The sequence below is a fragment of the Pongo pygmaeus genome, chromosome X (assembly GCF_028885625.2).
Source record: "Pongo pygmaeus isolate AG05252 chromosome X, NHGRI_mPonPyg2-v2.0_pri, whole genome shotgun sequence".
Taxonomy (NCBI): domain Eukaryota; kingdom Metazoa; phylum Chordata; class Mammalia; order Primates; family Hominidae; genus Pongo; species Pongo pygmaeus.
This window is the reverse complement of record NC_072396.2, coordinates 140,364,880-140,436,702: the sequence shown is the minus strand read 5'-3', so window position 1 is coordinate 140,436,702 and position 71,823 is coordinate 140,364,880. Positions and strand designations below refer to the sequence as shown.

General features: G+C 42.7%; 3 protein-coding genes across 9 annotated transcripts in view; 2 read left to right on the top strand and 1 right to left on the bottom strand.

The window, feature by feature from the left end:
* Positions 1-15,054: 15,054 nt before the first annotated feature.
* SAGE1 (sarcoma antigen 1) lies at positions 15,055-46,862 on the bottom strand. The gene is made up of 41 exons (XM_063660588.1): positions 46,828-46,862; positions 40,942-41,028; positions 35,599-35,731; positions 32,686-32,826; positions 31,909-32,049; positions 31,137-31,277; positions 30,750-30,890; positions 30,363-30,503; positions 29,976-30,116; positions 29,588-29,728; positions 29,200-29,340; positions 28,812-28,952; positions 28,425-28,565; positions 27,650-27,790; positions 27,263-27,403; positions 26,876-27,016; positions 26,488-26,628; positions 26,100-26,240; positions 25,712-25,852; positions 25,325-25,465; positions 24,550-24,690; positions 24,163-24,303; positions 23,776-23,916; positions 23,388-23,528; positions 23,000-23,140; positions 22,612-22,752; positions 22,225-22,365; positions 21,451-21,591; positions 21,064-21,204; positions 20,677-20,817; positions 20,289-20,429; positions 19,901-20,041; positions 19,513-19,653; positions 19,126-19,266; positions 18,351-18,491; positions 17,968-18,108; positions 17,582-17,722; positions 16,805-16,945; positions 16,184-16,558; positions 15,726-15,819; positions 15,055-15,317 (listed from the first exon to the last, which is right to left on the bottom strand). Exons 2-41 carry the CDS (start codon positions 41,026-41,028, stop codon positions 15,218-15,220), a joined length of 5,724 nt encoding a protein of 1,907 aa, XP_063516658.1. The 5' UTR covers positions 46,828-46,862; the 3' UTR covers positions 15,055-15,217.
* Positions 43,781-62,277, top strand: LOC129024538 (cancer/testis antigen family 45 member A10). 5 transcript variants are annotated; one of them, XM_054471656.1, is made up of 5 exons: positions 43,781-43,942; positions 57,953-58,127; positions 60,064-60,312; positions 60,691-60,784; positions 62,010-62,277. In XM_054471656.1, exons 2-5 carry the CDS (start codon positions 57,959-57,961, stop codon positions 62,065-62,067), a joined length of 570 nt encoding a protein of 189 aa, XP_054327631.1. In that variant the 5' UTR covers positions 43,781-43,942; positions 57,953-57,958; the 3' UTR covers positions 62,068-62,277. The 5 variants fall into 5 exon arrangements, with proteins under 5 accessions (XP_054327631.1, XP_054327630.1, XP_054327632.1 ...); XM_054471655.1 differs by lacking the exon at positions 43,781-43,942 and adding an exon at positions 48,227-48,333; XM_054471657.1 differs by lacking the exon at positions 43,781-43,942 and adding an exon at positions 48,314-48,488.
* Positions 62,278-71,476: 9,199 nt separating this feature from the next.
* LOC129024537 (cancer/testis antigen family 45 member A10) overlaps positions 71,477-71,823 on the top strand; it is an 8,381-nt gene continuing 8,034 nt past the window's right edge. Inside the window, exon 1 of one of the 3 annotated variants that reach the window (XM_054471653.1) lies at positions 71,477-71,614. The gene's annotated coding sequence lies outside the window, so the exon portion shown is untranslated. Of the gene's footprint in view, positions 71,787-71,823 lie in introns of all 3 variants that reach the window. The other 2 variants (XM_054471652.1, XM_054471654.1) reach the window with 2 other exon arrangements.

Genomic DNA, 71,823 nt, shown 5'->3' with positions numbered 1-71,823 from the left:
GGATATTGTGGATGGAGGCCAAAAAACAAAAACAAAAACCCAAATCATATTCTTAAACTTTTAATCCAAGAAAGACTGATGATGCAATCACAGAAGGGGCAGTTGGAAGAGCTTTGCATCATGAGGCCCCTGCTTCATATTCCCAACCACACTTGGTGCCACCCACCTGTCCCTTTCCCATCCATCCCTGTGCTGAAGTGACTCCAGCCTCTTTGTTGTTCCTCAAACATGACAGGCATGTGTCTATTACTGAGCCTTTGTAGTTGCTCTTTCCTCTGCCCAAATAACTGTTTCCCATTTTGTTATTTTTATTTATTTTATGTTATTTTTAATTGGTTTTTGTAGAGATGGAATCTCTATTTTGCTTAGGCTGGTCTTGAACTCCTGGTCTCAAGTAGTCCTTTTGTCTCAGCCTCCTGAAGTGTTGGGATTACAGATGTGAGCCACTGCTCCTGGTCATCTTTTCCATCTCTCCTTAAATACCACTATCTCAGAGAGACCTTTTAGTCATCCAGTCTAAAGTAAGACCCTCAGTAATTTCAGCCCCTTGTTTTCATCATAGCACTACCACTTGCAGTCTATCTGTGTCATGGTTCAGTGTCTCATTTGTGGGCAGGCATTGCTACCTGACTACCTGCTATCCATTCCCCTTTCTTCCTCTCTATTGTAACCCTGATTTTGTTTTGGGCAGCCTTTTAAAAAAATATTTTCCATCTTGGACTCTGTTTCGGTAAGGGTGGTCCTCTGACCCAGTTGTTGACAGTGAGATGTCAGCTGAGATGGTGCTGAAAAACCTCTGCTTTCAGAGCCACCCCTACCTTCTTCCACTTCTCTCCTTTTTATATTCTGGGAAGAGTCACTCACAATGCCTGGATGTGGAGAGCCCTAATCCCCTGCCCTTACTTAGTGCTGTGCAGTCACACTGGAGCCCAAGGCACAGGGGAAATGTGCACCTCGATAAACATATTTTCATAAATTTTTAAACAATTAGTGTTTCCAGAACATTAAAGTTGTTGCAAATGTATTGAAAAATTGCAAAGTAGGTGCACAAACCTTACAATATTATTTTTTAATTTATTTTTGTTATTTACTATATACACACACATACATATACGCACACACACTTTCTTCCACTTTCTGTAAGCAAAGGTAGTTTTGCTTTTTTGTATGTGTAGTTATGTGTGTTTTTCTTGAGACAGGGTTGTGCTCTGTTGCCCAGGATGGAGTGCAGTGGCACAATCACGGCTCACTGCAGTATCGACCTCTTGAGCTCAAGCGATCCTTCCCCATCAGCCTCTCTAGTAGCTGGTGGGATGACAGGTGTATGCCAACACACTTGGCTAATTTTTATTTTGTTTTGTAGAGACAGGGTTTCACCATATTGGCCAGGCTGTTCTCGATCCACCCACCTCAGCACCATACCTGGCCTAGTTATGTTTTTTTTTTAATTGTAGAGCTTTATTAAATTTTTCTACTTGGTTGAAAATATTATTAAACCAAAATGTTGCACAAATATTTGTAACCTACATGTGAAAAGACACTTTCTACTTGGCATAATTTTTATGTTATTTCATACTATGTCTTTTTTTTTTTTCTTTTAAGAGGGAGTCTCGCTCTGTCGCCCAGGCTGGAGTACAGTGGCATGATCTTGGCTCAATGAAATCTTTGCCTCCCGGGTTCATGCCATTCTCCTGCCTCAGACTCCTGAGGAGCTGGGACTACAGGCGCCTGCCACCACACCCGGCTAATTTTTTGTATTTTTAGTAGAGACGGGATTTCACCATGTTAGCCAGGATGGTCTCGATCTCCTGACCTCATGATCTGCCTGCCTTGGCCTCCCAAAGTGTTGGGATTATAGGCTTGAGCCACTGCGCCCGGCCATGTCTTTTAATATTTGATAACCATCTTTAATTAGTTTTTAGTTTCTTGATTGCATGTTATCTTGAAGCCCAGTATGTCTCCATATAAATATATAATTTTCCAGATATATTTTGATGTATTATTTTGAACAGATATAAGAACTTCCATATACTCATTGAATTCACACAAAAAAATGAACCCAATGAGTCTCATGTTTGGCATAATGATTTTTGATTAAATTCTGGCAGGTATGTACCCTTGTATACACCTGCCATAGATGCTCCAAGGGGAAGGAGAGCATTAGGACAAATACCTAATGCATGTGGGGCTTAAAACCTAAATGACAGGTTGATAGGTGCAGCAAACCACCATGGCACATATATACCTATGTAACAAACCTGCACATTCTGCACATGTATCCCAGAACATAAAGTAAAATTTAAAAAGGTGAGAATACACAGTTTGCTTGTTTGGTTTTCAAAAGATTTGACATGATTTCCCAGAAGCATTAAGTATTTGTTTTGAAATTTTAAGACCAATCAGACACATGACCATTGCTGTATTGTTAACCATAACATCATTATAAACACCTGTAAGTTCACCTAAATTTAGAAATATTAAAGCATTTGGACTTTCAATAATTTCCTGTTATCTTTAATGAGGTAAATTATTTCACATACAAATGTGTCGATATCTAATCACATTGATGCTGAGTGGTTCACTGATTTTTCCGGAAAATGGAAAAAGAAGGGCAGGATATAATGTGGATAGTCTACAGCAAACAACAGATGCCCAGGCACTGCCACCTAATGCCTCAGCACAAAAAGCAGAGCTAATTCTCCTCTCTAGGGCCCTGGCTGTAGGTCAGAGAAAGATACTAAACATATATATTGACTCCAAGGATGCCTGCTTTGTCCTTCATGCACATGTTGCTATCTGTAAAGGACGGGGTCTTCTAAATGCAAGGAATTCCCCCATTGAACATGGTAAAGAAATACTGCAGCTTTTAGAGGCTGTGAACGATCCTAAGCAAGTGGCGGTCATTCACTGTGAGAGACATCAAAAAGGAAACTCCTCAGTCTCATTGGACAATGCAAAGGCTGGCAGGCAAGATAGCAGGGCAACTATGGAAGCTGTAGCCCCTCTGGCCTTATTCCTCTCTGCCCATTCTCTTTATCTTATTTTTTATTTTTTTGAGACTGAGTCTTGCTCTGTCACCCAAGCTGAAGTGCAGTGGCATGATCTCGGCTCACTGCATCCTCTGCCTCCTGGGCTCAAGCAATTTTCCTGCCTCAGCCTGCTGAGTAGCTGGGACTACAAGCATGTGCCATCACACCACTAATTTTTGTACTTTAGTAGAGAAGGGGTTTGCCATGTTGTCCAGGCTGGTCTCAAACTCCTGGCCTCGGTTGATCCACCCGCCTCAGCCTCCCAAAATGCTGGATAACAGGTATGAGCCACCATGCCCGTCCCATTCTCTTGATATGAATCCATCCTATACTATAGAAGAAAGAGCATGGGTTAAGAAAATTGAAGACCGTAACACCTGAGGGTTGGTGACTCATACGCCAAAAGCTATTGCTTCCTCAGTCCCACCGTGGCAAATTGTTAAAAGTTTACATAATTCCCTCCATATGGGCAGGACGCTATGACCTGCCTGGATGAACCATGTTTTTACAGGTAAAGGCCTGGCAACCACAATAAAAAAGGTCACTCAGGCTTGTGAACTTTGCTCTCAAAATTACCTTGGGGGCAAACAAAACAAACAAACAAACAAAAAACAAGGGTCTCCTCCTTTATTAACCTCAGTCCAGTGGTAATGAACCTATCCCGGTGAGGAATCACAAATTCACTGCACCCAAATGCCCTCCTTTCGGGTTTTAAAATACCTTTTAGTTTTTGTAGACACCTTTATTGAATGGGTAGAATCTTTCCCCACCAGAACAGAGAAAGCTACAGAAGTGGCCAAGGCACTGCCAAGAGAGGTCATACCAGGATTTGGCCTCCCCTGCTCCTTGCAGAGTGACAAAGGCCCCTGTTTTCTTGCAACTGTAACCCAATAGATAGCCCAAGCTTTGAAAATTAAATTTCATCTCCACTCCTCATGGAGGCCACAATCCTCCCGCAAGATTAATAGGACTAATCGAATTGCAAGGCAGACCCTGGTGAAACTGTGCCAGGAAACTTCTGAGTCTTGGTACACTCTGTTGCCTGTAGCCCTCATGAGAATACAAGTGGCACCCAAAGAAAAGACAAAATTTAGTCCGTTTGAGATGAGTTCTGGGAGACCCTTCCTTACCTTAGACCTGTTAATCAAACTAGAAACCCTGTCTACTATACAATATAATCGAAATCTAAGCCAGGGACCAGGTGCGGTGATCCACATCTGTACTTTCATCACTTTGGAAGACTGAGGCAGGTGGATCACTTGAGGTCAGGAGTTGAAGACCAGCCAGGGCAATATGGTGAAACCCCCAAAATACAAAAACGAGCCGGGTATGGTGGCCATCCTATAATCCCAGCTACTCGGGTGGCTGAGGCAGGAGAATCACGCAGGTTGTAGTGAGCCGAGCCTGCATCACTAGACTCCAGCCTGGGCGACAGAGCAATATTCTGATGTCAAAAACAAACAAACAAACAAAACAAAAAACTAACCTGGGTACAGCAAGCTATCCAGGAGTATGGCAATGCAGTGCTGCCCTCACCTGGACAAGTGAAAAACATCCCCCAAATCCTACCTGGAGACAGGGTCCTATTAAAAACTTGGAAGGAAGGCCCCCTGGCAGATCTACTTCTTCCTAAATGGAAGGGACCTTAGCAAGTACTACTAACCACCCCAGTGGCTGTCGAGCTACAAGGAATAGCCAGTCGGGTTCACATGATCAGAATTCAACTTTGCAATAAATCTTTACAGGAACCAGAGGAAGCTACTAATTATACCTGCCAGCCCATAGAGGCTCTAAACTTTCTGTTCTAGAACACAATTCCAGATAAAGCCAATCTGGAAGATAGGTAACGTCTTCATTTTCTTGGTACTTGCCTGCCGTACTGTAATGACTTTTAGAACACTGGCCTGTCTGCTGGGGAAGTAATTAACCATACTGCTAGTCTATTAAACTTAACTCAGGCCTGGGCATGGTGGCTCACGCCTGTAGTCTTAACACTTTGGGAGGCCGAGGCAAGTGGATCAACTGAGGTCAGGAGTTCAACACCAGCCTGACCAACATGGTGAATCCCGTCTCTACTAAAAACACAAAATTAGCCAGGCATGGTGTCGCGTGCTTGAATCTCAGCTACTTGGGAAGCTGAGGCAGGAGAATTGCTTGAACTCGGGAGGCAGAGGTTGCAGTGAGGTGAGTTTGTGCCATTGCACTCCAGCCTGGGCAACAAAAGTGAAACTCCGTCTCAAACAAAACAAACAAACAAAAAAACACAACAAAACAAACACACACACAAAAACAAAAACAAAACAAAAAAAAAACTTAACCTTGTTGACTTCGCATAACTACCAAAGGTTGGGGATATGCCAGACCTGGGCCCTGAGAAGACTGGCCTGGCATCCCAGCACATCTCCAGGGACAAACCCACTGGCCCACAGAGTGGGGATATCAGGCCCAACAGTCCATACAAAGGGATTTTATTAGGTCAGGTCCTGGGTTCCTTAAGCTCCTCCTCCTAATTATCAACAGTAGTTCAAATATCTCAAAAGGAAAAAATGCTTTCTTACATACCTTTTATCCAGAGCAATTCCCCTTCTGCCTTTACATTAATCATGGCAGTTCTGCCACTTTCGTAGAACTCCAAGAGAGTCAGTGTAGCTGACCCTTTATCACTGGGTCCCATATTTTAGTCAATACCTCTACGGGAATTAAACTAATAATAAATGGACACCTCATCCAGACAACCAATTTTTTGCTCTATTATGTCCTCGGACTGGCACCACCTCTATTTCCTATCAACCAAACTAGAACCTCTAGTTTTTGCTGAGGCCATCCTCTCACAGGAAGCCCTTATTCACCTTATCTCAATACATCCCCCAAGGACTGTCAACATATTCTATCACAAGATAACTATGTCCTGTGGTGGAACCCTAAAGGGGGAACTTTATTTAAAGAACTTATTAATGCCACCATCCAACTCTACCATTCATTAATAGACCCAGTAACCATTGCCAACTTATCTGCACAAAACCTTTCACTTACAGGCCAGAAAATAGGAGACCCCTTTTAGAGAACCTCCACTGCATTCACCACTTTAATGCAAAATACTTTTGCAGCAGAAATTTCACCATCATAAAAAATTTGGGGGTTTTGTGGATCTTCAGCATATCTACAATTACCTCCACTGTGGAAGGGGTGATGCTCCATCGCTTACATTTCCCCTTATCTAACTTTCGCATGGGCTAACACATCTCTCCCTTTCCCCATGTACCAACATAGCAAGATTCACCTCTGAGCAAGACCCCATATTCCCCTATGTTTAGTACTGCCCTCTCTATTGGGATTATCAGGGTCAGCTACGGGAGGTGGAGGTTTGGGAATCCAGCATAAACTGTTTTAGGAGATCACGGTGGCTCTCCAACAAATGGAAGAGGGCCTCACTGGACTTCAACAACAGCTGGACTCCCTCGCCAGTATAATCCTACAAAACTGAAAAGCCTTAAATCTTCTCACAGCTGGACAAAGAGAAACATGTTTGTATTTGAAAGAGGAATGCTCTTTTTACATCAATCAGTCTGGTTTAGTCCAAGGAAATATTAAAAATATCATTACTCAGGCAAATGAAATTAACACTTTAGGAACTTCCATGGGAATTAGGAAGCAGTAGCTATTGTCTGCCTTGCTCCCTTTAATAGTGCCGGTCATTAACATAATTTAACTTTAACTTTTGGTCCAACTTTGTTTATAATGCTGATTTCTTACTCTCCTGCTTACAGCAATTTCAAGTCCACCTGATGGTTTCACAAGGCTTTCAACCTTGAGCTGCTAATGAGCTATCTCATGCTTTGCCCACCAGTCCTGTGAACAACAAGGTTTATACCGCATTAGATCAGGCAGGAAGAGACTTTAGGGCCCAGGCTAGGCAGGGACAACACCCCACTCAGCAGGAAGCAGCTTCAGAAGAAATGACCTAGCCCCTCAACCTCCCATATGATGATAGGCCCTAAGATCTCTTAGGGGGGAATTGAGGCAGGGTAGGCAGTCAAGGAAGTGACCATGCCCTTGGCACGCAGCAACCGTGGGGACTGTACAGCCAACACAATAAGCCTCAGCATTCACATTGCAGTTAAGCTCATTCAAGCAAAGCTATCTTCAGTAGGGAATTTCGTCTGTAGAGAACATGTGCACTTTGATTTCACCTGTCCTCAAACTGACCTTTTGCTCATTATAATAGTAAAAAACACACCCCTGGGTGGAGATTTAAGATGCTAATGAGACATGTGATGTATGAACAAGCATGGGTAGCTGCTGGGCATGTGGACCCAGAGGACCACCCAGAACATGCTTACTAGTAACAGTTCTTCCCACCTCCTTATGAATAATCATGTAAGACTCCCATAAAGGGAGTCTCCCCAGTAATAATCAACGCCGTCTCATCCTTATGACCAGCCAGCCCTGAATCTTCTCTGTCTCTCTCAGGTTGTATTCTGCATCTAACTTTCAAAATATTCATTTTCCCTTGCAATAAATTTCTCTATGCTGCATCTCCTTTGCTGTGTGTCTCTTGTTTAAATTCTTTTAAACTAAGAAAACAAGAACCAATGTCTCAGAACAGCCGTCAACAACACTCCAAAATACTCTACCACTTTTGTTGATTTAATCACCTGCAAACCATTGTCTATTAAGCTACGAGTCTGTATATACATACCATAATACACTTCTATTTTGGAAAAGCATCGTGCTGGAACAGGAAATTCTCATGTTACCAAATTCTATTTCAGTTCTTCCAATCTGTGAACTCCCTTTTTTTTGAGTTTCATACATCTGATTCTGTCACATTACTGCTAAAAAGTATTTGCAGAGAGTCAGATAAAGACAAACATTATTTGGAATAAACGATCCAGTCAGGATGAATCCACTCTCTGTTAGTTGTTAGCATATTTTCTCATATACTTTTTTTTTTTTTTTTTAGAGAGAGACTCGCTCTGTTGCCCAGGCTGGAATGCACTAGTGGGATGACAGCTCACTGCAGCCTTGATCTCCTGAGTTCAAATGGTCCTCCTACCTCAGCCTCCTGAGTAGCTAGGACCACAGGTGTGCACCACCACACCCATCTAATTTTCATATCTTTTGTAGAGATGGGGTCTTGCTATGTTGCCCAGGCTGGTTTCATACTCCTGGGTTCAAGTGATCCTCCTGCCTCAGCTTCCCAAAGTGCTGGGGTTACAGGCGTGAGACACCATGCCCAGCCATACACCCATCTTTTCATCTTTTTAAAAATCTCCAGTCATCATATGAATACATTAGAATCTGCATGTTGTTCTTGGTCTTGTCCATATTCTGTCTAGTAAAGCCCCTTTTGTTTTATTAGCCCAAACTCATGACTATGTGTTTCTGAAATATCTAACACTCCCCTTCAATTTCTTCTTACCATTTCAAAAAGTTTCCTTAGTTTTCAGTGGATTTGAGGGTAACTGTATTCTAATAATGTCAATGATAGGAAATCATTTTTCAGCAGCTGCAATACTTTTTCAAGTCAACCTCATAATTGAATGACTCCCATAATTTTGATAAATTTCCACATGCATTTTACTTCTTTCTTGAACATTACACCACTTACCTTTGGTGCCTTAACTGTCTAAATAATTTTAGTATAATTTACGAATATATTTACTTTTAATTAATACAATCTATTTAGAGTAAATGTGCTCTCTAATACATAATCAAGTAATTTATATTAATTATGGATACTTGTGTGATTTACAATATGTAGTCATTACACAGATGTCCATAAAAATTTATATAAAGATAAAAAATAGTTATTAAGAGTAAAAAATTTCACACCAGGCTTCTTATCAAATCTGACTGTCAAAAATTATTGAAAATTAATTTTTTAAAAATGAAGCGAACACCAGTGTAATTTTCATAACTGTCTTCAGTGAAGAAAGTATAAAGGTTTTTTGATAATTGCTATTTTCCTGCGAAAGAATACTATTTCAGAAAATGTTTGATATTTGATGAAATTCCATTTCAGAAAAGTCAAATATTTTAATGAATAAAATTTGCATGACCTACTTGAGGGTTCTTTAGAATATTTTCAAAAATTGCACAGACATATTTATAATTAAATCAAACTATTTCTTTTTTCCACCCTGTGGCACTATGGATTGCATGAGCATAGAAAGGGAACAATTGCCAGCTTCCCTCAGAAGGAAGCAGTGGTCATCACAGAAAACTGCAAGTGAGACGATTTTAGGTCAGAGGCCTGCGGCACCCACATGTCCCCTCCATGTGCATGACTCTCAGGGCTCTGCAAGTGCAAGGGCAAATCTTGCCTTTATTTTAAATTTCAATATTTTGTTCATTGTGGAAGTTTTCTATTAATTTTGATTTTTAAAAAATTATGGGCCGAGTGCGTTGGCACATGCCTGTAATCCCAGTACTTTCGGAGTCCAAGGCGGAAGGATCACCTGAGATCAGGAGTTCGAGACCAGCTCGAAGTCTTTGAATAAGGGAATTACAGAAAGACACCACTCTTGTGGCCAGGGATAGCAATCTACCCAGACAGGACTATCAAGGCCACAAGGAACAGCAGAGTTCAGTTATCCCAGGATTGTCATTTTCCAGAGATACAAATGAGGCCCCGAGAAGGAAAACACCCATCCCAGGTCGTATGCAGCTAGGGTTGGAACAGAGTCTAAGAAGCCAAATATCCAGCCTGCCTGCTGCACAGGGCTGCTCCGTGCCCAGACCCAGGAGCCTCAAGTATTTGGGGTGAGAGCCTCTCTGCTTACTGAGGGCAGTATTTCAGCGAACGCACCCTCACTGGGTGCTTCCCCTCTATTCTTCAAGCACAGAATATGGTTTGGCAAGTCCAGAAATGTTTGTCCCCTTATCCAGTATTATACGTGAGATAAGAGCCTTATAGAGACGGAATAGTCATGTAAAAATACTATATCAGACCAATTCTACATGGCAACTCCCTTTTATGTAGACAGATGTTTAAAATTAGATAGGTATTTAACATTATATATGTATATATACACACATATATCTATATGTGTGTGTGTGTCAGATCATGCGAATGCCTTTTACTCTATACATGTTTTTTAAAGATCATGAGGAACTGTTTCAGATGGCAAGGCCAGCAAAACCCCTTTTCCTTCTTACCTCAGTCTTATATCAACTCTCTGAGTGATAGAGGCAGGAGGCAGAGAAATTCTAGCAGACAAGGGTGGTTCCTTGGTGAAACCACACATTCAAGCTGAAAAGCCTGAAGTGAGAACTTCTATCCCAGTTTGGCCACTCTGGTTCTTTCTGAATAATGTCTTTTTACCAATCGAATGTTGCCTTTTCCATAACTACCTACAGTCTGCCCTGCTCCCGGTCCCATGCCTATAAAGATTTCAGATTCAGCCAGTAAAGATGAGAAGTAGCTGGACATCAGGGAGAGGTGACTTGACTTCAGAGATGATGGCTGCACGTCCAAGAGAAGCAATTTGACTTCTGAGGAGAGAGGCAGAGAGGCGACTTGACTTCAGGGGAGAGCGACCTGCTCTTCCCATACGCTTTCCAGCTCCCCTCTCTGCTGAGAGCTGCTTTTATTGCACAGTAAAATTCTCTGCACTCACCATCCTTCAATTCATCTGTGTGGCCTCATTCTTCTTGGGCACCAGACAAGAATTTGGGACCCACCATGTGTCGATACCCAGAAAGGCTGTCACACTGGGCCTTTGCCCTTGCTGACAGAGGGCAGCCACCCCAAACAATGAGGCAAAGGTCCCACTGAGCTGATAACACACTGCTGTCTGTGGATGTTAGAGCTAGGAGAGCATTGTAACACACACTCTGGGGCCTTGGGGTCACAGGCATTCCTATCTGGATGCTGCCACAGAGCCTAGACCGAGTTTGCTCCTGCCAGTGCCAAAGCAGCTGGCCAGTTCCCACACTCACTTGCCTACGTATTCCCTCCCATGAGGGGTGGTGTGCGGTGGGCCCGAGGAAAAGGAGTTTGCTCCTGCTGGTGCCAAAGTGGGTGGGCACCCCGTCATGAGTCCTGTGAAGGGGTCAAGAAAGTATCCTGCATCATAAACTTATGTCCCAAACTGGTCCTTAGGGATCTTGATCTCCTTTCCCTCCAACCATGTGACACCATTACTTTGCATTGAGGACATTATGCTGATTGGGCAGGACCTAGCAACTACTCTAGACACACTGGTAACACACCGACATGACAACCGAAGTATTAATTCGCACAAAAAATCAGGGGCCTTTAAACTTCGTGAAATATTTAAAGGTCAAGCGCTCAGAGGCATGTCAACATAGTACTTATCAGGTGAACAGCAAGTTGGTACATCTTACCCTTCCTACCACTCAAAGGGGACACAAAAAATAGTGGGCCTCTTTAGGTTCTGATGGTGGTAACATGTACCTCATTGGCGTGTGCTGCTGTGACTTATCTGCTAATGACTGGAAAATCTGCTACTTCTGAGTTTGGCTTAGTACAAGGAAAAGCTCTCTGAACCCAAACCTATGGCTCCGAGGGGGGTTCCTTATGAACAGAGTTGTCTAAAAAGAAACAATCAAAAAATCCCTAGGCCTGACTTACTTACTATTCTTTCTTTATAATGGGCTGGCAGCACCTGTATTAGTTTTCTATTGCCACATAACAAATTACCCCAAATTGAGCAGCTTAAAACAACACACATTTATTATCTACAGCTCTGCAAATCAAGACCGGGAAGGCTCAACTGGCCTCTCTGCTGTGTGTCTCCCAAGGCCAACTCAAAATGTCAGGCTGGCTGGGTGCTGATGTGGAGACTGTGGAATAATCCACTTCTAAGCTTATTCAGGTTATTGCTCATTTAGACCTAGTTCCTTAAGGTGGTAGGAATGTGGTTCCCATTTTTTTTGCTGGCTGTCATCCAGAGACTTCTCTAAGCGCCTAAAGCCACCCTATATACCTTCTCAGGAGCACAGCATTATCCTCAGAGCGGGCCTGTTGTGTCACATCCTTCTTGTGCTTTGACTCTCTCACCTCTTCTTCTGCTCCTTGGTAAGAAAAATGCTCTGCTTTTCAAGGATTCCCCCGCCAGGTCTGGCCCACCCACACCACCTCCATGTCTCAAGGTCAACTGACTTGAGAGTTTAATTATCCAGCAAAATCCCACCATAGCAGTGTTTGGATTAGTGCTTGATTGAGTATACAGGAGATGGGAATCTGGGGAATCAGACTACAGCTGTCTCAGCTCGAGCTGCTATCACAGAATACCACAGACTGGGTGGCTTCATCACTAGACATTTCTTTCTCATGGCTCTGGAGGCCAGAAGTCCAAGATCAGGGTGCCAGCATGCTCAAATTCTGGTGAGCGTCCTCTTCCTAACTTGTAGTCAGCCACCTTGCTGTATCCTCACATGTTGAAGAGGCATGGAAGAACAAATTCTCTTTTCTCTAATTATAAGGGCACTAATCTCATCATAGGGACCCAAACATCATGACCACATCTAAACCTAATTACTTCCCAAAGGCTCCACCTCCAAATATCATCCCACTGGGAGTCAGGGTTTCATCATATGACTTCTCAGAGGACACAAATATTCAGTCGGTCCATAATGCCTGCCTACCACAAAAGCCAAAAGTGGACAGCTGCATAGTCCTGAAGGACAGTGGTGAAGGGAAATTCTCCCAGAGGGAAGAACTTTGAGCAGTGCTCCTGTGTGGAGGAGAGATGGCCAGGCCTATGAGATATTTGGGTCTCATGAGAGTTCTCAGCAAAGGGTAACCTCAGCAGAGCAGAATTTTAATAATCTGAAGGATAAGTTACCTATTATCTAGATATTAATCAGCCTCTTTCCCCAACACTTGTGTCACAACCTCATGGGCTCACAAAGTGGCCAAGGTGACCAGGGATAGAGATTATGCTTCAGTAGCATAGACTTCCACTCACCAGGGCCACCCTGGCTACAGTTGATAAAGACATGAGACAGCAAAGGATTCCTGGAGAAACCTGCCTTCAAGCCTAAAACGGCCTGAAGGTTGAAAAACCAGACTGCTGGTCCTGAATGTAACCCGCGATCCAGAGGGAGAACTGTCACTGTTTGCTCACTCTTTCCCAACTGATTCTTTCTTAATAATGGCTATGTGTACTGGGGGAAGGATGTGGAGCCACGGGAAGTTTGCACCTTGTGCAGGGGTGGCGGTGGGGAGCCTGGTCTCTTCGGTTCCTGTGTGGTGGCCCAGAATCAATATGTGAGATGGGGTCCTGTTAGCAGGACTCCCTCTCGCTTTGCCAGGAGAGTTTTTTTCCTTCCTATTTTTCCTTTTCAACCAATAAATTCCGCTCCTCACCCTTCAATGCATCCGCGAACCTAATCTTTCCTGGTCGTGTGACAAGAACTTGGTTTTAGCTTATCTAAGAAGCAAAATTCTGCAACATAGTCATTGCTGAGTGTACAATCTGCCAGAAACAGAGACCAACACTGAGCCTCTTATATGACACCTGCCTGCAGAATTAACAGCCAGCTACCAGATGGCAGGTGATTACACTGGACCACTTCCACTATGGAAGGGACAGGGCTGTGTTCTTCCTCAAACAGACGCTTACTTTGATTAAGGATCTTCCTTCCCACCCACAGTACTTTGAGAAAAGCAACATTTGTGCACTTAGAAAAATGCCTTATTTACCATCATGGTATTCCACACAGCATCACCTCGAAAAAAGTCACTCACTTCACAGAATATAAAAGGTGCAGTGATGGCCCATGCTCATAGAAATTCACTGTTCTTATTACGTATATCCCCATATTCCCCATCATTTTTTCAAGAGATGGTAGTGTCTTGCCCACTTGGTCTGGGACTCCACATCAGCCTCCCAAAGTGCCTCCCATTATCTTAAAATGACTGGATCAACAGAACAGTGGAATGGCCTTGTGGAACTCAGTTACAGTGTTAGCTAGGTGGCAATACCTTGCAGGTCAGAGAAATTACTTTTAGGAAGCAGTGTTTGCTGTATATCTGCATCCAATATACTTTGCTTTCTCTCCCATAGTTAGGATTCATGGGTCCTAGAATCAAGAAGTAAAACTGGGAGTGTATCTATTCACTATTCACCCCAGTGATCGACTAGCAAAAATGCTTCTTATCCTTCTGACTTTAGGCTCAGCTGAACTAGAAGTCTTAGTTCCAAAGGAATAAATGCTTTCACCAAGCGACACAACAGTGATTCTATTGAGAACAGATAGATACTGCCAGCTGGCCATTTGGGTGTCTTCATCAATTTCCATCTAGAGTCAAAGGAGGGGGTCATCTAGTGGCTGGGGGTGATGAACCTGATGATGAAAGGGGGATTAATTGCACTACACCAGGGGCTAAAAAAGAGTATGTCTGATATGTCTAGAGAGCTGCTTAGACCTCCCATTTTGTTTGTTTGTTTGTTTGTTTTGAGATGAAGTCTCACTGTGTCGCCCAGGCTGGAGTGCAGTGGCGTGATCTCAGCTCACTGCAACCTCCACCTCCCAGGTTCAAGCAATTCTCTTGCCTCAGCCTCCTGAGTAGCTGGGATTACAGCCGCGGGCCACCATGCCTGGCTAATTTTTTGTTTTTTTTTAGTAGAGACGGGGTTTCACTGTGCTGGCCAGGCTGGTCCCAAACTCCTGACCTTGTGATTTGCCCGCCTCAGTCTCCCAAAATGCTGGGATTACAGGCGGGTGCCACTGCGCCCGGCCCCTCCCATGTTTTTTGATTACACTTAATGGAAAATTACAGCAACCCAATCCAGGCAGGATATCGAATGGTCCAGAATGTTCAGTAATGAAGGTTTGAGTCATCCTGCGAGGCCAAGCACCATGACCGGCTGACATACTATCTCAGGGCAAAGAGAATGAGAAATGGGCAGTGAAAGAAGGCAGTTATTAAGTACCAGCTACAGCAATGTGAGCTGCTGCAGAAACCAGGACTGTAATACTAAATATCTTGGTGAGTTATTAACTCATATCCCTCCTCAGGTGGAAGAAGAAACCAACAAACAAGAAAAGTGCAGCTTTTACTAACAGAGATTTATTAAATTTAAACAGCTCCCTTTTTCGTAGCTTCTGGAAGGGAATTCTCTTCACTTCAGGATTATAGGGAGCTTCAGCAATAACCTGTTCCATCCTACAGCATATGTCCTTGTTTCTCCTTGGTCTTTGCACTAACACAATTATTTTTTTCTCATGTGCTTAACTTTTCTGAGATGGCAGTGGGAATCTATTTCTTTAAGCGCCTTCTCGAGTTGCTGAATTAAGACAACTTTTTTAAACCTGAAATTAAAGAGGTATTCCATTCACCAGAGGATACCTACAGGATCTATGAGATGTAAGAGGTAGAGTGGATACAAAATAGAGTTTACCATCTACATGCAAATAGAAAATGCATCCTCACTGAAAGATACAAACTAGAAAAATACAAAGTGAGTCAACTGAGGGCCCACGTACACTCCCAGATTTTGATAAATTTGGAAGGCTCCATGGTATTGGAAGAAAGTGTTAGAATAAGATAGTATCAACCTAAATGCCTGTGGAAATAGCATGAACTATGATTGAGGGCCAGGGATTAGGAGGAACAAACCATGATTTGTGATCTATTCACAAACCATGATTTGTTCCTGCCCCTGTCCCAAATTGGGCGCAAGAGCTTAAAACAATAGCAGAGTTCCTTCTTGCACTCACCTTGCTGCTTCCTTGATGGTAAATTCAACAAATTGTCTCTTGACTTTCATAGATCCTTGTACTTCTTCAAGCAAAATGAAAATTCTTTCATAATCTGAAGATATTTTAAAAATTAGTATTTCTACAATTACGAAAATGAAATATACCTCAATCTTAGTGCATCCACTACCACAGTATACATTTTTCATGGGCTACAATGTTACATAGTGTTTGTGTTTTGAATGCTTAAATCACAACATCTGTATATTACTAAGGAAACTATTGTGAACACTAACAAAGGAAAACAAAACACTTAAGCAGACATATTAGCAATTTTCAGTGAAATTAAAGCCATGCTAAATTATATACAGATCCAATTCAGCCAAACAAGGAGCTCAAGAGGCAGCTCAATTCTGTTCTAAATCATAGAATGAGACACTTCTCATGCTTTCATTGATAGACATTCTTGCAGTACTTACTTTGCCCAAACCTTCGAACTTCTTTCATTAATTGATATTTTATATCATCATTAATTTTCTTTGCCATGGCAGGAGATATTTGTGGTGTATTTGGCACAGTTTCCACTGAAGACATTGCTGTAACTGGTGGGTCACCTGCAGAGACACTGTAGTTTTTGGTGCCTACCATAAATTCATTACTATCAGGTTTGTAAAGCAGCTCATCTTTGCTGAGACTTGTGAAGTCGTAAGAGAAAGAATCCAATGCATTGGGTGGCATATGATGTCCTGTCATATTTATAAGCTCTGGTGAATCAGAATTTGACAGGAAGCCATCAGGAGGGGTTTGACCATTTTCCATCTCCTCCTCCTGGATGTCGTGAATGACAGTAGCATCTGAAATCCAAATGAAAAAGTTGAGCTGTGAGATAAGTGCATTATGTCACCCCCACAGTATATCCCTCTGATGCCCAGTTTCTAGGCAGTTATCTCATGAAGCAAGAGGATACACCAGGTGGCGATCCAAGACCCCTCAAACTAAGTTCAAGTAAGATAATATAACAAAACCACCTTCTTCCCTGCAGGACACTATGCATGCATATGGAAACCAAGTAGGACAGTACAACCAATACGCAAACATACACAGATCCCTGGTACTCCTGGATGAAATACCAGCTCCTGACAGATTAATACAACCTGGTGGAACTGTTGACAAGGAGTTATCAGATGTTTGTTGGCCATTTGTCATCTTCTCCTCATGGACATTGTGAGTGGCGGTGACATCTGGAAACAAAATGAAGAGGTCGACCTGTGAGGTAAGTGAATAATGACAACCCCACAGGGATATCCTGCTGATGCTCAGTTTCTAGGACATTATCCCATAAAGCAGGAGGATATATCAGGTGGCAATCAGAGACCCTGAAATTGAGGCAAGCAAAAGTAATACAGCAAAACCACCTTCTTCCCTTGATGACACTATGCATGCATATGGAAATCAAGTAGGAAAGTACAACTTATAAGAAAACATACACAGATCCCTGGTACTCATGGCTGGAATGTTAGCTCCTGCTATATTACTAAGCTCTGATGGAGGGGTTAACAAGAAGTTATGAGATGCTGGTTGGCCGTTTTTTATCTTCTCTCCACGGACATGGTGAGTGACGGTTGCATTTGGAAACCAAATGAAGAGATTGAGCAGTGAGGTAAGTGCATTATGTCAACCCCATAGGTATATCTCTCAGATGCTCAGTTTCTAGGCAGTTATCAACGAAAGAAGGCAAGGATATGCCAGGTAGACATATGATACCCCTCAAACTGAGGCTAGGAAAGAATATACAACAAAATTACCTTCTACCATTCATGAAAATATGCCTGCTTAGGGAAACCAAGTAGGACAGCACAAATAATAAGCAGACATACACAGATCCCTGGTAATCATGGATGAAATTCCAGCTGCTGCCATATGACGAAGCCATGGAGGAGCAGTTGACAAGATGTTACCAGGTGCTGGTTGGCTATTATTTATCTTCTCTTCACGGATGTTGTGAGTGACTGCAGCATCTAGAAACCAAAAGAAGAGGTTGGGCTGTGAGGTAAGTGCATTATGTCAACCGCACAGGCATATCCCTCTGATGCTCAGTATCTAGGAAATTATCTCATTAAGAAGGAGGATATACCAGGTAGCAATCTGAGAACCTAAAATTGAGGCCTGAAAAGATAATACAACAAAACTACATTCTTCCCTCATGACACTATGCACGCATATGGAAACCAAGTATGACAGTACAACAAGTGAACAAACTTACACTGATCCCTGGTACTCATGGATGAAACACCAGTTGCTGCCATATTAATAAGTGCTGGTGGAACAGTCGAGAAGACATTATTGGATGCTGCTTGGCCATTTTTAATCTTCTCTTCATGGACATTGTGAGTGACAGTAGCAACTGGAACAGAAATAAAGAGGTTAAGTTTTGAGTTAAGTGCATTATGTCAACCCCACAGGTATAGCCTCCTGATGCTCGGCTTCTAGAAAAGTATATCATAAAGCCGGAGAGGATATGCGATCTGAGAACACTCAAATTGAACTCATGAAAGATAATACAACAAAACCACCTTCTCCTATTCATGACACTAGGCATGCATATGAAAACCAAGTAGGAAAGTACAACTGAATAAGCAAACATACACTGATCCCTGGTACTCATGGCTGGAATACCAGCTGCTGTCAAATAAGCAAGTCCTGGTAGAACAGTTGACAAGTCATAACTAGGTTGTGGTTGGTTATTTTCCATCCTCTCTTCATGGACATTTTGAGTGACGGTAGCATCTGGAAACCAAATAAAGAGGTCAAGCTGTGAGGTAAGTGCATTATGTCAACACTACTGGTATATCCCTCTGATGTTCAGTTTCTAGGAAATTGTTCCACAACACAGGAGGCTATATCAGGTGGTGATCTGAGACCCCTCAAATTTAGTCCAGAAACGATAATGCAAAAAAACCACCTTCTTCCCTGCATGACACTGCATGTGTATGGAAGTCAAGTAGGATAGTACAACTATTAAACAAACATACACTGATCCCGGGTACTCAGGGGTGGAATACCAGCCCCTGTGAAATTCGTAAGCCCTGCTGTAACAGTTGACAATAATGTATCAGGTGCTTTTTGCTAATTTTTAATCTTTTCTTCACAGTCGTTGTGAGTGATGGTAAAATCTGGAAACCACATGAAGAGGTTGATCTGTGAGGTAAGTGCATTATGTCAGCCCTACAGATATATCCCGCTGATGCCCAGTTTCTAGGAAATTATCTAAGAAAGCAGGGGAGGATATGCCATGTGGACAACTGAGATCCCTCAAATTGAGGTTAGGAAAGAATATACTACAAAACCACATCTACCCTTCATGAAAATATGCATGCATATGTAAACCAAGTATGACAGTACAACTAATTAATAGACATACACAGATCCTTGGTACTCATGGATGGAATACCACCTGCAGCCATATGACCAAGCCGTGGTGCAACATTTGATATGACCTTATCAGTTTGGGGTTTGCCACTTTCCATCTTCTCTTCACGAACACTGTGAGTAATGGTAGCATCTGGAAACCAAAGGGAGAGGTCAAGCTGTGAGGTACGTGCATTATGTCAACCCCCCCGATATATCCCACTGATGATGAGTTTTTAGAAAATTATCCCATAAAGCAGGATAATACATCATATGATGATCTGAGGCCCCTCAAATTGAGGCCAGGAAAGATAATTCACAAAACAACCTTCTTCCTTTCATGACACTATGCATGCATATGGAAATCAAGGAGGATGGTGTAACTAAAAAACACACATACACAGATCCCTGGAACTCATTGCTGGAATACTAGGTCCTGCCATATTAATAAGCCCAGATAGAACATTTGACAAGATGTTATCCTGTTTTCGTTGGCCATTTTCCATCCTTGCTTCATGGACATGGTGATTGACAGTAGCATCTAGAAACCAAATAAACAGGTCGAGCTGTGAGTTAAGTGAATTATGCCAAGCACACGTGTATATATCCCTCTGATGCTCAATTTCTAGGAATTTGTCACATAAAGCAGGAGGATATACCAGGCAGCGATCTGAGACCCCACAAATTCAGCTCACGAAAGACAATACAATAAAACCACATTCTTCCATTTATGATACTGCATTCATATGGAAACCAAGTAGGATAGTACAACTAGCAAACAAACATACACTGATCCCTGGTACTCATGGGTGGAATACCAGCTCCTGCCAAGTTAATAAGCCCTGGTGTAACAGCTGACAAGACGTTATCAGGGGCTGGTTGGCTGTTATCTTTCTTCTCTTCACGCAGATTGTGAATGATGGTAGCATCTGGAAACCAAATGTAGTTGATGAGCTGTGAGGTAAGTGCAGTATGTCAATCCCACAGGAATACCCCCTCTGATGCTCACTGTCTAGGAATTTATCTCCTAAGGAGCTAAGATATACCAGGGAGCAATCGAAAACCCTAAAATTGAGGCCAGAAAACATAATACAACAATACCGTCTTCTTCCCTTGATGACAATATGCATGCATATGGAAACCAACTAGGACACCACAACTAGTAAACAAACTTACGCTGATCCCTGGTACTCATGGCTGGCATATCAGCTGTTGCCAAATAAGTAAGCCCTGGTAGAACAGTTGACAAGGCGTTACTAGGTAGTGGTTGGTTATTTACCACTCTCTCTTCACAGACATTGTGAGTGACGGTAGCATCTGGAAACCAAATGAAAAGCTTGAGCTCTGACCTAAGTGTATTATGTCAGCCCTACAGGTATATCCCTCTGATGCTCAGGGTCTAGGAAATTAACTCATAAAGCAGGAGGATACAGCAGGTGATGATCTGAGACACCTCAAATTGAGCTCAAGATAGATGATACAACAAAACCTCCATCTCCCCTTCATGACAATATGCACGTATATGGAAACCAAGCAGGATAATCCAATTAACAAGCAAACATACACAGGCCATTAGTGCTGATGGCTGGAGTACCAGCTCCTGCCACATTAATAAGCCCTGTTGAAGCAGTTGACAAGATGTTATCAGGTTGGGGTTGGCCCTTTTCCATCTTCTCCTCAGGGACATTGTAAGTGATGATAGCATCTGGAAACCAAATGAAGAGGCTGAGCTGTTAGGTAAGTGTATTATGGTAACCCCACAGGTATATCCCTCTGATGCTCAGTTTCTAGGAAATTATCTCATAAACAGGAGGCTATACCAGGTTGCCATACGAGACCCCTGAAATTGAGGCCAGGAAAGACAATACAACAAAACCACCTTGTATGCTTTTTGACACTATGCATGCATATGGAAACCAAGTAGGACAGTAATACAAATAAACAAACTTACATGGATCCCTGGTACTCATGGGTGAAATACCAGTGTCTGTCATATTAATACGCCGTGGTCGAAGAGTCAACAACACGTTATCAGGTGCTGGTTGGACATTTTCCATCTTCTGTTCACAGACATTGTGAGTGACTGTAGCATCTGGAAACCAACGGAAGAGGTTGAGCTGTGAGGTAAGTGCATTATGCCAACTCACAAGTATATCCCTCTGGTGATCAGTTTCTATGAAATTATTTCATAAAGCAGTAGGATATATCAGGTGGTGATGTGAGACCCCTCAGATTTAGGCCAGAAACAATAACACAACAAAACCACCTTAGTCCCTTCATGGCACTATGTATGCATATGAAAACCAAGTAGGACAGTACAATTTATAAGTAGACATACAGAGATCTCTGGCACTCATGGCTGGAATAGGAGTTGCTGCCATACTAGTAAGCCCTATGGGACCAGTTGACAAGACGTTATCAGGTTGAGGTTGGCCATTTTCCATTCTCTCTTCACGGATATTGTGAGTGACGGTAGAATCTGGAAACCAAATGAAGAGTTCAAGCTGTGAGGTAAGTGCATTATGTCAGTGCCACAGGTATATCCCTCTGATGCTCAGTTTCTAGGAATTGTTCCATAACACAGGAGGCTATATCAGGTGGTGATCTGAGACCCCTCAAATTTAGTCCAGAAACGATAATGCAAAAAAACCACCTTCTTCCCTGCATGACACTGCATGTGTATGGAAGTCAAGTAGGACAGTACAACTATTAAACAAACATACACTGATTCCGGGTACTCAGGGGTGGAATACCAGCCCCTGTGAAACTCATAAGCCCTGCTGTAACAGTTGACAATAATGTATCAGGTGCTTTTTGCTAATTTTTAATCTTTTCTTCACAGTCGTTGTGAGTGATGGTAAAATCTGGAAACCACATGAAGAGGTTGATCTGTGAGGTAAGTGCATTATGTCAGCCCTACAGATATATCCCGCTGATGCCCAGTTTCTAGGAAATTATCTAAGAAAGCAGGGGAGGATATGCCATGTGGACAACTGAGATCCCTCAAATTGAGGTTAGGAAAGAATATACTACAAAACCACATCTACCCTTCATGAAAATATGCATGCATATGTAAACCAAGTATGACAGTACAACTAATTAATAGACATACACAGATCCTTGGTACTCATGGATGGAATACCACCTGCAGCCATATGACCAAGCCGTGGTGCAACATTTGATATGACCTTATCAGTTTGGGGTTTGCCACTTTCCATCTTCTCTTCACGAACACTGTGAGTAATGGTAGCATCTGGAAACCAAAGGGAGAGGTCAAGCTGTGAGGTACGTGCATTATGTCAACCCCCCCGATATATCCCACTGATGATGAGTTTTTAGAAAATTATCCCATAAAGCAGGATAATACATCATATGATGATCTGAGGCCCCTCAAATTGAGGCCAGGAAAGATAATTCACAAAACAACCTTCTTCCTTTCATGACACTATGCATGCATATGGAAATCAAGGAGGATGGTGTAACTAAAAAACACACATACACAGATCCCTGGAACTCATTGCTGGAATACTAGGTCCTGCCATATTAATAAGCCCAGATAGAACATTTGACAAGACGTTATCCTGTTTTCGTTGGCCATTTTCCATCCTTGCTTCATGGACATGGTGATTGACAGTAGCATCTAGAAACCAAATAAACAGGTCGAGCTGTGAGTTAAGTGAATTATGCCAAGCACACGTGTATATATCCCTCTGATGCTCAATTTCTAGGAATTTATCACATAAAGCAGGAGGATATACCAGGTAGCGATCTGAGACCCCACAAATTCAGCTCACGAAAGACAGTACAATAAAACCACATTCTTCCATTTATGATACTGCATTCATATGGAAACCAAGTAGGATAGTACAACTAGTAAACAAACATACACTGATCCCTGGTACTCATGGGTGGAATACCAGCTCCTGCCAAGTTAATAAGCCCTGGTGTAACAGCTGACAAGACGTTATCAGGGGCTGGTTGGCTGTTATCTTTCTTCTCTTCACGCAGATTGTGAATGATGGTAGCATCTGGAAACCAAATGTAGTTGATGAGCTGTGAGGTAAGTGCAGTATGTCAATCCCACAGGAATACCCCCTCTGATGCTCACTATCTAGGAATTTATCTCCTAAGGAACTAAGATATACCAGGGAGCAATCGAAAACCCTAAAATTGAGGCCAGAAAACATAATACAACAATACCGTCTTCTTCCCTTGATGACAATATGCATGCATATGGAAACCAACTAGGACACCACAACTAGTAAACAAACTTACGCTGATCCCTGGTACTCATGGCTGGCATATCAGCTGTTGCCAAATAAGTAAGCCCTGGTAGAACAGTTGACAAGGCGTTACTAGGTAGTGGTTGGTTATTTACCACTCTCTCTTCACAGACATTGTGAGTGACGGTAGCATCTGGAAACCAAATGAAAAGCTTGAGCTCTGACCTAAGTGTATTATGTCAGCCCTACAGGTATATCCCTCTGATGCTCAGGGTCTAGGAAATTAACTCATAAAGCAGGAGGATACAGCAGGTGATGATCTGAGACACCTCAAATTGAGCTCAAGATAGATGATACAACAAAACCTCCATCTCCCCTTCATGACAATATGCACGTATATGGAAACCAAGCAGGATAATCCAATCAACAAGCAAACATACACAGGCCATTGGTGCTGATGGCTGGAGTACCAGCTCCTGCCACATTAATAAGCCCTGTTGAAGCAGTTGACAAGATGTTATCAGGTTGGGGTTGGCCCTTTTCCATCTTCTCCTCAGGGACATTGTAAGTGATGATAGCATCTGGAAACCAAATGAAGAGGCTGAGCTGTTAGGTAAGTGTATTATGGTAACCCCACAGGTATATCCCTCTGATGCTCAGTTTCTAGGAAATTATCTCATAAACAGGAGGCTATACCAGGTTGCCATATGAGACCCCTGAAATTGAGGCCAGGAAAGACAATACAACAAAACCACCTTGTATGCTTTTTGACACTATGCATGCATATGGAAACCAAGTAGGACGGTAACACAAATAAACAAACTTACATGGATCCCTGGTACTCATGGGTGAAATACCAGTGTCTGTCATATTAATACGCCGTGGTCGAAGAGTCAACAACACGTTATCAGGTGCTGGTTGGACATTTTCCATCTTCTGTTCACAGACATTGTGAGTGACTGTAGCATCTGGAAACCAACGGAAGAGGTTGAGCTGTGAGGTAAGTGCATTATGCCAACTCACAAGTATATCCCGCTGGTGATCAGTTTCTATGAAATTATTTCATAAAGCAGTAGGATATATCAGGTGGTGATGTGAGACCCCTCAGATTTAGGCCAGAAACAATAACACAACAAAACCACCTTAGTCCCTTCATGGCACTATGTATGCATATGAAAACCAAGTAGGACAGTACAATTTATAAGTGGACATACAGAGATCTCTGGCACTCATGGCTGGAATAGGAGTTGCTGCCATACTAGTAAGCCCTATGGGACCAGTTGACAAGACGTTATCAGGTTGAGGTTGGCCATTTTCCATTCTCTCTTCACGGATATTGTGAGTGACGGTAGAATCTGGAAACCAAATGAAGAGTTCAAGCTGTGAGGTAAGTGCATTATGTCAGTGCCACAGGTATATCCCTCTGATGCTCAGTTTCTAGGAAATTGTTCCATAACACAGGAGGCTATATCAGGTGGTGATCTGAGACCCCTCAAATTTAGTCCAGAAACGATAATGCAAAAAAACCACCTTCTTCCCTGCATGACACTGCATGTGTATGGAAGTCAAGTAAGACAGTACAACTATTAAACAAACATACACTGATCCCGGGTACTCAGGGGTGGAATACCAGCCCCTGTGAAATTCGTAAGCCCTGCTGTAACAGTTGACAATAATGTATCAGGTGCTTTTTGCTAATTTTTAATCTTTTCTTCACAGTCGTTGTGAGTGATGGTAAAATCTGGAAACCACATGAAGAGGTTGATCTGTGAGGTAAGTGCATTATGTCAGCCCTACAGATATATCCCGCTGATGCCCAGTTTCTAGGAAATTATCTAAGAAAGCAGGGGAGGATATGCCATGTGGACAACTGAGATCCCTCAAATTGAGGTTAGGAAAGAATATACTACAAAACCACATCTACCCTTCATGAAAATATGCATGCATATGTAAACCAAGTATGACAGTACAACTAATTAATAGACATACACAGATCCTTGGTACTCATGGATGGAATACCACCTGCAGCCATATGACCAAGCCGTGGTGCAACATTTGATATGACCTTATCAGTTTGGGGTTTGCCACTTTCCATCTTCTCTTCACGAACACTGTGAGTAATGGTAGCATCTGGAAACCAAAGGGAGAGGTCAAGCTGTGAGGTACGTGCATTATGTCAACCCCCCCGATATATCCCACTGATGATGAGTTTTTAGAAAATTATCCCATAAAGCAGGATAATACATCATATGATGATCTGAGGCCCCTCAAATTGAGGCCAGGAAAGATAATTCACAAAACAACCTTCTTCCTTTCATGACACTATGCATGCATATGGAAATCAAGGAGGATGGTGTAACTAAAAAACACACATACACAGATCCCTGGAACTCATTGCTGGAATACTAGGTCCTGCCATATTAATAAGCCCAGATAGAACATTTGACAAGACGTTATCCTGTTTTCGTTGGCCATTTTCCATCCTTGCTTCATGGACATGGTGATTGACAGTAGCATCTAGAAACCAAATAAACAGGTCGAGCTGTGAGTTAAGTGAATTATGCCAAGCACACGTGTATATATCCCTCTGATGCTCAATTTCTAGGAATTTATCACATAAAGCAGGAGGATATACCAGGTAGCGATCTGAGACCCCACAAATTCAGCTCACGAAAGACAGTACAATAAAACCACATTCTTCCATTTATGATACTGCATTCATATGGAAACCAAGTAGGATAGTACAACTAGTAAACAAACATACACTGATCCCTGGTACTCATGGGTGGAATACCAGCTCCTGCCAAGTTAATAAGCCCTGGTGTAACAGCTGACAAGACGTTATCAGGGGCTGGTTGGCTGTTATCTTTCTTCTCTTCACGCAGATTGTGAATGATGGTAGCATCTGGAAACCAAATGTAGTTGATGAGCTGTGAGGTAAGTGCAGTATGTCAATCCCACAGGAATACCCCCTCTGATGCTCACTATCTAGGAATTTATCTCCTAAGGAACTAAGATATACCAGGGAGCAATCGAAAACCCTAAAATTGAGGCCAGAAAACATAATACAACAATACCGTCTTCTTCCCTTGATGACAATATGCATGCATATGGAAACCAACTAGGACACCACAACTAGTAAACAAACTTACGCTGATCCCTGGTACTCATGGCTGGCATATCAGCTGTTGCCAAATAAGTAAGCCCTGGTAGAACAGTTGACAAGGCGTTACTAGGTAGTGGTTGGTTATTTACCACTCTCTCTTCACAGACATTGTGAGTGACGGTAGCATCTGGAAACCAAATGAAAAGCTTGAGCTCTGACCTAAGTGTATTATGTCAGCCCTACAGGTATATCCCTCTGATGCTCAGGGTCTAGGAAATTAACTCATAAAGCAGGAGGATACAGCAGGTGATGATCTGAGACACCTCAAATTGAGCTCAAGATAGATGATACAACAAAACCTCCATCTCCCCTTCATGACAATATGCACGTATATGGAAACCAAGCAGGATAATCCAATTAACAAGCAAACATACACAGGCCATTAGTGCTGACGGCTGGAGTACCAGCTCCTGCCACATTAATAAGCCCTGTTGAAGCAGTTGACAAGATGTTATCAGGTTGGGGTTGGCCCTTTTCCATCTTCTCCTCAGGGACATTGTAAGTGATGATAGCATCTGGAAACCAAATGAAGAGGCTGAGCTGTTAGGTAAGTGTATTATGGTAACCCCACAGGTATATCCCTCTGATGCTCAGTTTCTAGGAAATTATCTCATAAACAGGAGGCTATACCAGGTTGCCATACGAGACCCCTGAAATTGAGGCCAGGAAAGACAATACAACAAAACCACCTTGTATGCTTTTTGACACTATGCATGCATATGGAAACCAAGTAGGACAGTAATACAAATAAACAAACTTACATGGATCCCTGGTACTCATGGGTGAAATACCAGTGTCTGTCATATTAATACGCCGTGGTCGAAGAGTCAACAACACGTTATCAGGTGCTGGTTGGACATTTTCCATCTTCTGTTCACAGACATTGTGAGTGACTGTAGCATCTGGAAACCAAAGGAAGAAGTTGAGCTGTGAGGTAAGTGCATTATGCCAACTCACGAGTATATCCCTCTGGTGCTCAGTTTCTATGAAATTATTTCATAAAGCAGTAGGATATATCAGGTGGTGATGTGAGACCCCTCAGATTTAGGCCAGAAACAATAACACAACAAAACCACCTTAGTCCCTTCATGGCACTATGTATGCATATGAAAACCAAGTAGGACAGTACAATTTATAAGTGGACATACAGAGATCTCTGGCACTCGTGGCTGGAATAGGAGTTGCTGCCATACTAATAAGCCCTGTGGGACCAGTTGACAAGACGTTATCAGGTTGAGGTTGGCCATTTTCCATTCTCTCTTCACGGATATTGTGAGTGACGGTAGAATCTGGAAACCAAATGAAGAGTTCAAGCTGTGAGGTAAGTGCATTATGTCAGTGCCACAGGTATATCCCTCTGATGCTCAGTTTCTAGGAAATTGTTCCATAACACAGGAGGCTATATCAGGTGGTGATCTGAGACCCCTCAAATTTAGTCCAGAAACGATAATGCAAAAAAACCACCTTCTTCCCTGCATGACACTGCATGTGTATGGAAGTCAAGTAGGACAGTACAACTATTAAACAAACATACACTGATTCCGGGTACTCAGGGGTGGAATACCAGCCCCTGTGAAACTCATAAGCCCTGCTGTAACAGTTGACAATAATGTATCATGTGCTTTTTGCTAATTTTTAATCTTTTCTTCACAGTCGTTGTGAGTGATGGTAAAATCTGGAAACCACATGAAGAGGTTGATCTGTGAGGTAAGTGCATTATGTCAGCCCTACAGATATATCCCGCTGATGCCCAGTTTCTAGGAAATTATCTAAGAAAGCAGGGGAGGATATGCCATGTGGACAACTGAGATCCCTCAAATTGAGGTTAGGAAAGAATATACTACAAAACCACATCTACCCTTCATGAAAATATGCATGCATATGTAAACCAAGTATGACAGTACAACTAATTAATAGACATACACAGATCCTTGGTACTCATGGATGGAATACCACCTGCAGCCATATGACCAAGCCGTGGTGCAACATTTGATATGACCTTATCAGTTTGGGGTTTGCCACTTTCCATCTTCTCTTCACGAACACTGTGAGTAATGGTAGCATCTGGAAACCAAAGGGAGAGGTCAAGCTGTGAGGTACGTGCATTATGTCAACCCCCCCGATATATCCCACTGATGATGAGTTTTTAGAAAATTATCCCATAAAGCAGGATAATACATCATATGATGATCTGAGGCCCCTCAAATTGAGGCCAGGAAAAATAATTCACAAAACAACCTTCTTCCTTTCATGACACTATGCATGCATATGGAAATCAAGGAGGATGGTGTAACTAAAAAACACACATACACAGATCCCTGGAACTCATTGCTGGAATACTAGGTCCTGCCATATTAATAAGCCCAGATAGAACATTTGACAAGATGTTATCCTGTTTTCGTTGGCCATTTTCCATCCTTGCTTCATGGACATGGTGATTGACAGTAGCATCTAGAAACCAAATAAACAGGTCGAGCTGTGAGTTAAGTGAATTATGCCAAGCACACATGTATATATCCCTCTGATGCTCAGTTTCTAGGAATTTGTCACATAAAGCAGGAGGATATACCAGGCAGCGATCTGAGACCCCACAAATTCAGCTCACGAAAGACAATACAATAAAATCACATTCTTCCATTTATGATACTGCATTCATATGGAAACCAAGTAGGATAGTACAACTAGTAAACAAACATACACTGATCCCTGGTACTCATGGGTGGAATACCAGCTCCTGCCAAGTTAATAAGCCCTGGTGTAACAGCTGACAAGACGTTATCAGGGGCTGGTTGGCTGTTATCTTTCTTCTCTTCACGCAGATTGTGAATGATGGTAGCATCTGGAAACCAAATGTAGTTGATGAGCTGTGAGGTAAGTGCAGTATGTCAATCCCACAGGAATACCCCCTCTGATGCTCACTATCTAGGAATTTATCTCCTAAGGAACTAAGATATACCAGGGAGCAATCGAAAACCCTAAAATTGAGGCCAGAAAACATAATACAACAATACCGTCTTCTTCCCTTGATGACAATATGCATGCATATGGAAACCAACTAGGACACCACAACTAGTAAACAAACTTACGCTGATCCCTGGTACTCATGGCTGGCATATCAGCTGTTGCCAAATAAGTAAGCCCTGGTAGAACAGTTGACAAGGCGTTACTAGGTAGTGGTTGGTTATTTACCACTCTCTCTTCACAGACATTGTGAGTGACGGTAGCATCTGGAAACCAAATGAAAAGCTTGAGCTCTGACCTAAGTGTATTATGTCAGCCCTACAGGTATATCCCTCTGATGCTCAGGGTCTAGGAAATTAACTCATAAAGCAGGAGGATACAGCAGGTGATGATCTGAGACACCTCAAATTGACTTCATGAAAGAGAATCCAATAAAACAACCTCGTTCCCTTTATGACACTGTGCATTCATATAGAAACCAACTAGGACACTACAATTAGTAAACAAACATACACTGATCCCTGGTACTCATGCCCGGAATGCCAGCTGCTGTCAAATAAATAACCACTGGTTGAACAGTTGACAATATGTTATTAGGTTGTGGTTGGTCATTTTCCATCTTCTCTTCACAGACATTGTGAGTGACGGTGGAATCTGGAAACCAAATGAAGAGGTTGAGCTGTGAGGATGTGCATTATGTCAGCCCCACAGGTATATCCCTATGATGCTCAGCTTCTAAGAAATTATTGCATAAAGCAGGAGGACATGACAGGCGGCGATCTGAGACCCCTCAAATTGAGCTCAAGATAGATGATACAACAAAACCTCCATCTCCCCTTCATGACAATATTCACGTATATGGAAACCAAGCAGAATAATCCAATTAACAAGCAAACATACACAGGCCATTGGTGCTGATGGCTGGAGTACCAGCTCCTGCCACATTAATAAGCCCTGTTGAAGCAGTTGACAAGATGTTATCAGGTTGGGGTTGGCCCTTTTCCATCTTCTCCTCAGGGACATTGTAAGTGATGATAGCATCTGGAAACCAAATGAAGAGGCTGAGCTGTTAGGTAAGTGTATTATGGTAACCCCACAGGTATATCCCTCTGATGCTCAGTTTCTAGGAAATTATCTCATAAACAGGAGGCTATACCAGGTTGCCATACGAGACCCCTGAAACTGAGGCCAGGAAAAACAATACAACAAAACCACCTTGTATGCTTTTTGACACTATGCATGCATATGGAAACCAAGTAGGAGAGCAATACAAATAAACAAACTTACATGGATCCCTGGTACTCATGGGTGAAATACCAGTGTCTGTCATATTAATACGCCATGGTCGAAGAGTCAACAACACGTTATCAGGTGCTGGTTGGACATTTTCCATCTTCTGTTCACAGACATTGTGAGTGACTGTAGCATCTGGAAACCAAAGGAAGAGGTTGAGCTGTGAGGTAAGTGCATTATGCCAACTCACAAGTATATCCCTCTGGTGCTCAGTTTCTATGAAATTATTTCATAAAGCAGTAGGATATATCAGGTGGTGATGTGAGACCCCTCAGATTTAGGCCAGAAGCAATAACACAACAAAAGCACCTTAGTCCCTTCATGGCACTATGTATGCATATGAAAACCAAGTAGGACAGTACAATTTATAAGTGGACATACAGAGATCTCTGGCACTCATGGCTGGAATAGGAGTTGCTGCCATACTAATAAGCCCTGTGGGACCAGTTGACAAGACGTTATCAGGTTGAGGTTGGCCATTTTCCATTCTCTCTTCACGGATATTGTGAGTGACGGTAGAATCTGGAAACCAAATGAAGAGTTCAAGCTGTGAGGTAAGTGCATTATGTCAGTGCCACAGGTATATCCCTCTGATGCTCAGTTTCTAGGAAATTATCCCATAAACCAGGAGGCTATATCAGGTGGTGATTTGAGACCCCTGAATTTTAGGCCAGAAAAGATAATAAAAGAAAACCACCTTCTTCCCTGTATGACACTGCATGCGTACGAAAAACAAGTAGGTCAGTACAACTAGTAAACACACACTGATCCCTGGTACTCAGGGGTGGAATACCAGCCCCTGTGAAATTCATAAGCCCCGCTGTAATAGTAGACAAGAATTTATCTGGTGCCATTTTTTCATTTTTTATCTTCTCTTCACAGATAGTGTGAGCAACAGTTGAATCTGGAAAACAAACAAAGAGTTTGAACTGGGAGGTAAGTCCACTATGTCAGCCGAAGAGGTATATCCCGCTGATGCTCAGTTTCTAGGAAATTATCTAGGAAATCAGGGGAGGATATGCCAGGTGGCCATCTGAGACCCCTCAAATTGAGACTAGGAAGGTATATGCAACAAAAGTGACTTCTACCTTTCATGAAAATATGCATGCTTATGGAAAACAAGTATGACAGTACAACTAATTAGCAGACATACGCAGATCCCTGGTACTCATGGATGGAATACCAGCTGCAGCCATATGAACAAGCCATGGTGGAACAGTTGACAAGACTTTATCAGTTCGAGATTGGCCATTTTCCATCCTCTCTTCACGGATATTGTGAGTGATGGTAGCATCTGGAAACCGAAGGAACAGTTTGAGTTGTGAGGTATGTGCATTATGACAATCTCACCAGTATATCCCACTGATGCTCAGTTTCTAGGAAATTATCCCATAATGCAGGAGAATACATCATATAATGATTTGAGTCCACTCAAGTTGAGGTCAGGAAAGATAATTCAACAAAGCCACCTTCTTCCCTTCATGACATTACGCATACATATGGAAACCAAGGAGGACACTACAACTAATAAACAAACATACACAGATCCCTGGTACTCATCGCTGGAATACCAGCTCCTGTCATATTAATAAGCCCTGATAGAACATTTGACACGACATTATCTCGTTGGGGTTGACCATTTTCCATCCCCTCCTCATGGACACTGTGATTGACAGTAGCATGTGGAAACCAAGTGAAGAGGTTGAGCTGTGAGGTAAGTGCATTATGTCAACCCCACAGGTATATTCCTCTGTGTTCAATTTCTAGGAAATTATCTAAAAAAGCAGGGGAGGATATGCCAGGTTGCCATCTGATACCCCTCAAATTGAGGCTAGGAAAGAATATACAACAAAACCACCTTCTATAATTCATGAAAATATGCCTGCTTATGGAAACCAAGTAGGACAGCACAATTAATAAGCAGACATACACAGATCTCTCATATTCATGGATGAAATTCCTGCTGCTGCCATATTACTAGGCCATGGTGGAGCAGTTGACAAGACGTTATCAGGTGCTGGTTGGCCATTATTTATCCTCTCTTCACGAATGTTGTGAGTGACTGCAGCATCTGGAAACCAAAGTAAGTGGTTGAGCTGTGAGGTAAGTGCATTACGTCAATGGCACAGGCATACCCCACTGATGCTCAGTATTTAGGAAATTATCTCATAAAGAAGGAGGATACATCAGGTAGCAATCTGAGAACCCTAAAATTGAGGCCAGAAAAGATAATACAACAAAATTACCTTCTTCCCTCATGACACTATGCATATATAGTGCATAGTGGAATCCTCGTAGGACAGTATAACAAGTGAGCAAATTTACACTGGTCCCTGGTACTCATGGATGAAATACCAGCTGCTGCCATACTAATAAGCACTGGTGGAACAGTTGCAATGACATTATTGTGTGCGGATTGGCCATTTTTTACCTTCTCTTCATGGACATTGTGAGTGACGCTAGCAGCTGGAAACCAAATGAAGAGGTTGAGCTGCAACATAGGTGTGTTTTGTCCCATCCTCCCCCAGAGGGACAGCTATGTATTAATCAGGTTCTAAAGAACTATTTATTTCATGAAACAGAAGGATTTACCACGTGGAAATCTCAGATCTTGCGACAGAGATCAGGTCAGATAATACAATAAAACTACCTTTTTACCTCTTGGCATAATGAATACATGCAGTAAAGAAGCACGACAGCAGAATAAACATTCACAGGTTTTTGTATTCTTCATTTTGTATCATCTTGCTGCCCTTTAGACAATTCTCATTCGATATTATTTGTATAGTTCACCTATAAATGCCACGCTGTGCACAGCAGGAAGCCAGACTAAGTGAGCCCTCCTTAACCTGCCTCCTTTCTACCCCAAATACTCTGAGACAATAGACGTGGCTATTGGAGTTGAACACTCTAATCTCCACTCCATCATCACACATCTGTATTTTTATATGATTCTACAGATCCTTCCCTTTCATCTAGAAAAAGTGACTTTCTTTTCACTTCAGGTCTGAAGCCTCTTTTATTTATTCATCATCTGTGGCAGGCAGCATGCCAGGACCCGGGGATCAGCAGTAAACAGCCCAGAGAGCAACGTTCCCTGCCCTTGCGGAGCTCACATCCTCATGGGGCAGTCAGACAGTACATGCACAATGAGCAAATGAAACAAGCAGCATTGGGCTGGTGTTGGAAAAGCAGTCCACAGGCCTGTGGGAGACAGCAGCAGAGGGAGCCCCCGGGGCTGCAGCTGGTTTGGCAGAGGCTTCTGAAGAAGTGCCATTGGGCAGGGCTTGGAGAAAGAAGCATAGCCTCCTGTGCAGAGGCAGAGGGAGAGTTCCAGGCTGCAGTGAAGCCAAGGGTAGGGAATGGAGTGGAGATGGACAGGCCACTACAGAGGTGAAGGACAGAGGCAGAGAGAGCCAGGAGGAAATGGATGGGACCCGTGTTAGGAGAGGGTGACAGAAGCCAGGCCGTGCAGAGGCTCGCAGACCAAAGCCGGTTCAGGGTCTGTTCTGAGAGCTTAGGAGAGATGAGGATGGGTTTTCAGGAGGGACATGGCATGATGTGATTTACGTGCTGACATAATTATCTAGCCACAGGGTTAGAGAGTATGCGATAGATGACCGAAGATTAGCAACACAGAGCTAAGAAGGCATTGTACTAGCCTGGAGAGAGATCACGGCAGTGTGCACTGGAGGCATAGAGAGAAATGGTTGGACGCAGAATTTATGCTGGGCATCTACTGCTGGACTTGCTAAGAGATGGGAAATGAGAGAGTAATAAAAGAATCATAAGATAACTCATAAGTGACTTTAAGTATTTTGACTTGAACTACTAAGTAAAAGTACACCAGGAGTGTTCAGGAGGTGTTAGGCAACCAACCATGAGAGCTGAGTGCTGCCAACTCTTCCTGAATCTGGTTCCGTGACCTTACGTTGACAGCTTGAACTAGGCCATGGTGGGATTATCTGCTCTATGGATGGCTGCAAACTGTAAAAACCAGGATTCCTCAATCCCCCATACCTGTGAACAGCTGGTTGTTACACCTTTGTGGATGTTTCACCTAAAGGACAGTATCTTTAATTGAAATGGTGAAAGCTAAAAGTAGAGTATTTTTGGAGAGAGGGAGGTCAGAAATTTGAGCATGTAGAGTCAGTTGAATTTTACATGCCTATTAGACACCCAGTAAAGATACTGCGAGTGTAGTTGTATTTGAGTCTGGATTTCAGGAGCAAGTTGTAGTGTAGAAGTATAATGGTGAGAGTTCTTGCAGTGTGAATCATTTAAAATTCTAAGACAGCATGGCATCGCCTAAAAAGATAGTATATTGAAGAGAAGAGAGTCTAGGATCAAGCTTTGGGGCTCCTAAATATTTAGAGGTGGGAAGGGAGAGGAGAAAAACAGAAAAGAGAAGGAAAATGAGTCTCTAGTAACAGGGTAAGAAATCCAGGTGTCTGGGGACCCAAGAAGCTTTCCGTGCAGGAGGGATTAAACAACTGTGTCGCATGCTGCTGAGACATTAATGCCAAAGTGCAGCAAACACTGGTGACCTTGATGATAGTAGTTTCATTGGAGTACACTAAGAAGCCAGACCGCACTGGGTTAGAGCGGAATGTGAGGACAGGCAGAAAGTGAGGAGACCCATCCTCTTGTTGAGCCCACCATCTCCTCCTGCCTCAGGAACCTGCTTCATTCATCTAACGCTTGCAGCAACTCCAAATTGTTGCACCTAATTAGAACCTTGCCCTTCCACTTGCAAATGTGCTCATATCTGTTCATCCCTCAAGGACATGACTACAAATGTCCTTTGACATGGTTGAGGCCCAAAGATTGGATTGCCCCTCACCTTCCTGTTTGTCTAACCACAGGGACATACTCTTCCTTCTCTTAGATGAAGAGTGTCTCTTGGATTTTCTGGAATGTTTCTTTTTGCTTTGATGCCCCGTTGCAAGCAAATTTACTTCATCACTCCTCATTTGCTGAAAAACATAAGTGAACATATTCCATTAAAGACAAATCCAACCATTGCAAAGTCACAGTCTTTATATGCATACACAGCCATGCATTTATATCACTAATGTAAGTTTTAGTCACAGGTCAAAGATTTCTCATCCCTGAACACACGATGCTCTCAGAAAAGGCAAGCTAATTTTAATCTAGTCTCAGTGAAACAAGGGAAGGTAAAATACAAGGTGTTATCCAAAGTCAAACATGGTACAGTCATGATAAATCAGAATGCTTGGGGAATGAGTGGCTTTCATCATCCAAAGGAATAAACATATGGTTATCTCTCTCATGAAGTACACATCATTTTGTCTCAGCCCTTGTTAGGGGAGAAAAAAAAAAAGAAATACCTTTTTTATCTTTTAGTGCTTTTTTTTTTTTTTAGATGGAGTCTCGCTCTGTCTCCCAGGCTGGATTCCAGTTGCACGATCTCGGCTCACTGCAAGCTCTGCTTCCCCGGGTCACACCATTCTACTGCCTCAGCCTCCCGGGACTACAGGCACCCGCCACCATGCCCGGCTAATATTTTGTATTTTTAGTAGAGACGGGGTTTCACCGTGTTAGCCAGGATGGTCTCGATCTCCTGACCTCCTGATCCTCCTTTCTCGGCCTCCCAAAGTGCTGGGATTACAGGCACGAGCCACCACACCCGGCCTCTTTTAGTGCTTTAAAGTTACTTATTAACAAATACTGATTAATACTTTATTAGATGATACATATAGATAATGAAGGGTAGGATAGATTGAAAAGGTAAATTTTCCCACCTCCAACCTTGTGGAGATTCCAATATGTTGATCTTGGAATCAGATAGGGGTAGGGTGTGCTTTACAATGTTAGTGGTAGATAAAACATGAAAATGAAGGGTATAGTATGTATGTTAACTAAAAGCTGTTTTCATCAAAGGATAACCCAAGAATATGTTCCTGCCTACCTGAGGTACCAAGAAGAGCTGGTAATATTACTACTGAAACTATTCCAAAAAATTAAAAAGGAGGGACTCCTACCTAACTCATTTTATGAGACCAGCATCACCCTGATACCAAAACCTGGCAGAGATACAAAAAAAAAAACTTCAGGCCAGTATTCCTGATGAATATCAATGCAAAATCCTCAATAAAATACTGGAAAACTGAATCCAGCAGCACATCAAAAAGCTTATCCCCCATGATCAAGTTGGCTTCATCCCCGGGATGCAAGGTCGTTTCAGAATAGGCCAATCAATGAATGTAATTCATCACATAAACAGAACTAAAGACAAAAACCACATGCTTATCTCAATAGATGTAGAAAAGGCCTTTGATAAAATTCAACATCCCCTTATATTAAAAGCTCTCAATAAACCAGGTATTGAAGGAACATACCTCAAAATAATAAGAGCCATATATGACAAACCCACAGCCAATATACTGAATGGGAAAAACCTGGAAGCATTACCCTTGAAACTGGCACAAAACAAGGATGCCCTCCCTCACCTCTCCTATTCAACATAGTATTACACGTTCTGTCCAGGGGAATCGGGCAAGACAAATAAGAGTATTCAAAAAGGGAGACAGGAAGTCAAATTACCTTTGTTTGCAGATGACATGACCCTATATCTAGAAAATCCCATTGTCTCAGCGCAAAAGCTTCTTAAGCTGATAAGCGATTTCAGCAAAGTTTCAGGATACTAAATCCATGTGCAAAAATTGCTAGCATTCCTCTACACCAAAAACAGGCAAGCAGAGAGACAAATCATGAATGAACTCCCATTCACAATTCCTACAAAAATAATAAATTACCTAGGAATACGGCTAACAAAGGAAGTGAAAAACCTCTTCAGAGAGAACTACAAACCACTGTTCAAGGAAATCAGAGAGTAAATAAATGAATGGAAAAACATTCCATGCTCATGGATAGGAAGAATCAATATTGTGAAAATGGCCATACTGCCCAAAGTAATTTAGAAATTCAATGCTATTTCCATTAAACTATCATTGATATTCTTCACCAAGTTAGAAGGAGCTATTTTAAAATTCATATGGAACGAAAAAAGAGCCAGAATAGCCAAGACAATCCTAAGCAATAAGAACAAAGCTGGAGGCATCACGCTACCTAACTTCAAACTATACTACGGGGCTACAGTAACCAAAGCAGCACGGTGCTGGTAGAAAAACAGATACATGGACCAATGGAACAGAATAGAGAACTCAGAAATAAGATCACACAGTGATAACCATCTGATTTTTGACAAACCTGACAAAAACAAGCAATGGGGACAGGATTCCCTATTTAATTAATGGTGCCGGGAGAACTGGCTAGCTGTATGCAAAATTTGAAACTGGGCTCCTTCCTTACACCTTATACAAAAATTTACTCAAGATGGATTGAAGACTTAAATGTAAAACACAAAACTACACAAACCCTAGAAAAAAAATATAGGCAATACTATTCAGGACATAGGCACCGGCAAAGATTTCATGACAAAAATGCCAAAAGCCATGGCAACAAAAGCAAAAGTTGACAAATGGGATCTAATTAAACCAAAGAGCATATGCATAGCAAAATAAACTATCATCAGAGTGAATAGACAGCCTACAGAATGGGAGAAAACTTTTGCAATCTGTCCATCTGAAAAAGGTCTACTATCCAGACTCTACAAGAAACTTAAACAAATTTACAAAAGAAAACCAAACAACCCCATTAAAAAGTGGGCAAAGGACATGAACAGACACGTCTCAAAAGAAGATATTCACGCGGGCAACAAAAATATGAAAAAAAGCTCAACATCACTGATCATTAGAGAAATGCAACTCGAAACCACAATGAGATAACATCTCATGCCAGCGATTACTACAACGTCAAAAAACTACAGATGTTGGCAAGGCTGTGGAGAAAAAGGACTGCTTTTACACTGTTGGTGGGAGTGTAAATTACTTCAACCATGTGGATGACAGTGTGGTGATTCCTGAAAGATCTAGAGGCAGAAATATCATTTGATCCAGCAATCCCATTACTGGGTATATACCCAGAGAAATATAAATCATTCTATTATAAAGATACATGCACGTGTATGTTCATTGCAGCACTATTCATAATAGCAAAGATGTGGAATCAACTCAAATGCCCATCAATGATAGACTGGATAAAGAAAATGTAGTACATATACACCACGGAATACTATGCAGCCATAAAAAGGAAAGAGATCAGCCGGGTGCGGTGGCTCATGCCTGTAATCCCAGCACTTTGGGAGGCCGAGGTGGGCGGATCACGAGGTCAGGAGATCGAGACCATCCTGGCTAACACGGTGAAACCCCGTCTCTACTAAAAATACAAAAAAAATTAGCCGGGCATGGTGGCAGGCGCTTGTAGTACCAGCTACTCGGGAGGCTGAGGCAGGAGAATGGCGTGAGCCTGGGAGGCGGAGCTTGCAGTGAGCCGAGATCGCTCCACTGCACTCCAGCCTGGGCGACAGAGCCAGACTCCGTCTCAAAAAAAAAAAAAAAAAAAAAAAGGAATGAGATCATGTCCTTTGCAGAAACATGGATGGAGCTAGAAGCCGTTATCGTCAGCAAACTAACGCAAGAAAAGAACACCAAACAGCACATATTCTCAGTTATAAGTGGGAGCTGAATGATGAGAACACATGGACACGTCGCGCAGGGCAACACACACTGGGCCTGTCGGGGGAGGAGTTGGGGGAGGGAATGCACCAGGAAAAATAGCTACTGGGTGCTGGGCTTAATACCAAGGTGATGGGTTCATAGGCGCAGTAAGCCACCATGCCACACGTTTACCTATGTAATAAACCTGCACATCCTGCACATGTACCCCAGGACTTAAAATAAAAGTTGAAGAAATAAAGAATATGCTCTTGCATTAAATATGCAGGAGCATATTTAATGAAAATTATATTCAAATATATAATTTTGATTAAAAAATTTTCCAAACCATTTTCATTTCCTATAAAAGCGGAGTGGAGAATGTGTGAAAACATTTTTACTGAACATTTACTACCCTGCAGGTACTGTTCTAAATGCTTTACATGTATTAACTCAATCCTTGGCCAATCCCTATGAATGAGGTGTGATTCTTATGACTATTGTTAAAAAAGAGAAAATAAAGGCACAGAAAATTAAGGAAAAGCCTAATTAATTGAGGAGTTTTGGGAATGTGGTGGAATAACTTTAGTCTGGTTTTGTTACAGAAGAGATTATTGCCTAATTGCGTCCTTATACCAATGGTCTTTTCCACGAGTGCAGATGCAATTCCCTTTGTCTTCATGTTTTAATGGTGAAGTTAGTATGTCTCTCTCATACACAACACAAAACTCACATTAAGATGTCCATCAGGACAATCCAATCATGGCAACATCACCTAGTGCTTCATATTCCACGAGGAATACTTAGTCATTTTTTTAGACAGAGCACTAGTGACTTGGATAACAGAAAGAGAGACTGTAGACTGCAATCTCGATATTAAAGGAGTTATTGTGGGGAGTGGGAAAGAATATAGACTCTGGAGTCAGAAAGACATGCATTCAAACCCTGGCTCTATCTCCTATCATGTGTCACGTGGGGCAAGCCATTTGACCACTGTCAGCCTTGATTTCTTATTAAAGGGTAGATAGTAATACACATCTGCAGAACAACTATGAGCATTAAATGTGATAATTAAAAACATCAGTTCGGCCGGGTGCGGTGGCTCATGCCTGTAATCCCAGCACTTTGGGAGGCGAGGTGGGCGGATCACCTGAGGTCGGGAGTTCGAGAGCAGCCTGACCAACATGGAGAAACCCTGGCTCTACTAAAAATACAAAAAATAAGCTGGGTGTGGTGGCACATGCCTGTAATCCCAGCTACTCAGAAGGCTAAGGCAGGAGAATCACGTGAACCAGGAAGTGGAGGTTGCGGTGAGCTGAGATCGTGCCATTGCACTCCAGCCTGGGCAACAAGAGTGAAACTCCATCTCAAAAAAAAAAAAAAAAAAAAAAGATATAAATAAAATAAAATAAATCAGTTCCTAGTACAACCAATCCACTCTTGGATCAAAAAGTTCCCATTTTATGTTCACATAAGATCTCCTGTGTCACATTTTATCTTTTAAATCAAGAGAATTAACACATATAGTTTATATTCATCTTTCCAATGAGAAAATAATTATACGAAGAATGTCACAATTAGGGCAGAAATAGAAAGAGTTATCTTACCTGCCCGTCATTTGTAAACACATAGGCAGCAGCATGAAGTTCTTCAGGTGGAGTTAGTTGACTCGTTTGAAGTGGAGAAGCCTGCATCTGCAGATAGTCCTCATAATTAACTATGTGTGTTACTAGAACACTTTGATTTATAACTGGAACGTAACTGGCACACAAATTGGCGCTATACAGCTGAAATATATGATCCTCTTGAGAGTACATGATCACAGACTGTCTTAGCAATGTGTGCCTTGGTACCAAACAGAGTTTAGAATCTCATGTCTAGAATTTATATCATGTTCCATGATCTAGAATCATCTCCCTTTACCTAAGTCATGACTCAGTCCACCATCACTACTTCCTGTAGGTTCACACCACTAGGTTAGGTTAAACGACTCCCTTATTCCTCCAGCCCGGTTTGAGAATGGGCTGACCTTCCTTATACCACCATCCCAACTAAAAATCTATAATTCTAAATATTAATACCTTAATATTTAGAATGCTAATTTTCACTAAATTCCACAAGTTCATTTTTTCAGACTTAAAGGATAAGTATGTATTAATGAGCACATACACTGTTCTAGTTATCCTACCTGCCCATCATTTATAACCACATAGTCCAAAGTATAAAGCTCTTCACCTAGAGTTAGCTGACTCGTTTGAAGTGGAGGAACCAGCATCTGCAGATATTCCTCATAGCTAACTATGTGTGTGTGACTAGAACACTCTGATTAAAAACTAGAACATAAATGGCAAATAAATTGGCACTATTCTTCCCACTGGAAGGGTGTAGGCTCCATGGCATTCTCTTATCATCCACGGAACGCTGGATAGTGGGCCTAACCCTCTTTGGATAATTTGATTAAATCTACAGATATTTTTCCCTGGGAAAGTACCTTTACACACAGACTTGGTGTACAATTTTAGAAGTGTGACCAGCCTAAGATCTGTTTAATTTAGTGGACAGATGACCCCACTGAAAATCACCAAAGTGGGGGTAAAGAGGGTTTGTAAACTGTTGCCAATTATCCTGGATAACATCAGTTTTGTTATTTCCATATAAACAAGGAATTCTCTGCTGAACTCACAGCAGTAAGCAGTGTGATATAGTATTTGTGTGTGCAATCTCTGGAATCTGAGAGACCTAGGTTCTGTCACTTTTCCAGCTGGTTATACCTGGCAGAGCTACTTAAATGTACACTCTAAGATTCTATTTCCATAAAAAGGGCATAAAACAGTATCTAACTCATGGTGCTCTTATAAGGATTACCAGAGATAAAGCACAAAGAGGATAGTGTATGTGCTGGTTAATACATACTTTCCTTTAAGTTAAAAACAAACAAACAAACTTGTGGGATTTAGTGAACATGGGCATTCTCTATATTAAAACATTAAAAAATAAACTGCTCATGCAATAAACAGCTTCCTACAAACTAGACTTGATATTTTCAAAATCAGTAAAAGCCCGGCACAAAAAAAAACTTGTTTGGTTTCAGCACACCGAATTTCCTTCTGGTTAACTGGTCGAAATGACTGCTACTTGCAATATCATAAGCATTTCCACATGTCTAAGATTTCAAATTTTCCTTTGCAAAACAAATCATTTGTTATTCCTGAAGTTTTAAACTGATGTATTTAATACAAGCAAGCAGAAGGAGGGGAATGATGAAAATTAGAGTAGAAGAAAATCAATGAAATAAGAAACAGAAAAATCAATGAAATAAGAAACAGAAAAATCAATGAAATCAAAAGTTGGTTCACAGAAAAGGTGAAAAAAAATCTAACAATCTTTTAGCTTGACTGACCAAGAAAAATAGAAAGGACTACACAGATTATCAAAATCAAAAATGAAAGGGGGGTTATTAATACTGACCTTATATAAATTAAAAGGAATACATTATGAACAACTTTACGCCAACAAACTAAACAACATAGGTAAAATGGAAAAAATTTTTGGAAGACAAATTACTGACTCAAGAAGAAACAGGCTGGGCGCAGTGGCTCACGCCTGTAATCCCAAAAGTTTGGGAGGCCAAGGCAGGCGGATCACCTGAGGTCGGGAGTTTGAGACCAGCCTGACAAACATGGAGAAACTCTGTCTCTACTAAAAATACAAAATTAGCTGGGCGTGGTGGCGCATGCCTGTAATCCCAGCTACTTGGGAGGCTGAGGCAGGAGAATCACTTGAACCCGGGAGGCGGAGGTTGGGTGAGCCAAGATCGCGCCATTGCACTCCACCCCGGGCAACAAGAGCGAACAACAGGAGCGAAACTCTGTCTCAAAATAAATGAATAAATAAATAAATAAATAATAAATAGAAAATCGAATTAGGACTATAGCATGAAAAGAGATTTAATTAGTAATTTAAAATCTCCCCAGAAATACAAGCCAAGCCAAGATGGCTTCGCGTGTAAATTCTATCAAACATTTAAGGAAGAAATAATACCGATACTTAGCAATGTCTTCCAAAAAATAACGGAGGAACACTACTTCATTCTATGAGGCCAATATTACCCTGATATCAAAGCCAGAGAAATATATCACAAGATATATTTGCCTGTCAGCTCCAAATTCACCCTTTTATCCTGCTGTGTGAGAAGGTTCTGTGTTCCTCCGCCTCTGCCCGCTGTGCAGTTGATAGTGAAGGCCGCCTGTAGACAGCACCAGAGTCAGCTAAGGGGAGGGCTGTGCTTCCTGGTTCTCCCGCTGGCGCCAGCGGTCCTGCTGAGCGCAAAACTTCTCTTCCGGACTCTGGCGCCCCACACAGGTTCCCAGTGTTAGGCTGGGGCAGGGCACGCGATACCCGGCAGCTTCCCTTCCTTCCATCCGCCTTGAGCCTTTCCGGATTGGTGCTTCTGGTGAGACGCCTCCCCATGAGCATCACTCCCAAGCACGCGAGGGGGCATGTTTCCCATAACTCCCAGAAGGCAAGTTTCTAGAAAGTTACACCAGTGGGAAGGCGCCACAACTTCACTGCCATTTTGTGAGGTGCTGCCGCCCCTCCACCGGCAAGGTCAGGACTTCAGGACTGTGAGTGGGACAGTTTTTCCCTGGATGCTTTAATTTCGCCCCGGAAAGTGTCCTTTTTCCTCAGAGAGTGTCTTTTCTGAGGTGTTCTCTGTCGGGTGTGTGGTAGGGTTCCCTGGGAAAGTGGCTCCACTCTGAGGACACCGCCATGGGCACCTGTGTCAACCGTGGGGGAGCGTTTTCCTTGGGCACCCCGACTCGGCTATGTTGTGGGTCCGGGGGGCTTTTCTTGGGGGCTCCCTCAGTGATGCGAGGGACTTTTCCTGCTGAAATGACCTGAGCCCAGTGTTGGGGACCCTGCCTGGGTTGCCTGTGTCAGCCTCGGCTGTGGCCATGTTTCTTCCCTGCTCGGTGGCAGCCCTGAGGGGGGACTCTGCCGTGGGAACTCTGTCTATGTCCAAGGGCCGGGGTGGTGGTGGCTGTGCCCTGGACGCATGATCGCAGCCCTATGGGGTCACTCTCCGTCGCGGGCTTTATCTCAGCCTGTGAGGGACTCTTCCTTAAGTGCTGTTTTCGGCTGTGGGGCACATTTGGCCTTAGATATCGCTCGCTCTCAGCTAGGATGTGTTGGCTTTTCTTTGGTTCTGCTTATCCCTGATGGGGACGCTTACCAGACGCTTTCTCTTGGTGCTGGGTTTTTAAAATTATTATCTGTGGGTGCTGTCTCCTGGTGCTGCGGGGGAGTGGGGTGCTGTTCCTTGGATTCTCTGAGCCTGTGGTGGGACTCGGGGAACTCTGTGTCAGCCATGAGGGCGCCCAGCTGACCTTGGGGGCTCTGTCTCACCCCGGGGTTGGGTGCTTTTCCTTGGTTGGTTCTCAGTCCTGAGGGAGCTCTTCCCCGGGGTCTATCTGACCTTTCAGCCATAGCCTCGGATGTCTGTGCGGGAATCGGGGTCCAGAAATGTTTGAAGGTTCTAGATTCGCCACATGCACACAACTTACTGTGCAATTATTCTTTCATTCCAGCCACTCTTTGGGAGTGTAGTGATCTCTCCTTATGTCTACACTTGCAATTTTGTGCTAATTAATGAGATTGAGCACCCTTTTTAAAAAAGTGTTCAATTATTGATTTTTGATTGTTTTTTGGGACGAGGTCAGGCTGGAGTGCAGAGGCGTGATCTCGGCTCACTGCAACCTCGACCTCCCAGGCTCGCTCGATTCTCGTGCCTCAGTAGCTGGGACTACAAGCGCATGCCACCAAGCCTGGCTAATCTTTGTATTTTTTAGTAGAGACGGGGTTTCGCCAAATTTCCCAGGCTGGTCTCGAACTCCTGGACTCAAGTGATCTGCCCAGTTTGGCCTCCCAAAGTGCTGGGATTACAGGCGTGAGCCACTGCTCCCAGCTATTTATTGATTTTTTTTCGGAGCACTTTTTTTTGTGTTTATTGGTCATTTAACCATGTCTTTTAGGAAATTCCTTTTGAGGTCTTTTCTGCCAAATTTTATTGAGATGTTTGTATTTTAAAAATGGATTTGTAGTTTACATATATTCTGGGTTTCAGTTATACACACATGCACACAGGCATATATGTACATATATTAAAATATATATACAATTTTAATGTCTTCTACAAATCTGTTTTGCTTTTAAACTATCTCAATAATGTGTTTTAGATGAACAGATTCTCTTAATCTTATTAATCAGTCTATTGTTTATGGCTAGAGCTTTTTATTATTTTAAGTGAAAATCTTTGCCGCCCCCAATGCCATGACGATAATATTCTAAGTTTTCTTCTAGATCCCCTATTCACCTCAAATAAATTTTCATGAAATGGAGTATAGTCAGAGTCCAGATATATTTTATGTGATTATTAAAGCTATATTTGAGTACGACTCTTATGAAGTGCATATTCAGCTTTTCCCCCCAAATTTTATTGTGATGTTTGCTTTTAAAATTGATTTGTAGTTCTGGATATACTCTGGATTCCACTCAGTTGTTGTCAGATATATATATATATATGTTTATATATGATTAATGTATATTTTTATATATAACCTATTCTATACATTATATAATATGTAATCTACATATATGCTTTGCTTTTCCACTCTCTTAAGAGTGTCTTTTGAGGAATAGAAGTTTTACATTTAATTATGTCTAATTAAACAATGTATTCTTTATGGTTAGAGCTTTTTTATCCTAATCAAAAACTCCTTGGCCTATTCTAAAGCTGTAAAGCTAATATCTTATATTTTTTACTGGATTCAGTATCTTTAATAACGCTTTCTGCAGTGGGATGGGGTAAGAATCAAAGTTTGTATTTTCCCTGCATTTATGAAGTGCATTTATTAAAAGCACTAGTCTTTCCACAATGATTTACAGGAGCTCTTCTGTGGTAAATCTAGCTATTTTCCATTTCCAGATTGTTTCTGGCCTTTGTGTCCTCTGCCCTTGGTGTATTTGCCTGTCATTGCTCCAACACCACAACGTTTTAATTACTCTACCTTTATAGTAAATCTCATATTTAGTAGTGTATATCTACCAACTTAGTTCTTTTTCTTAAAGATTGTCTTAGCTTTACCAAATCTTCAATTTGCATATACTTAAAACATTTATCTGTTTGTCAATTTTCAGAAAAAATTTTGTTAACACAGTGGAATTTTAAATATGATTGCTATGATCATTCTGAGAGAATTAACAATAATGTCTCTTAATAATGTCTTACATTCCATGGGAAGAAAACCAAAGTGCCAATAAAGGCATGCCTTTTTATCAAGCAATTCAAGTCAAGTCAAAATCAAAATCAAAAGTATCAAGCAATTCAAGTCAAGTCAAAAACAAAAACCAAAGTTCTGGTACAGGCACACCGTGGGTGATCTGGCCACGCTTCCACTCAAATGGAGTCGGCAAGTTCCAAAGACCAGTCTTACCAAGCTTTAGATGTCCAGACTTAAAGTGCCAGTTGCTTCCCGGTGTTCAGCCACTGCGTTGATCCTCCGTGGGGGCCTGCTGTGCACTGCTCTGACAAGGCGTTCCACCGGGGCAAATGCCTACCCCGGAGCGCTCTCAGGATCCGCATTGCTCAAGCTGGCAAGAGTTCCCAGCAGGGATGCTCTACAGGGCAGGCATAAGCTGCCTAAGGGGCTGCCTTGACTATCCGTTAATCACCTTGCTACCCAGTCAGGAAACCAAGAAATGTAGCAGGACGAGCCACAGACAAAACTCCTCAGGCACCGGATTAAAGAAGGAAGTGGTTTATTCGGCTGGGAGCATTGGCCAACTTGCGTCATAAGAGCTGAGTTCCCCGAAAAAGAAATTCTTGGCCTTTTTAAAGGCTTACAACTTTAAGGGGTCCACGTGAAAGAGTCGTGATAAATTGAGCAAGTGTGGGAAATGTGACTAGGGGCTACATGCAGCAGCTAACAGAACAAAAAGTTTTACAATGCTTTTTTCATACAGTGTCTGGAATTTAGAGATAACACAAGTAGTTTAGGTCAGGGGTTGATGTTATTATTATTACTGTTTTTAACTCCTAGGGCCGGGTGGTGGTGCCAAGGTGGTCTGGCTACTTATTTTACTTTTTTTTTTTTCCAACTTTTTGCTTTCTCTCTTTCCTCCTGTCTTGTGAACTAGGCAAGGTAGGGGGAGGAGGGCAGCAGAAGTGGTAGTGGTCTCCTTCCTTAGCAGGACTACAGGTGCGCGCCACCACGCCTGGCTAATTTTCTATATTTTTAGTAGAGACGTGATTCACCATGTTGGCCATGCTGGTCTTGAACTTCTGACCTCAGGTGAGCCAGACATTTCGGCCTCCCAAGGTGCTGAGATTACAGGCGTGAGCCACTGCACCGGGTGGGGTTGACTTTAAAAAACAATCCCCTCAAATGAAAATTTCAGTTTGTTGTTGTTTCTTTTTTTTTCTTTTTCTTTTTTTGATGGAGTCTCCTGTATGGCCTGGGATGGAGTGCACTGGCGCGATCTTGGCTCACTGCTACCTCCGCCTCCCGGGTTCAAGCGATCCTCCCACCTCAACTTCCCGAGTAGTTGGGACTGCAGCCACAGGCATGCACCACCATGCCCAGCTAATTTTTGTATTTTTCTTTTCTTTCTTTCTTTTTTTTTTTTTTTTTGGTTGATTGGTTGCTTTGTAGAGCCGGGGTCTCACTATGTTACCCAGGCGATTTCATCCCGCTGTGTGAGAAGGTTCTGCATTCCTCTGCTTATGTTGCTGTGTAGTTGTTACTGAAGGTTGCCTGTAGAGGGCGCCAGAGTCAACGAAGGGGAGGGCTGCGCTTCCCGGTTCTCTGGGCCACGAGGCTTCTTCTCAGGACTCTGGCGCCCCCAACAGGTTCCGAGTGTTCGGCTGGGGCAGGCACGCTGTGGCTGGCTACTTCCCTTCCTTCCATCCCCCCTTGGGCCAAACGGGATCGGTGCTTCTGGTGAGACGCCTCCCCATGCACATCACTCCCAGGTGCCCTAGGGGGCAAATTTCCCACAACTCCCAGAGAGTAGGTTTCTAGAAAGTGCCACCAGTGGGGAGGCGCCACAACTTCACTGCCATTTTGTGAGGTGCCGCCGTCTCTCCTCCAGCAAGGTCAGGACTTCAGGACTGTGAGTGGGCAGTTTTTCCCTGGATGCTTTAATTTCGCCCTGGAAAGTGTCCTTTTTCCTCAGAAAGAGTCTTTTCTGTGGTGTTCTCTGTCCGGTGTGTGGGACGGCTCCCTTGGGGAAGTGGCTCAGCTCTGGGGACACCGCCATGGGCGCCTGTGTCAGCCGCGGGGGAGCGTTTTCCTTGGGCACCCCGTCTCGGCTATGTTGTGGGGCCAGGGGCTTTTCTTGGGGGCTCCCTCTCGGTGATGGAAAAGGCGACTTTTCCTGCTGAAATGACCTGAGCCCGGGGGCTGGCGGCCATGCCTTCGTTGCCTGTGTCGGCCTCGGGTGGGGCGGTGTTTCTTTCCCGCTCAGTCGCTGTCCTGAGGGGGGACTCTGCCTTGGGGGCACTATCTGTGCTCATGGAACGTGGTGGGGGTGGCTGTGTCCCGGACACATGACCGTAGCCCTGTGGGGTCACCATAATCATGATGCACCATTACTGCTTAGAAGATAGAGGGGTGCACCCAAGTAGGTATGGAGGTGTCTCACGTAGCTTAGAGTGGCCTCAGCCAAGACCGCAAGTATACGGCTACCTCAGTTCCACAACTTTAAGAAGTTAGACCTGCCCGTAACCCAAATGAGCTTGAAAACAGTTTCTCTCTGAGTCCTCAGTTAGTCAGCAGCCTGGTTGATACCCTAAGTTTGATTTTGTGAGATCCTAAGCGGAGAAACCAATCCAGGCTGCATGGATTTCTGATCTACAGAACTGCTTATATATTTGTGTTGTTTTAAGCTGCGGAATCGGGGACAATTTCTTTTGCATTAGTAACAAACTTAATAGATGTGGTGCCTGTATATTCTGAAGTAACAAATGAAAATCAGGCATGATGTTTTTTATTTTCTAGTCAACTGGTCACAGGGAACTCCACATGAGACCACAGTGCAGGATTAGGGAAGCTTCTCTTTTTCTGGGCCCCGGTCCATGCTAGCAGGGTTTCAGGCACTTGTCAATGGGTCACGGTACTGCACAACATTTAGGTATATGCTAAAACAAGCATCTATTATGCAACTCGTTTCATGTTCCTTATTTAGTGGTAAGAAAGGCAAGATGTAAGAACTTACGGTTCACCTTATATCCACCATCTTGACATGCCAGACTACCAGATTGTTAAACGCTTCACTCAGTTAGAAGGCCCCTGATTTTGTGTGAGAATTATTTCTCACATAATGTCTTGCAAGTGTGTTGTTACTGTGTCTGGATTAGTTGCTACCCCCATTTCAGTCAGCATAATGTCATCACTGCAAAGAATGGTGTCACATCTGGTTTAAGAGAAAGGTGGCCATTTTCCCTAAGAACTCGTTTAGGATATAAACCTAGAGAGTTGATATAAGCTTGAAATAGGAAATGATAGTACATTGCTGTCCTTCCTAGCTGAATCAAAACTCTGGTCTATGACAATCACTGAAAGAAAGCAAAACATTCACCTGATCAATATTGTATATCAGGTTCCGAGGGATGTCACAGTTGCTGACACAACAAAACCACCTGTAGTACAGCAGCTGCAGTTGGAACAACAATTTGATTAAGTTTATGGTGCAATCTCGGCTCACTGCAACCTCCACCTCCGGGGTTCAAGCAGTTCTCTTGCCTCAGCCTCCTTGTGTAGCTGGGACTATAGAAAAGCATTATCACCCCTGGCTAATTGTTTGTATTTCTTAGTAGAGACAGGGTTTCACCATGTTGGCCAGGCTAGTCTCAAACTCCTGACCTCAAGTGATATGCCCACCTCAGACTCCCAAAGTGCAAGTGCGAGCCACTGCGCAGGGCCCTGGCTATTTTTTGTATTTTTGGTAGAGATGTGGTTTCGCCACGTTGGCCGGCCTCCTCTGGAACTCCTGACCTCAAGCGATCCACCCACTTCTGCCTCCCAAATCCTGGGATTACAGGCGTGAGCCACTGTGTCCGGCGAAAACTTCACTTTTAAGTGAAACGCAGAAGCAAAATCCGATAATCAGAAAATGAGATACTGCATGTTCTCATTCATATGTGGGAGCTGAATAATGGGTACACATGAACATAAAGGTAGAAACCATTGACTCTGAGGACTCCAAAATGGAGGTAGAGGGGAGGGAGGGAGCGGGTCGGAGGGTTGAAAAACTACCTATTGGATACTCTCTTCACTATTTGGGTGATGGGTTCACTAGAAGCCCAAACCCCGGCATTATGCAGTTATATCCAAGTGAGAAATCTGTACATGTACCCTTCTGGCATCTCTAATTTTAAAAAGGTTGAAAAAGAAAGCTTCAGTTTTAAATCTTAACCAAATATACATGAAAAGGATTACTATACTTGGACACCTTTACAGGTTTCTATGTTAGTTTTTGGTATTAAAGCAGAAACCTGTTCCTCGACCACTTTATTAATTGTACATCCTCTTTGTACAAACATCCAAAATAGAAGACTGTCACTTTTGGTTCTGTAACTGTGATTCTTGACTGCAGTCTTCTACAGCTTCTACAGAATTAATGGTCCCTAGTATCTGCCATTCTCCAATTGCCCTGGGTTGTGAAATCGCTGCCGTAGTAAACATTTCACTGATAATTAGAGTTTCTGGAAACATGCAGGGCTCGTTATTTCAGAGTGACTCCATTTGGGCATTCTGGTGGATGGCCTACAGGTTTTCTTGCAGAGTATACTAGAGTCTCCAGAATGAATAACTCTAGGAACTTGAGGAACTAGCACTTTCCAGAATTTTGGAAGCCAAGATACAAATATTGGTTTTCTCAAAAGCAATGCAAGTGGGAAGGAAAATCCATATCTAGACTAAATGTCTGTTCAGGTAAAAAGAAAGCACTTCTCTTCTTATAATAGAAGTGATCTATTGTAATCCACATACCAACTAGTGGCTGGCAGATCATTCTGGAGTCTGGTGCCGAATTGGGGGCTTAGTGTTGGTCTCCATTCCTGGAAGATCGTTCACTCAGCAATGACCGTAGCCAGGTTTGCCATGGTGAGTGGAAGTCCATGCTACTGCGCATAATCTCCATCCTTGACAGTTTGACCACTTTGTTTGTTGAGCCCGTAAGATTGTGACACAAGTGTTGGGGAAAGAGGCTGATTAATACCTAGATAATAAGTACCTTATCCATCTGATTATTAAAATTCTGCTCTGCTGAGGATACCCTTTGCTGAGAACTCTCATGAGACCCCAATATCTTCACATTGTATGTCCGTTTGGACAGGCCTGTCCACATATTTCTTTTTCTCAGATCTTCTTGTCACACATTTTTAATCATGTGTTCTCAAAGTCCCTGACAATTCAGCGAATGAGTGGGACACAGCCTATGCATGATACATATGTACACATCTGGATATGCCTCCTCCAAGAAGGTGCACTGCTCAAAGTTCTTCCCTCTGGGAGGATTTCCCTTCATCACTGTCCTTCAGGGCTGTCCCAGTCAGGACTGTCGTATGCAGCTGTCCACTTGTGGCTTGTGTGGTAGGCAGGATTCTAATTAAGCCCCAGCAAGATTCCAGTCTCATGGTTATTCAATCAAATACTCCTATGAGTACTGCTCTGGTGGGATTTTTTTAATGCAAAAAATGAGTATTTTATTTTAATAGCACTAGAGGAAACAAACAAAACAACTGTGTTCCTACATCGAAGTGAAAACAATGTTTAAGCTTTCTTATCAATCAAATATATTCCAAAAGAAAATGTGTTCTATGAAGGTTCTGAAGCACAGACAAATATTAACACAATAGGCTAAGAAGCTGTAATACTGAATATGAATCTCCTCTAACAGGGTACTTAACAAACATAATTTTAATTTTAATTTTAATTAATTAATTTATTTTGAGACGGACTCTCCCTTTGTCCCCCAGTGACGATGGATCTCTGCTTCTTTGGAGTGCAGTGACGTGATCTCTGCTCACTGAAGCTTGCACCTCTCAGGTTCAAGTGATTCTCCTGCCTCTGCTGCCCTAGTAGCAGGGAGTACAGGTGCCCACCACGGTGCCTGGCTATATTTTTTAATTTTAATTTTAATTTTTTTACAAACATAACTTTTGAATTACAAAACCAGTGAAGTAATCCCTTCCAAATAATTGTGTCAGTAGTGAAACTGCTTGTTCCGTTAAAACTCTAAAAATTTCGCTGTAATATTTTTTACCACTATGGACAATTCAAGTAAATTTTGCTTCACTTAAAATAAGTTGTGAAAGTGGAAAAATGGGCCGGGCGTGGTGGCTCACCCCTGTAATCCCAGGACTTTGGGAGGCCAAGGCTGATGAATCACTTAAAGTCAGGAGTTTGAGACCAGCCTGGCGAACATTGTGAAACACCGTCTCTACTAAAAATACAAATATTAGCCGGGCATGGTGGTGCATGCCTGTAATCCCAGCTTCTCAGGAGGCTGAGGAAGGAGAATCGCTTGAACCTGGGAGGCGCAGGTTGCAGTGAGCCGAGATCATGCCACTGCACTCCAGCCTGGGTGACAGAGCCAGACTGTCTCAAAAAAAATAAAAAAGGTGGAAAAATATACAAAGTTCCAGATTAAAATGATTAATAGATGCAATATAATAAGGTTTCCCCTCCTTTCTTTTTTTCTTTCTTTCTTTTTTTATTTTTTATTTTTTTTTTTTTTTTTTTTTGTTTTGTTTTGTAGACAGTCTCACTCTGTCACCCAGGCTATAGTGCAATGGTGTGAACAAAGGTCAATGCAGCCTCAACCTCCTGGTGTCAAGCCTCCCAAGCAGCTGGGACCACAGTTATACGCTCAGCTAATTTTTGTATTTTGTGTAAAGACAGGGTTTCACCATGCTGCCCAGGCTGCTCTTGAACTCCTGGGCTCAAGGAATCCACCCATCTTGGTCTCCCAAATTGCTGGGATTACAGACGTGAGCCACCGCACTGGGGCCCTCATTTTTCTTATCAATTAACAATAATGGTTACCTTTAACAGATAGAGGTTGACTTTATTTATTTGTATTGATTGATTGATTTTTATTTTTAGACAGAGTCTCACTCTGTTACCCAGGCTGGAGTGCAGTGGCATGATCTCAGCTCACTGCAAATTCTGCCTGCCCGGTTCAAGCGATTCTCCAGCCTCAGCCTCCCAAGTGGGATTATAGGTGCATGCCACTACGCCCGGTAATTTTCTGTATTTTTAGTAGAGACGGGATTCACCATGTTGGTCAGACAGACTGGTCTCGAACTCTTGACCTCAGGTGGTCCAGCCCCTTCGGCTACTCAAAGTGCTGAGATTACAGGCTTGAGCCACTGTGGCGGGTCGGGGTTGATTTTAAAACACAACCCCCTGAAATGAAAATTTCAGTTTGTTGTTGTTGTTTTTCTTTTTCTTTTCTTTCTTTCTTTCTTTCTTTTTTTTTCTGAGATGGGGTCTCCTCTACCGCCTGGGCTGGAGTGCGGTGGCTCACTGCTACCTCCGCCTCCCGGGTTCAAGCGATCCTCCCACCTCAACTTCCCGAGTAGTTGGGACCACAGGCGCGAGGCCACCAGGCCCGGCTCATTTGTGTGTTTCTTTCTTTTTTTTTCTTTTTTTTTTTTTTTTTTGATTGGTTGGTTGCTTTGTAGAGCCGGGGTCTCACTATGTTACCCAGGCGATTTCATCCCGCTGTGTGAGAAGGTTCTGTATTCCTCTGCGTATGTTGCTGTGCAGTTGTTACTGAAGGTCGCCTGTAGAGGGCGCCAGAGTCAACGAAGGGGAAGGCTGCGCTTCCCGGTTCTCTGGGGCACGAAGCTTCTCCTCAGGACTCTGGCGCCCCCAACAGGTTCCCAGTGTTCGGTTGGGGCAGGCACGCTGTGGCTGGCTACTTCCCTTCCTTCCATCCCCCTTGGGCCAAACGGGATCAGTGCTTCTGGTGAGACGCTTCCCCATGCACATCACTCCCAGGTGCCCTAGGGGGCACATTTCCCACAACTCCCAGAGGGCAGGTTTCTAGAAAGTGCCACCAGTGGGGAGGCGCCACAACTTCACTGCCATTTTGTGAGGTGCCGCCGTCTCTCCTCCAGCAAGGTCAGGACTTCAGGACCGTGAGTGGGCAGTTTTTCCCTGGATGCTTTAATTTCGCCCTGGAAAGTGTCCTTTTTCCTCAGGAAGAGTCTTTTCTGTGGTGTTCTCTGTCCGGTGTGTGGGAGGGCTCCCTTGGGGAAGTGGTTCAGCTCTGGGGACACCGCCATGGGCGCCTGTGTCAGCCGCGGGGGAGCGTTTTCCTTGGGCACCCCGTCTAGGCTATGTTGTGGGGCCGGGGGCTTTTCTTGGGGGCTCCCTCTCGGTGATGGAAAAGGCGACTTCTCCTGCTGAAATGACCTGAGCCCGGGGGGTGGGGGCCATGCCTTCGTTGCCTGTGTTGGCCTCTGGTGGGGCGGTGTTTCTTTCCCGCTCAGTCGCTGTCCTGAGGGGGGACTCTGCCCTGGGGACACTATCTGTGCTCATGGAACGTGGTGGGGGTGGCTGTGCCCCGGACACATGACCGTAGCCCTGTAGGGTCACTGTCGGGGGCTTTATCTCAACCTCTGATGGACCCTTCCTTGCGTGCTGATGTCGGCCGTGAGGCGCATTTGTCCTCGGATGTCGCTTGCTCTCACCTAGAATGTGTTGGCTTTTCTTTGGTTCTGCTTATCCCCGTTGTGGACGCTTACTGGATGCTTTCTCTTGGTGCTGGGTTTTTAAAATTATCATCTGTAGGTGCTCTCTCCCGGTGCTGCGGGGGAAAGGGGTAACGTTCCTTGGATTCTCTAAGCCTATGGTGGGACTCAGGGAGCTCTGTGTCAGCCATGAAGGAGGCCACGTGACCTTGGGAACTCTGTCTCGACCCAGGTTGGGGTGCTTTTCCTCGCTTGGTTGATCTCAATTCTGAAGGAACTCTTTCCCGGGATTCTATCTGATCTTTCAGCCACAGCCTTAGGTGTCTGTGTGGGAATGGGAGTCCAGAAATATTCGAAGGTTCCAGCTGTGCCACATTCGAACAGTCGCAGTACAGTTAGTCTTTCATTCCAGCCACTCTGATGGGGTGTGCAGTGATCTCTCCTTATGTCTACACTCGCATTTCTCTGCTGATTAATGAGATCGAGCACCTTTTTAAAAAAGTGTTTTTATTTATTGATTTTTGTTTGTCTTTTGAGACGGGGTCTCCCTCTGTCACCCAGACTGGATTGCAGTGCCACCGCACCCAGCTATTTATTGTTTTCTTTTTTTTTTTTTTTTTAGCACCATTTTATGTGTTTATTGGTCATTTAACTATGTCTTTTATGAAGTTCCTTTTCAGGTATTTTCTCCCAGCTTTTACTGAGATGTTTGTATTTTAAAAATGGATTTGTAGTTTCCATATATTCTGTATTTGAGTTATACGCACAGGCACACAGGCGTATATGTACATATATAAAAATACATATATAATTTTAGTATCTTCTATAAATCTTTTTTGCTTTTACACGATCTCAATAATGTGTTTTAGATGAATAGATTCTCTTAATTTTATTAATCAGTGTATTATTTATAGATAGTGCTTTTTATTATTTTAAGAAACATCTTTGCCTCACCCATTGCCATTACGATAATATTCCTTTTTTTAAAATTATACTCTAAGTTCTGGGACACATGTGCAGAACGTGCAGGTTTGTTACATAGGAAGACACACACCATGGTGGTTTGCTGCACCCATCGACCCGTCATCTACATTAGGTATTTCTCTAATGCTATCCCTCCGCTAGCCCCCCACCCCCTGACAGGCCCCACTGTGTGATGTTCTCCTCCCTGCGTCCAAGTGTTCTCATTGTTCAGCTCCCACTTATGAGTGAGAACATGTGGTGTTTGGTTTTCTGTTCCTGTGTTAGCTTGCTGACACATGTCCCTTCAAAGGACATGAACTCATTCTTTTTTATGGCTGCATAGTATTCCGTGGTGTATATGTACCACATTTTCTTTATCCAGCGTCGTGGAAGGCACCCGTAATTGCAGCTACTCAGGAGGCTAAGGCAGGAGAATTGCTTGAACCCGGGAGGTGGAGGTTGCAATGAGCAGAGACTGTGCCACTCCACTCCAGCCTGGGTGACAGAGCGAGGCTCCGACTCAAAAAAAAATAATGGCTTCCAATGCATGGAAATAATATTTTTCTCCATTTACTGCAGTCTTGAATTTCTCTGAGTGATGTTTTATAATTTTTGTGAAGTACTCTGGCACATCTTGATTAGACTTATTCCTAAATATTTGATGTTTTTGGAACTGTTTTTAATGACATTTGAAATCTCATATTCTAATTATGTGTTGCTATTAATTATACAGAAATGCCAGTGGTTTTCATTATATCTAGTATGTTGACTAAATTTGCTTATTAACCATAATGATTTTATTCTTCTGCATTTTTCTATGCACAGAACAATGTCATCTGTGGATAATGACATTTTTATTTCTTTCCAAATTTTAAACTTATTATATTTTCCTGACGCTATGGCACTTCTTAGAACCTCCAGTAAATTGTTGAATGGGTAGTGGACATCTTTGTCTTGTTTTCAAACTCAGGGAGAAAACACTGATATGTCACTATAAAGTATGGCATTTACAATTTTTTTGTACATATGTTAACCAGAATAAGAAAGGTGCCTTTTTTCTAAGTTGGTGATAGTTTTTATCACAAATGGACTTTAAACATTGACCCATGTATGAAAATGATCATGTGGTGTTTCCCTGTTTTGTTGTTGTTGTTGTTGTTGTTGTTAATGTGGTGCACTACATTTATTGATATTCAAATGTTGCCTTTCTGCAGTATACTCCACCATGGCTGATGTATGTCCTTTTTAAGTACTAGTACATTTTATTTGCTCACCCTTAGTTTGGAATTTTTGTATCTAAGTTCAGGGGTGATCTTGGCTTGTATTTTTGGCTTGATCTTGTTGTTTTTCTTGCTTCTAAAGTCCTTGACAGATGTTGTTATCAGTTTTGTATCAATCTTCTAATAAGGGTTCCTAATAAGGGTTAATACAGATTGGTTTACACATCTATTTGAATATATAAGCATAAATACTTATATATTAAATATATATCATGTATAATATAAAATTTAAAATATAATGTATAATAAGGGTTAATATGGATTGGCTTATACATCTATTTTTTCTAATAAGGGTTAATACAGATTGGCTTATACATCTTCAAATAGGTAATAATGTTTTTATCTGTTTTTGGTTGATGACAGCTGCTTATTCCGCAAGCATTCTGATTGATTTGGTTATACCATCTTTCTTCTGTTTTACTTAGTGTACATTAAAATTAAGTTTCTCTTCCTGAGAACAGAGTGTTTGTTGAGACTTGGTAAATCTTGGCTCATGATTAAAAGTGAAATTAATGATTCAAAGTCTTGGTTGTATACACATATGCAGATTTTGCCATTTTGTGATTGTTAGATGTTTGTCGTGAATGGAGTATGTTCATTGATGTTTTTCAGGAAACAATGACCGATAAAACAGAGAAGGTGTCTGTAGATCCTGAAACCGTGTTTAAACGTCCCAGGGAGTGTGACAGTCCTTCATATCAGAAAAGGCAGAGGATGGCCCTGTTGGCAAGGAAACAAGGAGCAGGAGACAGTCTTATTGCAGGCTCTGCCATGTCCAAAGAAAAGAGTAAGTAAGCCTGTCCTCACCTCCTCTTCATGCTGTATCCAGTGCAGTCAGCCTCCTGCCTCATCCCCTCCAGAGAAACTGTCCTTGACAAGGTCAACAATTTCGGCTGACATTGCCATTAATTTCTCAGCAGCATTTGACAGTTGTTCACTCACTTCTTCATGAAAACCTTCTAGGATTTCCATTTCCCACAATCTTTTTTTTTTTAATTTCTTGTCTTGATTGGTGAATCTCTATCATTTTTTTCTTGAGACGGTGTTTCGCTCTTCTCAGCCAGGCTGGAGTGCAGTGGCGCGATCTCGGCTGACTGAAATCTCCGTCTCCTGGTTTCAAGTGATTCTTCTGCTGCAGCCTCTCGAGTAGCGGGATTACAACCACCAGCCACCACACCCAGCTAATTTTTGTAATTTTAGTAGAGATGGGGTTTTGCCATGTCGGCCAGGCTGGTCTCGAACTCCTCACCTCAGGTGATCCACCCACCTCAGCCTCCCAAAGTGCTGGGATTACATGCACGAGCCACCGCCCCCGACCCCATCATTGTTTTTTTCTACATTTCTTTTTCTTCTCGTCTCTAAATACTGTAAAAACTTCCTGAACCCCAGCCTCTCTCTCTCTCCTTCTATTCCACTCTGCCACGATCAATCACTGAGCTCCTGTGATACCTCCATGTTTCCCGTTATTTCCCACATCAAACACATACCCTCCAAACCTGCAGCCGGGTCATGATGTTGGCATGTAAATCACGTGATGCCAGGTCGCTCCTGAACACCCATCCTCAACACTCCTAAGCACTCAGAACCGACTGTGAAGCAGCTTTGGTCTGCGAGGTTCCGCGTGGCCTGGCCTCCGTCACCCTCTCCTAACACGGGCCCCATCATCTCCTGACTCTCTCTCCTACTGTCCTTCACCCCGTAGTGCCCGGTCCATCCCCACTCCAGCCCATATCCTTGGCCTCACCGCAACCTGGAACTCCCCCTCTGCCTCTGCGCAGGCAGCTCTGCTTCTTCCTTCAAGCCCTGCCCAAGGGTACCTCCACAGAAGGCTCTGCCCAACCAGCAGCAGCTCCTGGGGCTACCTCTGCTGCTGTTGCCCACAGGCCTGTGGACTGCTTCCTTACCACTAGCCCAACACTGTATGTTTCATTTGCTCATTGTGCACATACTGTCTGACCGCCCCGTGAGGTTGTGAGCTCCACAAGGGCAGAGAACGTTGCTCTCTGGGCTGTTTACTGCTGATCCCCAGCTACTGGCACGCTGCCTGCCACAGACGATGAATAAATGAGAGGTGGCAGACCTGGAGTGAAAAGAAGGTCACTTTTGTGAGACAGAAAGGAAGGATGAGGAAAATCATACACTAAAAGGGACTTTTTGGTGATGGAGTGCGCATAGAACTTTCAGCAGTAATAGCCGCCTCTATTTTCTCAGAATATGTTTGACATAACAGGAGACCGGTTGAGTTGTATCCCAGTTGTCTGGGTTCCAGCTCAGTAAAGCATGGCAGTTTGTAAGTGAATTTGAGAAATCATGATATCAAGTGAGACTTGCTGCTTTCAACTTGTAAAGCATAACAAGCTGAAACTATCCCATGAGTACCAGGGATCTGTGAATGTTGCTTTAGAGTTGTACTGTCTTACTTGGTTTCCATATCTATTCATAGGGCCAGAAAATAAGAGGTGGTTTTATTGTATTATGTGTCCTGGCCTCAGTTTGTGAGGCCTGGGATTTCTCCCTGGTGTATCCTCCCATTTATGAAATAAACAATTCCCTAGAAACTGAGGAGCACATAGATGTACCCAGAGGGGTGATGAAACACACATATCTCACAGCTCAACTTCTCAGTTTGGTTTCCAGATCTGTCATTCATGAGGTCTATATGGAGGGGAAAGAAAGTGGTCAAACTCCAACTGATGGCTTTTACTCAAAATTTGTTTCACCAGAGCTTATGACAGGAGGTGCTCTTCCACCCAGCCAATTGGATTATCAGATTGATGACTTCACTGGTTTCAGCAAAGATGGGATGATGCAGAAACCTGGTAGCAATGCACCTGTGGGAGGAAACGTTACCAGCAGTTTCTCTGGAGATGACCTGGAATGCAGAGAAACAGTCCCTTTTCCTAAAAGCCAAGAAGAAATTAATGCTGATATAAAATGTCAAGTGGTGAAGGAAATCCGATGCATTGGACGAAGTAAGTAGTGTAAGAATGTCTGTTTTATAAAACTATAGGAAGTCACTCTTTCTATGATTCAGAAGATATCCATGTTACCTCTTGAGGCTCATTCTTTGCCAGAGTTGAGATTGCACATAATTTATGGTGGTTCCTCTTTTCTTTGACTAAAGCATAGTACATTTTTTCTTTTTCTTTTCTTACTTGGTTATGGTTAAAGGAGTTACATTCGTATGTATGTGCAGGTGTCTTTTTTATTATTTAGGTTTTGTATGTGCAGGTATCTTGAATTAAGCATTTAAAACATTTTAGCCTCTGAAGCAGGATTGCTAAGGTGTAGATTCACTTCTATTCTTCTTTATATTTGATAATACTGAAGTTTTTTTTAAACATCTTCAGAATATGAAAAAATCTTCAAAATGCTTGAAGGAGTGCAAGGACCTACTGAAGTCAGGAAACGATTTTTTGAATCCATCGTCAAGGAAGCAGCAAGGTGGGTAGAAATAGGAACTGTCCAAGTCCAATTTCTTTAAGCACTTGGGCTCAATAGAGTACTGGGGGTGAGTGTGGGGGAACAGCCCCTGCCTTGCGTTTCTCAAACCCTGGTCCTCACTCATAGTTATGGCTGTCTCCACAGTTACTTAGGCTAATGTTATCTGAATCTAACTCATTCTTCGAATACTATGGAGACTTCCATTCTCACCATAGTCTGAGGTGCGCATTGTCCCTCAATTGACACTCTTTGTATTTGCTAGACTACCTCTTTTTAAAAAATTTTGTGTAGGTACGTAGCAGATGCATATATTTCTGGGGTATATGAGATATTGTGATACAGACAACAATGTGTAATAATCACATCAAGGTAAGTGGGGTTTCCATCACCTCAAGCTTTTATCCTTTGCGTTACAGACAATACAGTTATACTCTTCATTAGTTTTAAATGTACAACTAAATTATTACCGACTATAGTCACCCTGTTGGGCTATGAAATACGACATTTTATTTATTCCATACTCCTACCTATTAATCATCCCCACTTCCCACACCCTCCACCCCCACTAACCTTTGTAGCCTCTGGTAACTGTCATTCTACTCTCTACCTCCACTAGTTCAGTTGTTTTACATTTTTACTCCCCAAAATAAGTGAGAACACGTGAAGTTTGTCTTTCTGTGCCTGGCTTATCTCACTTAACATAAGGACCTTCGGTTCTATCCGTGTTGTTGCAAGTGACTGAATCTCATTCTTTTTTTTATGGCAGAACAGTATCATATGGTGTATGTGTACCATATTTTCTTTATCCATTCATCTGTTGGTGGACACTTAGGTTGCTTCCAAATCTTGGCTACTGTGAATGGTGCTGTAACAAACATGGCAGTGCAGATTTCTCTTCAGTACACTGACTTCCTTTCTCTTGGGTATATACTCAGCAGTGGGATTGCTGGGTCATTTGATAGCTGCATTTTTAGTTGTTTGAGGAACCTCCAAACTGTTCTTCATAGTTGTAGTAATTTATGTTCCCACCAACAGTGTATGAAGGTTCCCTTTTCTCCACACCCTTGCCAGCATTTGTTATTGCCGGCTAGACTACCTCTTACCACACAGATACATTTCTATTTCCATGCTGACTGTTACTTCATCTTTCTATCCGTCACAGTGCTTCCTACAGCATAGATTCTTTGGCTATCTTTTGGTTAATGACATGTCTCTTTCTTTTCAGATGTATGAGACGAGACTTTGTTAAGCACCTTAAGAAGAAACTGAAACGTATGATTTGAGAATACTTGTCCCTGGAGGATTACCACACCCCAAATGCATAATCTCGTTAATGATTGAGGAGAGAAAAGGATCAGATTGTTGTTTTCTACGATGGAGCAGGATATTGCTGAAGTCTCCTGGCATATGTTACCGAATCAAATGGCCTTCCAGAGGCTAAGAAATTTCTGTTAGTAAAAGATGTTCTTTTTCCCAAAGCATTTTATTTGAAAGGATAACTTGTGTTTTGGTTATTTTGTATTCCCACCTGTGCTGGTAGATATTATTAACCCATTAGTTAAATACTATTACCGTCGTGGTTTCTGCAGCAGCGCACATTGTTGTAGCTGGTATTTATAACTACCTTCTTTCAGTACCCATTTTGCATTCCCTTTGCCCTAAGATAGCATGTCAGTTGGTCATGATGCTTGGCCTGGCAGGATGACTCAAACCTTCATTACAGAAGAGTCTGAACCATTAGATATCCTGCCTGGATGGGGTTGCTGTGATTTTCCATTAACTCTAATCGAAAAACACGGGAGGACTAAGAAGCTCTCTAGACATATCAGAGATACTCTTCCTTAGCCCCTGGTGCAGTGGGAACCCGATCTCGATGTTGAAATCTGTATCAGTCAGCCTTCCACGAAAATGCAGTACTAATGGGAGATTTTAATGTGTGTGTGCACATGTAATACACATTATACCTGTGTGTGTGTCTGTGTGTTGGTAGGGGGCTTTATATACACACACACACACTTTATAATCTCCCATTATACATATAATACACATTATACACATTACACACATATATACACCCCCATATATATATATGCGTGTGTGTGGGTGTGTATCCAATATATATGATAAAGGTAGTTCCTAGATAGGATTGGCCTGATACAATAATTTGGAGCTGCAGTAGCAGTCCCTGTAAGGCTGTTGTCTCCAGATATGACTTGCACATTCTATGCTTTTTATTTTATTTTATTTTTAAGACGGAATCTTGCTCTGTTGCCCAGGCTAGAGTGCAGTGACACGATCAAAAGTCACTGCAACCTCCACCACACCCTGGTTCAAGTGATCCTTCTGCTTCAGCCTCCCAAGTAGTTGGGATTACAGATGCAGCACAGGTGCCATCACGCTGCTAATTTTTGTATTTTTAGTGGAGATAGGGTTTTGCCATGTTGTCCAGGTTGGTCTCGAAACCTGGCCTCAAGTGATCTGCCCATCTCAGCCTCCCAAGGTGCTAGGATTACAGGCATGAGCCACTGCACCTGGTCCATTCTATGCTTTTTTTTTTTAAATTCATTCATTCATTTATTCAACAAATATTAATGGTGTCAGGTACTTTTCTCTTTTTTTATTATACTTAAGTTTTAGGGTACATGTGCACAACGTGCAGGTTTGTTACATATGTATACATGTGCCAAGTTGGTGTGCTGCCCCCATAAACTCATCATTTAACATTAGGTATATCTCCTAATGCTATCCTTTCCCCTCCCCACACCCCACAACAGGCCCCAGAGTGTGATGTTCCCCTTCCTGTGTCCATGTGTTCTCATTGTTCAATTCCCACCTATGAGTGAGAACACGCGGTGTTCGGTTTTTTGTCCTTGCGATAGTTTGCTGAGAATGATGGTTTCCAGCTCCATCCATGTCCCTACAAAGGACATGAACTCATCATTTTTCATGGCTGCATAGTATTCCATGGTGTCTATGTGCCACATTTTCTTAATCCAGTCTATCATTGATGGACATTTGGGTTGGTTCCAAGTCTTTGCTATTGTGAATAGTGCCGCAATAAACATCTGTGTGCATGTGTCTTTATAGTAGCATGTTTTATAATCCTTTGGGTATATACCCAGTAGTGGGATGGCTGGATCAAATGGTATTTCTAGTTCTAGATCCCTGAGGAATTGCCACACTGACTTCCACAATGGTTGAACTAGTTTACACTCCCACCAACAGTGTAAAAGTGTTCCTATTTCTCCACATCCTCTCCAGCATCTGTTGTTTTCTGACTTTTTAATGATCGCCATTCTAATTGGTGTGAGATGGTATCTCATTGTGGTTTTGATTTGCATTTCTCTGATGGCCAGTGATGAGTATTTTTTCATGTGTCTGTTGGCTGCATAAATGTCTTCTTTGGAGAAGTGTCTGTTCATATCCTTCGCCCACTTGTTGATGGGTTGTTTGTTTTTTCTTGTAAATTTGTTTGAGTTCATTGCAGATTCTGGATATTAGCCCTTTGTCAGATGAGTCGATTGCAAAAATTTTCTCCCATTCTGTAGGTTGCCTGTTCACTCTGATGGTAGTTTCTTTTGCTGTGCAGAAGCTCTTTAGTTTAATTAGATCCCATTTGTCAATTTTGGCTTTTGTTGCCATTGCTTTTGGTGTTTTAGACATGAAATCCTTACCCATGCCTATGTCCTGAACGGTATTGCCTAGGTTTTCTTCTAGGGTTTTTATGGTTTTAGGTCTAACATGTAAGTCTTTAATCCATCTTGAATTAATTTTTGTATAAAGTGTAAGGAAGGGATCCCATTTCAGCTTTCTCCATATGGCTAGCCAGTTTTCCCAGCACCATTTCTTAAATAGGGATTCCTTTCCCCATTTCTTGTTTTTGTCAGGTTTGTCAAAGATCAGACAGTTGTAGATATGCGGCTCTACATATTTATTTCTGAGGGAGGGCTCTGTTCTGTTCCATTCGTCTATATCTCTGTTTTGGTACCAGTACCATGTTGTTTTGATTACTGTAGTCTTGTAGTACAGTTTCAAGTCAGGTGGCGTGATGCCTCCAGCTTTGTTCTTTTGGCTTAGGATTGACTTGGCAATGCAAGTCTATATCTCTGTTTTGGTACCAGTACCATGTTGTTTTGATTACCGTAGTCTTGTAGTATAGTTTGAAGTCAGGTAGCGTGATGCCTCCAGCTTTGTTCTTTTGGCTTAGGATTGACTGGGCAATGCAGGCTCTTTTTTGGTTCCAAAATCAATGTACAAAACTCACAAGCATTCTTATACACCAATAACAGACAAACAGAGAGCCAAATCATGAGTGAACTCCCATTCACAATTGCTTCAAAGAGAGTAATATACCTAGGAATCCAACTTACAAGGGACGTGAAGGACCTCTTCAAGGAGAACTACAAAGCAGTGCTCAATGAAATAAAAGAGGACAAAAACAAATGGAAGAACCTTCCATGCTCATGGGTAGGAAGAATCAATATCGTGAAAATGGCCATTCTGCCCAAGGTAATTTATAGATTCAATGCCATCCCCATCAAGCTACCAATGACTCTCTTCAAAGAATTGGAAAAAACTACTTTAAAGTTCATATGGAACAACTTTCATGTCGGTGGAATCACTTTGTTTTCCCCTGTTGAAAAAATTCCTCAATGTGTAACTAAGTCCTCTAGTCCAGCAGAGCCAAAAGTTGGCTTCTTGACGCACAGTTTGCTTCTTGAGCATAAGAAGCAACATTTTGTTACTAGATACCCAAGAGTAATAGTGAGAGAAGGCCCGCATATTGCCTCCTTCATTCTTGAAGTCATAAATGTGGCTATGGGAGAAATGGTTCCATATACTTGAGGCCGGGATTCAGCTTTGCCACTTTCTAGATTGTTAGCTAGGCCACACAAGGTGCTGCCACAAAGCTGCAACTACAATTCAGGCTTTAAAAGGTCCTCCAATGTTGTATTGAGCCAGCCATTTCAGGATGTTGAAGAACATCACAAGACTAGTGAAACACATTAGCATGAGCCCATTCCCATACTTCGTTTCCTGTAAAGTGAGTTTGATGTTTAAAACTGGTGCAGTGTGGAATACCACGATGGTGGATACAGCCTTTCCTAATACCACAGTATTGATTTCCTTGAAGTTCCGTGGGTGGGAATGAAAATCCATATGCAGAATAAGTGTCTATTTGAGCAAGATCAAAGTGATACCCCTTCAACTGTGGAAGCAGACCCAAGTAATCACAGTGCTACCTGGAAGCTGACTGACCACTCTGGGACATGATGCCATATTGGGGACTCAGTGCTGGTCTCTGCTGCTGTCAGATTGAATAGTGTGCAGTGGCTGTAGTGAGATGGACCTGGTAAATGAACGTTCATGTTGCCAAACCCGTAAATAATCTTTATCTCAGCCACCATAATCATGATGCACCATTACTGCTTAGAAGATAGAGGGGTGCACCCAAGTAGGTATGGAGGTGTCTCACGTAGCTTAGAGTGGCCTCAGCCAAGACCGCAAGTATACGGCTACCTCAGTTCCACAACTTTAAGAAGTTAGACCTGCCCGTAACCCAAATGAGCTTGAAAACAGTTTCTCTCTGAGTCCTCAGTTAGTCAGCAGCCTGGTTGATACCCTAAGTTTGATTTTGTGAGATCCTAAGCGGAGAAACCAATCCAGGCTGCATGGATTTCTGATCTACAGAACTGCTTATATATTTGTGTTGTTTTAAGCTGCGGAATCGGGGACAATTTCTTTTGCATTAGTAACAAACTTAATAGATGTGGTGCCTGTATATTCTGAAGTAACAAATGAAAATCAGGCGTGATGTTTTTTATTTTCTAGTCAACTGGTCACAGGGAACTCCACATGAGACCACAGGTGCAGGATTAGGGAAGCTTCTCTTTTTCTGGGCCCCGGTCCATGCTAGCAGGGTTTCAGGCACTTGTCAATGGGTCACGGTACTGCACAACATTTAGGTATATGCTAAAACAAGCATCTATTATGCAACTCGTTTCATGTTCCTTATTTAGTGGTAAGAAAGGCAAGATGTAAGAACTTACGGTTCACCTTATATCCACCATCTTGACATGCCAGACTACCAGATTGTTAAACGCTTCACTCAGTTAGAAGGCCCCTGATTTTGTGTGAGAATTATTTCTCACATAATGTCTTGCAAGTGTGTTGTTACTGTGTCTGGATTAGTTGCTACCTCCTTTTCAGTCAGCATAATGTCATCACTGCAAAGAATGGTGTCACGTCTGGTTTAAGAGAAAGGTGGCCATTTTCCCTAAGAACTCGTTTAGGATATAAACCTAGAGAGTTGATATAAGCTTGAAATAGGAAATGATAGTACATTGCTGTCCTTCCTAGCTGAATCGAAACTCTGGTTTATGACAATTACTGAAAGAAAGCAAAACATTCACCTGATCAATATTGTATATCAGGTTCCGAGGGATGTCACAGTTGCTGACACAACAAAACCACCTGTAGTACAGCAGCTGCAGTTGGAACAACAATTTGATTATGTTTATGGTGCAATCTCGGCTCACTGCAACCTCCACCTCCGGGGTTCAAGCAGTTCTCTTGCCTCAGCCTCCTTGTGTAGCTGGGACTATAGAAAAGCATTATCACCCCTGGCTAATTGTTTGTATTTCTTAGTAGAGACAGGGTTTCACCATGTTGGCCAGGCTAGTCTCAAACTCCTGACCTCAAGTGATATGCCCACCTCAGACTCCCAAAGTGCAAGTGCGAGCCACTGCGCAGGGCCCTGGCTATTTTTTGTATTTTTGGTAGAGATGTGGTTTCGCCACGTTGGCCGGCCTCGTCTGGAACTCCTGACCTCAAGCGATCCACCCACTTCTGCCTCCCAAATCCTGGGATTACAGGCATGAGCCACTGTGTCCGGCGAAAACTTCACTTTTAAGTGAAACGCAGAAGCAAAATCCGATAATCAGAAAATGAGATACTGCATGTTCTCATTCATATGTGGGAGCTGAATAATGGGTACACATGAACATAAAGGTAGAAACCATTGACTCTGAGGACTCCAAAATGGAGGTAGAGGGGAGGGAGGGAGCGGGTCGGAGGGTTGAAAAACTACCTATTGGATACTCTCTTCACTATTTGGGTGATGGGTTCACTAGAAGCCCAAACCCCGGCATTATGCAGTTATATCCAAGTGAGAAATCTGTACGTGTACCCTTCTGGCATCTCTAATTTTAAAAAGGTTGAAAAAGAAAGCTTCAGTTTTAAATCTTAACCAAATATACATGAAAAGGATTACTATACTTGGACACCTTTACAGGTTTCTATGTTAGTTTTTGGTATTAAAGCAGAAACCTGTTCCTCGACCACTTTATTAATTGTATATCCTCTTTGTACAAACATCCAAAATAGAAGACTGTCACTTTTGGTTCTGTAACTGTGATTCTTGACTGCAGTCTTCTACAGCTTCTACAGAATTAATGGTCCCTAGTATCTGCCATTCTCCAATTGCCCTGGGTTGTGAAATCGCTGCCGTAGTAAACATTTCACTGATAATTAGAGTTTCTGGAAACATGCAGGGCTCGTTATTTCAGAGTGACTCCATTTGGGCATTCTGGTGGATGGCCTACAGGTTTTCTTGCAGAGTATACTGGAGTCTCCAGAATGAATAACTCTAGGGACTTGAGGAACTAGCACTTTCCAGAATTTTGGAAGCCAAGATACAAATATTGGTTTTCTCAAAAGCAATGCAAGTGGAAAGGAAAATCCGTATCTAGACTAAATGTCTGTTCAGGTAAAAAGAAAGCACTTCTCTTCTTATAATAGAAGTGATCTATTGTAATCCACATACCAACTAGTGGCTGGCAGATCATTCTGGAGTCTGGTGCCGAATTGGGGGCTTAGTGTTGGTCTCCATTCCTGGAAGATCGTTCACTCAGCAATGACTGTAGCCAGGTTTGCCATGGTGAGTGGAAGTCCATGCTACTGCGCATAATCTCCATCCTTGACAGTTTGACCACTTTGTTTGTTGAGCCCGTAAGATTGTGACACAAGTGTTGGGGAAAGAGGCTGATTAATACCTAGATAATAAGTACCTTATCCATCTGATTATTAAAATTCTGCTCTGCTGAGGATACCCTTTGCTGAGAACTCTCATGAGACCCCAATATCTTCACATTGTATGTCCGTTTGGACAGGCCTGTCCACATATTTCTTTTTCTCAGATCTTCTTGTCACACATTTTTAATCATGTGTTCTCAAAGTCCCTGACAATTCAGCGAATGAGTGGGACACAGCCTATGCATGATACATATGTACACATCTGGATATGCCTCCTCCAAGAAGGTGCACTGCTCAAAGTTCTTCCCTCTGGGAGGATTTCCCTTCATCACTGTCCTTCAGGGCTGTCCCAGTCAGGACTGTCGTATGCAGCTGTCCACTTGTGGCTTGTGTGGTAGGCAGGATTCTAATTAAGCCCCAGCAAGATTCCAGTCTCATGGTTATTCAATCAAATACTCCTATGAGTACTGCTCTGGTGGGATTTTTTTAATGTAAAAAATGAGTATTTTATTTTAATAGCACTAGAGGAAACAGACAAAACAACTATGTTCCTACATCGAAGTGAAAACAATGTTTAAGCTTTCTTATCAATCAAATATATTCCAAAAGAAAATGTGTTCTATGAAGGTTCTGAAGCACAGGCAAATATTAACACAATAGGCTAAGAAGCTGTAATACTGAATATGAATCTCTTCTAACAGGGTACTTAACAAACATAATTTTAATTTTAATTTTAATTAATTAATTTATTTTGAGACGGACTCTCCCTTTGTCCCCCAGTGACAATGGATCTCTGCTTCTTTGGAGTGCAGTGACGTGATCTCTGCTCACTGAAGCTTGCACCTCTCAGGTTCAAGTGATTCTCTTGCCTCTGCTGCCCTAGTAGCAGGGAGTACAGGTGCCCACCACGGTGCCTGGCTATATTTTTTAATTTTAATTTTAATTTTTTTACAAACATAACTTTTGAATTACAAAACCAGTGAAGTAATCCCTTCCAAATAATTGTGTCAGTAGTGAAACTGCTTGTTCCGTTAAAACTCTAAAAATTTCGCTGTAATATTTTTTACCACTATGGACAATTCAAGTAAATTTTGCTTCACTTAAAATAAGTTGTGAAAGTGGAAAAATGGGCCGGGCGTGGTGGCTCACCCCTGTAATCCCAGGACTTTGGGAGGCCAAGGCAGATGAATCACTTAAAGTCAGGAGTTTGAGACCAGCCTGGCGAACATTGTGAAACACCGTCTCTACTAAAAATACAAATATTAGCCGGGCATGGTGGTGCATGCCTGTAATCCCAGCTTCTCAGGAGGCTGAGGAAGGAGAATCGCTTGAACCTGGGAGGCACAGTTTGCAGTGAGCCGAGATCATGCCACTGCACTCCAGCCTGGGTGACAGAGCCAGACTGTCTCAAAAAAAATAAAAAAGGTGGAAAAATATACAAAGTTCCAGATTAAAATGATTAATAGATGCAATATAATAAGGTTTCCCCTCCTTTCTTTTTTTCTTTCTTTCTTTCTTTTTTATTTTTTCTTTTTTTGTTTTTTTTTGTTTTGTTTTGTAGACAGTCTCACTCTGTCACCCAGGCTATAGTGCAATGGTGTGAACAAAGGTCAATGCAGCCTCAACCTCCTGGTGTCAAGCCTCCCAAGCAGCTGGGACCACAGTTATACGCTCAGCTAATTTTTGTATTTTGTGTAAAGACAGGGTTTCACCATGCTGCCCAGGCTGCTCTTGAACTCCTGGGCTCAAGGAATCCACCCATCTTGGTCTCCCAAATTGCTGGGATTACAGACGTGAGCCACCGCACTGGGGCCCTCATTTTTCTTATCAATTAACAATAATGGTTACCTTTAACAGATAGAGGTTGACTTTATTTATTTGTATTGATTGATTGATTTTTATTTTTAGACAGAGTCTCACTCTGTTACCCAGGCTGGAGTGCAGTGGCATGATCTCAGCTCACTGCAAATTCTGCCTGCCCGGTTCAAGCGATTCTCCAGCCTCAGCCTCCCAAGTGGGATTATAGGTGCATGCCACTACGCCCGGTAATTTTCTGTATTTTTAGTAGAGACGGGATTCACCATGTTGGTCACACAGACTGGTCTCGAACTCCTGACCTCAGGTGGTCCAGCCCCTTCGGCCTCCCAAAGTGCTGAGATTACAGGCTTGAGCCACTGTGGCGGGTCAGGGTTGATTTTAAAACACAACCCCCTGAAATGAAAATTTCAGTTTGTTGTTGTTGTTTTTCTTTTTGTTTTCTTTTCTTTCTTTCTTTCTTTTTTTTTTTTTTCTGAGATGGGGTCTCCTCTACCGCCTGGGCTGGAGTGCGGTGGCTCACTGCTACCTCCGCCTCCCGGGTTCAAGCGATCCTCCCACCTCAACTTCCCGAGTAGTTGGGACCACAGGCGCGAGGCCACCAGGCCCGGCTCATTTGTGTGTTTCTTTCTTTCTTTCTTTCTTTCTTTTTCTTTTTTTTTTTTTTTTTTTTGATTGGTTGGTTGCTTTGTAGAGCCGGGGTCTCACTATGTTACCCAGGCGATTTCATCCCGCTGTGTGAGAAGGTTCTGTATTCCTCTGCGTATGTTGCTGTGCAGTTGTTACTGAAGGTCGCCTGTAGAGGGCGCCAGAGTCAACGAAGGGGAAGGCTGCGCTTCCAGGTTCTCTGGGGCACGAGGCTTCTCCTCAGGACTCTGGCGCCCCCAACAGGTTCCCAGTGTTCGGTTGGGGCAGGCACGCTGTGGCTGGCTACTTCCCTTCCTTCCATCCCCCTTGGGCCAAACGGGATCAGTGCTTCTGGTGAGACGCTTCCCCATGCACATCACTCCCAGGTGCCCTAGGGGGCACATTTCCCACAACTCCCAGAGGGCAGGTTTCTAGAAAGTGCCACCAGTGGGGAGGCGCCACAACTTCACTGCCATTTTGTGAGGTGCCGCCGTCTCTCCTCCAGCAAGGTCAGGACTTCAGGACCGTGAGTGGGCAGTTTTTCCCTGGATGCTTTAATTTCG

Bases quoted from the DNA above. Each gene is read 5' to 3' on its own strand.
- SAGE1 (XM_063660588.1), bottom strand. From the start codon at position 41,028: ATGCAGGCTTCTCCACTTCAAACGAGTCAACTAACTCCACCTGAAGAA. The intron at 25,466-25,711 runs GTATGTGTGTTT...TTTGGTTTCCAG, and splicing joins AATGAGTTCCAGGGATCTGT to ATGCTACCATTACTCACAGT. The intron at 24,304-24,549 runs GTATGTCCACTT...GTTGGTTTCCAG, and splicing joins CATGAGTGCCAGAGATCTCT to ATGCTACAGTCACTCACAAT.
- LOC129024538 (XM_054471656.1), top strand. From the start codon at position 57,959: ATGACCGATAAAACAGAGAAGGTGTCTGTAGATCCTGAAACCGTGTTT. The intron at 58,128-60,063 runs GTAAGTAAGCCT...TTGTTTCACCAG, and splicing joins TGCCATGTCCAAAGAAAAGA to AGCTTATGACAGGAGGTGCT. The intron at 60,785-62,009 runs GTGGGTAGAAAT...CTTTCTTTTCAG, and splicing joins ATCGTCAAGGAAGCAGCAAG to ATGTATGAGACGAGACTTTG.